The sequence below is a fragment of the Scophthalmus maximus genome, chromosome 2, assembly GCF_022379125.1.
Source record: "Scophthalmus maximus strain ysfricsl-2021 chromosome 2, ASM2237912v1, whole genome shotgun sequence".
Lineage (NCBI taxonomy): Eukaryota > Metazoa > Chordata > Actinopteri > Pleuronectiformes > Scophthalmidae > Scophthalmus > Scophthalmus maximus.
In genome coordinates, this window is record NC_061516.1 from 22,257,950 (window position 1) to 22,318,897 (window position 60,948).

The window sequence follows — 60,948 nt, forward strand, 5'->3', positions numbered from 1 at the left end:
GCGTGCGAGGAAGAGGAGGCAGCACGTTGATTTCTGCAATTACAATGTCGCCGGTGAATGGAAATGACGAGGATTGTGTAAACTCATTTTTTCATTTCCTCTTGTCATTGTCTGCTTATTAACTCCATCATGAAAGGGGGAGCGTGAGTCGGCGATATAATGGGATATGAATCTGGGAAAATGATAAGCGGGTGATGGATAGAGTTTGAAGTGTGAAAGAAGTGTTTGGTCTTATGGGGAAATATAAAACAAGTCTGGGTGAGCGTGTGTGTGTTGTTTGTGGGTTTTTGCCATGTGCACGTCTTTGTGTGTGTATCTAATCTGATTCAGAACCACGCTCGTGGAAGGACAAGGGGATCAAGGGCGTAGTTAATATGGATAGGTGCTCTTCATCACCATGAGAGCGAACTGCCGAGTTACATGAACACCTCTCGCTGTATCTCCAGTTACAGGCGATGTAGGTGCTGCTGAGGGCAGAAAGAGAAGACTGTATAAGTGTCCGCCTCTTTTTTGTGATTTCTTACTTTCACGCAAGCAGCCTCCCAGTACAAGCAGCCGACTCTGATCGCTTTGCGCATGCTGTGTGCTGACAATGTGTTTCCATGTAACTGTTTTCAGTGAGTTAAAAATCCTGCTCAAACAAAGTCACTGCACATCCTCAAATTAAATCTCACTTTTGGTTAACTCTCAGTCCGTGGCTGGCTAACACTTTGCTGTTAGTGCAATAGTGGACTGTTGCGCACCGATGGCACATGACACCTGAGTGTAATTTGACTGGTTTAAATGATGCCAACTGTTCGGCTACAGCGCTACCAATAGTTCCATTGTAGTGTCACGTGACATCTAGCAGGCATGTGACAGAGCGTCGTTTCAGCAAATGCCCCAAATGTCACGATCTGCCCCGCTACAGGGGACTAACACGAACAAAGAATCAATTTTGGATTTGTGTGTTTTTTGGTTGTTCTGACATGTTTTGTTTGCGTGGTTCTTACCTCATGTGTCTCGTGCTTGTTTCACTTGCTGTCTCGGTCCAGTTTGCCTCCTCTGTGACTGTCTGCCGCGCCCCGATGAGTTTGCCCTGTGTTCAGTTATTCCTGCCTCCCTCGCGCGTCAGGTCTCTGTGCCCCCGGTGCTTCTCGTCAGCTTGTCGTGTTCAGTTCGGCTCGGCTCGCTTCGGTCCGCGTTCTTCTCGCCTGCTGTTTCCTTGCGCTCCTCGGCTTTTTGCTGCCCGAGTTTAGATTTCTTGAGTTCTGCCCGTCCGCCTGGGGGTTCCTGTCATTTTGTCTCCCCGGCTCTCTGTAAGCCTGTCAATTACAGGTAATCTCCACCGCACCTTCCTGCCTGCATCTTGAGTTCTGATTTCAAAAACCAAAATGGCACGTTTTGCAACTCTAGTGGTTGTCGTAATTATGACGGGAGTCACGTCTAGAGCCCCACAGTCCTTGTAGGGAGGAGGTTGGGGCGGATAGGAAGGCTTCAATAGTCTGAGTCGGTTCTTTTAACCATGATCGTTCTTTAACGTTAATGTGTTTGTTATTGTAACCATGATGACAGGTCATCAGGAGGAATTCTTCCACTTATTCAAAAGTTGACTTTTAAAGACGCGTTAGTCGGCAAGCTAGTGTGTGGTTTAACTTGTCATGAGTTATTTCACTGGCTCACAGAGGAGGCCATTATTCACTGTAACCAAAAAATGCCGGTGCTGCTTTATGAGTGATGTGCCCGAGGTGAGACATCAGGCTCAGCTCAAATAATTGGCACCGTTAAAATAATCCATACCTGTGTAAGTTTGTTGAAATGAAGCTTATGAGCATAAAGGTTAGCCCACAACTAAACAGCGTTGCTTAGATTACAATGGCTCCTGTGGCTGACGAGTTTTCTCCATCTGAACATGTTACATTCAGACTTTGGACTCCGGCTGGCTTGTGAATCACTCCTCACCAGTATAACAAGCAATGTAAACAATTTCTCCCCAGGCTGCAGCGTCTCAGTGTGAAGTAATAGGGTTGTTTTCTCAGTTCAAAAAATAATTGATGAATTTGCAGCGAGGAGGCGGAGGACCAGCAGAGATCATCCTGCAATTTAAAGGTCAACAACTCAGTGCCTGCGCAAAGTGACTAACCTCCTCAGAGGTCCCGGGTCCTGTCAGAGTGCACTTTGGCGAGACACTGAACCCTCTTTTTTTTTTTAATTGGACGAGAGCGTCGGCAACATCGCCGTCGGGAAAGAACAGGGCTGCGTCTGTAACGGAGGATCTGACTAGACAGAGTATGTTGCCATCTTGTTTGCAGATTCGAAGTATTTATGAGACAAACAAGCAACAACTGGAGGTATAGACTGAGAGCAGAGAGAACAGCTCTTCAGAGAATGTTCTCTTTTGCACATGCAAACAGAGATCTACAAACACACACACACACATGCACACACGCACATATACACACACACACACACACACACACGCACGCACGCACGCACGTATGTGCGCTCGCGCGCCAGAGGCGGTATTTGCTAATTACTGACAGCAGGATTCTCAAGGGGGCAAGGGAAAAAAAGTGAGCCGGCCCGGCGGCATCATGGGACCTGTGGCGCCCTCCGGCAGCGTTGGACCTGCAGTTCTCCCACTTAATCACTGCTGCTGCCAGCCGGTCACATGATCGGGGAGGAAGTAGGCCATAACAGAGGAGCACAGGAGAATATGCCAGTGAGTCAGACAGAGTGAGAAAAAAGAGACCATATTAGCATAGTTAGACGCACACACACACACACACACACACTTTAATATCTAAATATACATACACAAATAAGAGGATGCAGCCAAATCTCAGATGATCAAATGAACAGCCTGAGGTTTTTCGGGGATTGAGCCAAGACACACACACACACACACACACACACACACACACACACTCCATCGCAACAAGCGAGCTGCACCTTGTTGTTCTGTGCAAACAGACACCTCTCTGCTGTGTGTATCCGCTGAGTCGTCTCCAAACCGTCTTTGCTTATGCCAAATCATTTTTTCCAGCTAAACTGATATTTTGACACGCAGGTGGCAGAGGTGGAGCGAACGGAGCAGCTCCTTAATGGAATTGGCTCAGAGTTTTGTGAACCTTATCGCTAATAGATGTTTTTTTTGGGCCGTGCTTATTTTCGGGGGGAAGACAATTAAACAGACTGTTGACTCAACATTCACATTTTATTATCTCGTAAAGCCCAGTGTCTCTTTCGCTGCTACATGCTCCGCAATGTTCACCGACCGGTCGCCAACCTGTGGGTTTGGGCGGCTGGAAACGACGCTGATGAGAAGAGTGAGAGTGAGTCAAAAGAGCCATGGGCTGATGAACCGAACCAAATGAGCTGGAAAACATTAATTACAGCCACTCACGGCCACACTTGTGTGTTAGTTTCAAAATTCTAATTCAATTCTAAGTCAATTCAACAGAGCAGATGTGTCACCTCAGTCCAGACGGTGCCAGATTTCTGTCCGCTTTATATTTAATTCAAATTATAGTAACGACAAAGAAATATTTCCAAATGTCAGATTTGCCTCGCTTTGCTTTTGCATTGTAAATCCCATCATCAATCTTCTTTTTAATTTTTTTTTAACTGTTTGGGCTAAAATCCTGGACGCTAAATAGATTTTTTGACCACCCACTGCAATAATTAAACCAACTTGTTCTGTTTGTCTCTACTAATGACTCACTTTCCCTTCCTCCATCCCTCTACGCCCTCAGATCCATCTTCCCCCTTTCATTTAATATTTAATCCATTTCATACCAGCATCTCTTCCGTCTTCACGTTGGATATCAGGTAATGAAAACATTACAGGAGATCAGGTCGGACAAAGACAAATTGCGTCTTCAATAAAGTTTCCAAAAGGAAAACGAAAACAGAAGAAAAATCTTGGAAGATATCCGAGCCAGAAACTGTGGAAGGAAAACTTCATTGAAATTCCATGTACAACTTCAGAAAAGTGTTTGGACTTTTTCAGAAAAGTTCATGAAAATTACAGTTTTATGCTAAACCAAGTTCTCTAAAGTTCCTAGTTCTTAGAAAAGTACAAAATTACAGTGCACAGTGCATACTGAACCAGAAGCCCTCCGGGGGGGCATCAGTAGACACATGAGGGCGAGACTCCTCATTTTTCTCCTGCTGTGACAGTCTCTTGTCCTATTGATCTGTCGCCAAATCAACACTGTCACCTCATGTTGATGAGCAGCAAACAGCAGGGTCTGTCCATACAGATGAGCATCTGTATGGACACACACACACACACACACACACACACACACACACACACACAAACACAACCTCGCATTCAGAGGAAGAGAGACGAAATCGAATATTCAACAAGCTTAGTGGAGCTGGTTAGTTTGGAACATGCCCTGAGGAACTTACTGTCAAAGTAGTCAAAGGTACCACAAAGCTTCTAGATAAACTGTTACAAGGGAGACTAGAGAGCATCCGCACTGAAGTTCACAAACACACGCGCACAAGATACACACCGAGACACCAACACACACACACACACGAGTTGGATCAATATGTTGTTAGGCATCGCCGTCACCTTCACCAGATCTGCGGAGCAAAGCAAAGCGCAGTGTGACCTCCACGCCATCACTGAGCGGCGACAGCGTCTGTGATCGTACGGTTCGTCAAACCTCTCCCCCCTTTACAAGCTCATGTTGGATAACTTGTTGTAAATAATTCACCATAGTGGGAGGGAAGATGATGATGCCTCAGAAGAGTGTTTCTAGAAAAAGGCAGGCGACTAGTGCTGGGATCAGACAATGCTCAGCGATAAATGCACATGTACGTGTGTGTTATCCTGTTTGTCCTCCGCAATGTTTTAACGGCAGAATCGGTGCCACCAGCTGCGTATATTTTCAACACTCTCCACTCCAAGCATTTGCATAATTGTATGTAGCAGTGGGTGGAAACGTGCAGTAATTTGCATTTTCTTTTGACCATTGTTGGGGGAAAAAAATCTGTCAAGAATCTGCTGCATTCGGATGAAAACGCGGCAACGGTGGCAGATAACCGACGCGGCACCTGGGATGAAAGTCTTGACACGTTAGAACGACTTCCACGGCAACTTCCGTTCCATGAGGCTGTCCCCTAGACGCACAGGGCACTCTCCAAACTGCAAACAAGTGGTAAGTGTTGTTGGATTTAATTTCCATGAACCTGACATCCATTACGCTTGACTGGAATCGAAACGTGTAGCGTCGTCACGGCGACGATTTACAGTATGTCTCTATGTCGGCCCTAATCTGACACAACGACCATCCTAAAAAAAAATACTGGTCTGGTCTCAGTTTTAGTCACATATCACTATTGTTACAGTTCACTTTTTTTTTTAAATAATTATGCATCAAACTGAGGTGACTGTCAGTTGAAAACAAAATATGCCAGATTAATTGATACTTCACCTTTAAACCTTTAATGAAGAGTTTAGGTAATACATGACTGCAGCCGTGACTGTCCTCAGGATTCTCCTGATCAGCACAAATCTCATTTACTCAAATTCCACCGAGTCAACCAAAAACCATTGGTGAAGATATATCTCAACGCTGAAATGGATAAGCCACGTTTTGGAATACAAATCTTCGGTAAGTGAATAAAGCCCACTCACAATACCTGTATTGCAGAATGATTGGATTTTGTTGAGGCTGATTGGCCTGATTCAATTTGTGCATAGGTTTGTCCAGACGGCTCCTGTGCTGCGGCCGACACAGACGGCGAGTGAATCACCAAGTGACTGATCAGGAAGAAAGGCATTTTTTACTATAAAGTGTCTCTGAGCAGAAGCATGTTTTCAGCATTTGGAGGAGAGGCTTTGGTGTGTGTGTGTGTGTGTGTGTGTGTGTGTGTGTGCACGCGCAGTAGCCCAGCTCTGTTGGCTTTTTTCCCTCCTCGGTGCTGCATGGATTTGCATCTCATTGACAAAAGTTTCTAAGCCACCCTCTCTGTGAGCTGCACCAACAACAAAAAAAGTCTCCATAACCGCCCGTTTGAACCAAAACAAAAGCCTCCCGTCCCCCCGTTGTTCTCACTGCGTCAAGTCAAGTGGAAAGGATAAACAACGGAGAGATGAAGTTCTCATTTTGCCGTCTGTTCACTCCCCTCTGAGGCAGCATGGTGTTTGCAACAAAAGAAAGATCCATAAATAGATTTCTCCCGACAAAGACAGACGCATATAGATATGAAAAAACAAACATGCGCACACAGTCACACAAACATAACAATCATTGCACTGAAATATGGCCTGTAGGTATAAAACAGTCAGTCTGCGTCTGTCATTTTTTCCGTGCAGTCATCTGTTGCCAGATGTTGATAGATTAGAGAAATCCCATCGGCCTATATGCCCATGTGAGGCCCTGACCTTGCCAGGTAAAGACACATGGTGCACACACAAATGCACAAGTATATACAGGATGAACATATGCAAAGGATATTAACATATTTATTGTAATATCCATTGCCGTGTGTGTGTGTGTGTGTGTGTGTGTGTGTGTGTGTGTGTGTGTGCGTGTGTGTGTAAAATTCTGCTCGACACTGAAGAGGGGCAACAGTTTTCATCTCTGTGACTGATTAGTCATTGATTGATCGGTCAGAATAAAGGGAGAGAAAAAAAACTTCAAATCACACTGAATACAGGTTTGTAATTGTAAGGGAGAACATTTTATGTCCACATTCATGTCTACAACCAAACCTGCTCGTCAGTGCAGCCTCTGTGGTGATGGACACCAAACATTTGCCATAATTTGAATTCAGACATGGAGGTTCAAATAAAAAATAACCTCTTCTGGTCCTGTCACGCTACATATGTGTAACAGTCATAGACCATATTAAACATTCAATGTCATATAATATTCAGTTGTCATTGATTATTCTTTGAATCATTCCACGGAGTGGTTGAGGAGGACAGATATCTTCTCGATCACGTTTGTCAGTTACAATTCTGAACTGAATTTGATACATTGAAGCAATTTCAAAGGCTCAATGGGAACTGACATTCATGGTAATGGATCCCGATGGGCTGACACCGACTCATCTGAATCGAATGGACTAACTGCAGTGTGCACTTGCCGAGCACAGGCTGACCAGCATGTGTCAGGTCAAATGCAGCAGACAGGCAGGATGGAAAGAATTTTAGTAAAGACAAATTTTGTTTTGTGGTACATCCTCTGGCTCATGTAGCGGGTTACATCTTGCATTATTAGTAAGTAGGTGGATTTGTTTTTTAGCCTTTGTGTGTCTTGGTGGTGCAGTGGTCAGTGCGAAAGGTGGCTTTCTTTTGGGAGTACTTATTTAAACTCACCTCCACAGGTGAATGTGAGCGGCTGTTTGGTTGAGATAGACTGGCGACCTGTCCACGATATACCTCACATTTTCACCCATGGCCAGCCCCCGTGCCACCCTCAAAAGAAAAAGAGGTGTTGATAATGGATGAATGGACTTACCCAGAGGTAGATGGGAAAATTGATGTCATACAAGCTGGGGGCAAAGTGCTAGTGTAGGCTCACCAATCAACAGCATTGTCTCCATTTTACCTGTACACGGACAAATACAGATTTAAGAAAAAATAAACTGATTGTGGTTTTAGGGTGAGCGGAACAGCACAGTGAGGCTGACAAACAATCAGCACAATATCTGGGTGATTGGACAAACTGCAGACCAGCAGTCGCCATGCTGAGGACCCGTTTACCCTGAGCTGCCCCGACTGGGAAACAACTTTCATTGTTAGCATTTGGACAGATTTCTTTCCCCTTTTTTAGGAGATGTTGACAGCCATTTGTACTTTGGTTCTCGATTTATTTGAACCAGTAATAACCACAAAGTGAACACCAGAACTGTAATTCATAAATTACCTATGAGACACTTGGATGAACTAGTGGTTAAATGACCTCAACTCAGCTCCAGTAAATCACCATGAACGGGATGAGGATGAATGAGGATACAGTCGCGTCGGCCCAGTTCTTGTCCCATTGTTCTTGAAACCGTAGCCCAATTGCTGTAAGAGTAGATCACAGGATTACATTCAGCTCTGCCTCAGTTTTCTCTCTCGGCATTCGTTCGTGCCTTGCCAAGTTCACCAGTGTGACGCCAGGCAGGGGAGCAGCTCGCTCTCATCTGCAGAGGAGCGGCATAGCCATGAAAGGATCAATATCTCTGAAGAAGCAGTACATTGTGTCGATCCCCTGGTACCTGGCACTTGGCTTCTCCCCAAGACACAATTCTGCAGAAAGAAAAATGCCCTCATTTTTTCAAGTCAATATATGCTGTAGTGTAAACACAAAGATATGGAAACCCCTTATATTCCTGGATGACAACCCCCGTCATCCCACTTTACCTCCTCCACATGCCTCACACTCATGGAAAGGATTTTGAGTTTGGCTCTTGCTTTTGCCGACATGAGGCCTCCAGCAAGCAATTATTTCACTCCTTTAAATGCCTCCGCAGCAGAAAGCCTTTCAAAGGCCCGTTCGCTCTTTCTTCTCCGTGTGGGATGTGATTTCTCTCCTTTATGTCTTTGTCGCCCTCCCTCTTCAGTCAGTGTGGCCTAGGACGCAATTCACAATGCTTACAGTAAATGTGTCCCGGGCCTGTCTCCCCTATTACTCTAATCTGTGTGCCAGACCTTGAAAAGAGATCAGAGCCAAAACCGATGGAGGAAAGCGTCTCAGGGTTTCCTGAGTTAAACAGGTAGCAAACTCATCGCCAGGCAAAAGTCCCTCTGTTAAATGTGATATTCCTGTGGCTGCTGGACATCACGCTGTGATGAGTCGCCGTGAGGGAAACCCCTTCTTCCATTTCACTTATCTCCCCCGCTCTTCTTTCGTGCTCAGAAAATCCTTTTTTGTGTGTAATCATAATCTCATCTGAGTGGATCCGTCATCGCCTCAGAGACAGTTTACGCAGCAAAAGGCCCCCAAAGGGATTCTGTAGCAGAATACGTTTCTTTATTTTATATCTGCTGAGCAACCCCTCCGTTCACTCTGGACCATTCTGTCCTGTGTATCTCTCTAATTTCTCAAATTACCTGCGCCGTTGCTACCGTTTGTTTTGCTCCTCTTCGTTTGTTGGAGGTAGAGAGATTCCACGAGTCTGCCGCATTAATATTAGAAGACGTTCTTCCGAGATCGGCCCAGGCACTAGAAGTCTAATCAGCCACTGCAGCGAGTTTAAAGTGGGACAGCGCAACATAGATGTGATGTACGATGGTAATTTTCCAACCAGGGCTTTGTAATTTGAAAGAGTTCAATGCTAATTGCGTCTCTTAGCCCGAACAGACCGACCGACCTCATCGTAGATGATACAGTGGTGAGAAGCTATCACTAGTAATAAACTTCGGGTGGAGGCGTCAGTGTGTATGTAAATTACACCCCTATAGTCCAGAAGTGGGAGGAACGCTGATTCAACAATCCTCCTCCTGCAAATCAAGAGAAAAGATGGTTTTATTCAAGCCAGTCTTTTGGTGGAGTGTACCAACAAGGTTCCTGGTGTGGTATTAAAAATTGAACGAGTCACCGAGCCAGATGACAAGATACTTTGAACCCTTTCAATACATTAACCATTGACAGTAGAGATAGTTTTTAGTTTTGGTTTCGTGCGCATCTTAAGCATCAGTTTAAGATTTATAAGAGAATGATGCGACGTATGGAAGGAGACATGTAGTTTCTCCATGGCTGACTGAACAAATTCGACAATAGTCTGTCTTGTCTGTTGTAACCGGCAGGAATCCAGACTGGGCTCCTTTGATCCTCGGCCACTGAAGTCTCCCACATGAGTAATTCAACAAAAAAAAATGCCGCAAGCATCCCTATGAAAAGCGGTAAGAGGCAATCTGTCACTAAGGCGAAAATGATCAACTGTATTAAATGTCCATTCCTGCCATCAATCGGTAATTCAATTATGTGATTCCAAAGTGACAGCCGAGCCGGGGCTGCTATTAGCTCTCAAACCAGACTGATGTGATCCTATGATGTTATGTCCTGGGAGAATGATTTCAGCTTGTTAGTCACAAACGATTCCAGGAAATTTTGAGAGAAAGGACAATTTTGAAAATGGCCGATAGTAATTGAGAGTGATAGCATCTCCACCTTTGTTCAAAGGGTCAACATGGGCGGATTTCCGAAACACCGTGAACTATGCCTGGTGAAACAAAAAGGACGAATATACAGCTTTATGTTGGTGATGTGTTCCTTAACTAGAGATGCAGATAATCTTAAGAAAGAAGGATCCAAATTATCCTCACGAACCGAGTTCCTGATATCGATGGGCTTCCTGCAGAAGCACCACAGGGTGCAAATAACCCACAGTGGGGGCATGGGGGCCTTGTGCCTTGATCTCGCAAATGATGAAGCTGTGGCCAGGGCACTGCCTCAACATGGACATCACCCAGGACATGATGTGGGGGGGGGGGGGGGGGGGGGGGGGGGGGGTGAACACGTTGAATGGAGAGGCACCAGCGAGCAAGGTGATGGGCTGATAGAGGACAGGACGAACTCGTCAGGGCCTCAGCAGACGGATAGAAAGAACAAGTTAAAGGATCGGAATGGGCACGTTCGGGATGGGCAAGGGGAACGTCGGCAGTTCATCCAGATTGCTTCAATTTGCCTGCAGCTGGGGGTGGTGTCTACGCCCCGGCTTTTCACTCTTTACAAGGGCCCAATGCTCTCGAACAGGGGGAATATACAGCGGAGGGAGTATACAGCAGACTCGGGTTTTGCCCCGAGGCTGTATTAAATATTTATGGCGTGGAGAGTGCCATGTTGCAGCAGCCACACGTGGGCTCTTGGGGTGAGTCTACCCACGGTCTGGGGCATAGTAGCCTTGTGCGATGATGAAGTGGTAGCCGGGGAACCGCCTCGGTGTGGACTGACTTAATGTTGTGAATTAGTTATTCAGCTTTGGGGCCACTAATACCTAATTACATTTCATCACTGGTTTTTAGAAACAAGTGCAACTAGTTCATCTCAGTTCAGATCATCTTTTTATTGCCTTTCAAGGAATTCCTTTTGCAGCAATGTAGCCTACACCATAATACAACCATAAGGTTTTAATGAACAACAAGTGACTGTATATATTTATTTATGTTCAATTTATTATTATCATTATTGTTTCTATGCTCCTTTTCTTTTTCTTTTCTCGATACATATATAGGTGGAGCACCTGTCACTACAATATTGATGTTGTGCTCTGGTTGCTTTTGAATTAACGACATGAATTATAAGAATTGACAGTGCACAGCTGTTGCTGAATGTGATAAAAAAAAAAATAATGAGTCAAAATGGATTGTGCCATATCACTGTGGCCCATATGACCTACATTATGAAAACATTCATCATAGATGATTAGCCACAGCGAGCAGTGTGACTCTAGGCGTGGGGATGTCAGTCTGTCAGTCTTACACTTTGGCCCAAACTGAAACATCCCCACAGCCGTTGGATGGATTGCCATGTAATATTGGACAGACACTCGTGGCTCCCAGGATGATGCATCATGGTGACATTTCCTGTGCTGCCACAAATTCATATTTGTGAAATTTGCAGAGATAGTTGGTGCTTTTGAGGTCCCTGGCAACCTATCAGGTGCCATCGCTAGATCAGCATCTCCATGTAGTTCAAAAGTAAAGCCTTTTACGTTGCTGGCATGACTTTAGAGTCTTTTTTTTATTTTCCAGTATGCAAATTTGAAAGAGCAGGAAAAATGTGTGGAATATGTGAAAGAGGTATATTGAAAGTCTGTAAAGTAAGTTACAGTAAGGGACAAAGGGGAGTGAAGCCACTTTAGTGACAGCCACACATCTCCAGATCTGCTCCGCCTCCTTTTGCTTCAGCTCATCCAGATTTTCATGGTCATGTCTGCACAGCCTACTTACAAAGTACTACCCCCCGCTGAGCAGGGACTGTTGGGGGGGGGAAAGTATTTCCCTAGGACTTAATTGAAACCCTGGTCCCTGCGATGGAAATACACAGTGTTCCTGCATAGTTCCTGGGGAAATGTGCTGCTGCGGAAAGGCAGCTATAGCCGCCGAACACTGTGAAAAGGGTGTAGCAGTTTTGCTGAGTAAACGGCCTGTGTCGAAATGGTTACATAACGACTACAATACATAAAATCAAAATACAACTTACCCACCCTGACGCATAATAAAATATATAGCGTGATTTTTTTTTTTGTTTTGAGGCTAAATGAATTGAAGCCTCAACCACAGTATTTTACCTGGTTTTGCAGACGTTGCACATCTCTCGGACGACACTGGCAGGAATGTGATCCGAGCTCGCTCCACAGATCGTGAACGATCCTGCATGAAAAAAGTGAAGAGGGTGTTGAGGAGCGGGCGGATATGATTGTTTCATTAAAGCATTTTATTTATTCATTCATTCACCTTCAGTCGCCTATTTTGGGATGGTGAGGAGCTCCACAACAAGCTGCAAACCCCACAGCCCTGACATATTCTTATGTTATTATGTTATTATAGTTAATGTTCCAGCAAACAAGCACCTACACATCCCTGCGGACACGGCGCGACACGATCATTCATTTGAGTCCTGTTTCTCGCCACCCATGTGAAAGTACAAAATTCATTTTTGCTTTTAGGTCCTTTTTTTGGGTTGGCTTCAAATATACCTGCGAGTTTGTTTATGCCGGCGAGAACCTAACATTATCTGATAGACAGGTACTGAGGAGGAATAATACATTTTGCTCATCAGATCTTGTGAGCTCAAAACGGCGGCCGGCTTCTGCCAGAAGTGGGACAGATGTGAGAAATGAGACCAAACAGTAAATGCAAGTTGCAAAACCAAAACAGCAGTTGGGTGGTTTTAGCTGGTCCACTGTGGGCGTCTCCATTTAAATCTGCAATGATTATTCAATTCTTTGTTAAAAAATGTTATGTTGTAAAACATGCACATCAGATTTTCCACATTAGTACATAACCTCTGTAGGCATGTAGCAGCTGCTTGTGGTCTCGGTATAACTAAATCATTTCTAATATGGGAGAACTTTCAAATACACAATTTCTGGGTTTTAGATTACATTATTAATACCTTATATTGTGAAGTACTTCTTTGTGAGTATTTGTGACACAACACGAGACACTGAACAGCCCTCGCCGTTTCCCCCCCCCCCCCATCAAAGCCGGTTTTCGTGTGAGCGTGGAATATAGTTATTAATGTCTCCATGTCCAGGTAGCAGCTGCTACATCAGCCTGATTTACATTTGGCCGTCAAACACGACGATCCCCCTGCTCCTCCTTTTGGATGGTCGTGCCACTTTATTCACTTTCCTCAGACTCTGAGTGCCATCGAGGAAAGTCGTCCCATCCCAGTCTGTCGTAAATCAATAAGTTTGGACCAAATTCAGCTCATTTCCAAATACCCCTATGTTCTGCATCTAACCAAAAAGAATCAAAAGGACTCTCAAAATTTGATGTTGCTTGTAAATAACACCTGGATTAATTCCTATGCTATTTCTCTGTTTATTTTTCGTCAGCATCACACCAGTGTGTGCTCCGTCTGGTCCACTGCTGTCATGTTACCTGCTCTGGCACAAAGCCCCGTGGCACAACAAGCCACCGTCCAGTATCCGGTCCCACAGCTCCTTCACCGTCACCCCTGAACATGGGAGGAGATGGCTGTTTGCTGCTCGACTCCCAGCTCGGTATTCCAGGGCGGCCGCATCCTTCAAAAGCATCCCTTCAAAGCACGAATACCAGAGCACAGTGGTTCATAAGAAACAGTCTCTTGACTTGACTCAAGATGCAAATGAGCACAACAAAAGCCCGGTCATGTTTCACAGGAAGTAGAGAGGAATTTTAATTTTAATTACTTTTGGGAGACACCTTATCATAATTCCCTACCCAGGTGTCATAGAAAGCCATTTTGTCTCTCCGACCGCATCCGCACTGCGAACTGATGCAACCTCTTCTTTCACTGTTTCAAATGTTCTTTGTATTGATGCCGTCATTCCCCCACTTCTGCTGAGATGAGGGGAGGAAAAAAAGTCAGCAGAATATGTGATGAAACTTAACTATGCTGGCAGCTCTCAGCTGCCATTTCTTTATCTCCGGAGAAATTAAAAATATAATGACGTTAAAGAATCATGAGCTGTATCTTCTAAACCATTTCCTCTAACCTTTAAAAAAAAACATCAGGAGAAAAAAACCCAAATCTGAGACAAATACACTTGGGGTAAAGGGGGAGGAAAATAAGAGAAATTAAAACATTGCTTTTGTTTAATGTTGAATATGAATTAACCAGCATTTTTAAAGGATAATGTTACAGAATAGAATACAGTATGTCAAAGTAATCAAAATGATTCTAGCCAAGGGAAGCTGTGTTGGATTTATAAACCTGGATAAAGCGCAGGGGGACACCCGCCGCAGGATACGCTGTCAGCCTGTGCAGATGAAGACAGGAGACACAACACACCTTCTCCGCTATTCGAAAAGGTCCGTGCCATCCAGTCAAGTTCACAGAAAGTCTGGCGTCCCAAGCTCGACAACAACAACAAAAATTCCGCGACCGTCTTGAGGGTGGTGAAGTTCACCCTAACACACTTCAGACGCCTGTCAAGACTCCTCCTCGCTGACAAAGGTCAGGAGAGGTCAAGGTATCGAGGGAGGAGCCCGGAGGATTCAAGGTGGGGCAGAGAGCGGGAGCCCTGACGGGGATCAATACAAGGAGCACAAGGGCGTCTGAGGAGACGCCAGCGGGAGCGGCTGAAGGCAGCACGGAGGATGATCTACCCCGCAGATAGCTGTCAAGTTGCAGAAGTGAGTGCGTTTCACTTCCAAATAGTTTTTACTAGAAAAATCCAAACCATGTGTCGAGGCAAGCAGGACAAAGTTCAGATGCATCCTGCTGCTGAAGGTGGAACAGATTCTGAACCGAGAGGCCGTTGTAACACGAGGCTCCTACACTGTACATTACTATTAGCTACACTACTTAACCAGCTTTCAGTACATGTTCGTTTTGGCAGGAGGCAGGAAGTGTGAGAAGCTACTGCACATAGATGTTTTATCATACTACTATATACTTTGATATATTATATAGTTCACATATTATGGCTGCAAAGTAAATGCTCAAGCTAATAGCTTCTGTGAGATATAATTGATAATATATATTTTTTATTTTTTTATTTTTTTCTCTCTAAATTTGTTCAGCCCTTATTTTATTAAAAAGATTATTGATGTTTATCTGCCTCCCTATATATTTTCATACTGCAAATATTTCATATATATATATTTAATTTTTATTGTATAGTTGTCACTTATTACTCTGCTCTTGTCTTTATCTTTCCCCTCACTTTCTACCTACTGTGTTCATTGTTATGCACCAAAATACCAAAGCAAATTCCTTGCATGTGAAAGCCTACTTGGCAATAACATTGATTCTGATTCCGATTCCCTCTTAGCCGGTTTCTGTGCTGCTGTAAATGTCCACACAAATGTTGTGTCTTGTAACCAAAACACCCTGAAAATGACAAAAACAGGCTGCCGTTGAAAATGAAATCGGATTGTCAGGGGGAACCAGGGACTGAAATGTTGGCGCGTTAGTTCATTGCTTTAGTGCAGACTGAAATATTTCAGCAACTGGTGGTAAGATGTCCACTTGTGCCCATTGATGTATTTTTTATCTCAACAACCGTTTGACTGATTGCAGCGGGATTTGGAACCGACATTCATGTCTCCCTCAGACGGAATTTGTTTAACTTGACCGGTTAAGGAATCACCAAGGGATCTGTACACATTGACGCTTTAAAATAAATTTTACAGCACAGCTTAGATAAATGGCTTTAATTAAAAAATTAAAAAACAAGTGGCCTAAACTAGAGTTTCACCTATGTATGATTCTAATTCATACTCATTAACTAGCCTGTTTGTTTGACTAATGCACACTTATTACACCGTTGATTCATTGATCACACATAAGCAATCAGTTTCTATTAGGAAGATTTAATTGCAGGTTTGTGTTGTAATCTCAAGTGATTCAGTACAAGCACATTTTTTAAAATACCAATTTTTGCTTGTGCATGTGACATGGATAGTGTAAAACATGAAACTGAAACATAGGGCTGCACGGTGCCGTAGTGGTCGGCACTGTCGCCTGTCGTTTGCATGTTCACCCCGTGTCTGCATGGGTTCTCTCCAGGTTCCAAAGACATTTGCAACCCCAAACTTTGGCAGTTTGGGGTTAGGTTAAATAGAGATTCTAAATTGACCGTCGGTGTGAATGTGAGTGTGAATGGCTGTTTGTCTCAGCCAGGATTGGCTCGAGCACCCGCGAAAACTCAAAGGATAAAGTGGTATAGATAATGGATGGATGGATGAAACTGATGTGCAGAAGGCTCACTTCTGGTGCAACACATTTGCTTGGTTCTCTGGCTGTATGTTTGAACCTGATCCATTTTGTTTGCCTACTAAACCCCAGTAATTTAATCACAATGAAAGTAACTTTGAGGCTCTGGAGGTCAGATACTGTGCCTCCGTTTAAGACCTGGTTAACTGATCTGACTGGTTTATTACACATGATGGACAATCATAATGAATTTCCCTAATATATGGCGGTCGTTTCTGAATCACATTGCTCGGTACGATTCTGAACCCGACCGGCAACAGAAAAAAGTTGTGTGGTGTGAAAGTGATGCAGCAGTATACTTTATCATGGAGAATCTTGATCAAAAAATATATTATTTCAATCAATTTCTTTTCAAGAAAATTGAATATTAAATTCACATTATCCGTGAGAGCAGTTTCACATCTTCAGCTTTGGGTTATTAAGACACTGACAATGTCAGGAAATCATGAAACTTATGTTATTTGAAAATCTTTTTTTTAGTTCTTGGCTGGTGTGAGGTCATATCTACATTGTTGGTCACTGTGCTACATGTGGTAGTTTCTTATAGAGGTACACAGCACCGGGGATGTAGCCGTCTCCCTTCTCTGACACCGCCCTCTCCCAGTCCTGCACGTTGGTGACCTCCACACAACTCCAGAGTCCATCTTCCTCCATCTGCTTCAGCTCGAGCTCAAGGGCGCCTTTGTATTCCAGATTTTCTTGGTTAGCTCTGGTTGTCATGCAAACATAGCCACCTAGTGGATAGAGGCGACAGTGCAGTGGTGTCGTTTAATGTTGAAAAACCCAACCTGCTGTACAGTAAGATGGACTTACAACCAAGGATCTGTACTGCATCAAGACAAAAATCAAAAATCTCACCGGGTTTAGTGGATTTGCACAATTCTCTGACCACACACACCTGGACCTGACCTTCACTCAGAGCTCCAATGATCACAACCACATCAAACGAATCCACTGGAGGAGGATGAGAGAAGTGGAAGAGTTTCAATTGAATATGAGATAATCGTATTTCCAAATGTAATGCCTTCAACTACTGCTACAACTGATAATAATCCTAAACATTAATTATATTTCATTTTCAAAATAGCTAGAGGGATTTGTTGTTTTTTATTTCAAAACAACTAAAGTCGATTAGACGGACTAGATGTCGTGTAATAAATCAGAAACCGCAGCATGCAGTGAGAGACTAAACAGAAAATATAACAACATCGCCTGACAAATAAGTACTGAATCACAGTGATCAATGACCCATGTGGAATGATGGAATATTCCAGTGAATTACCCCACTGGACTGGCAGTGGATCCTCTCCCAGCAATGCTTGCTTCAGGTCCTGGTACAACCCGCTCTCTCTGGCTATCTCAAGCATCGCCTCGCTTCCATCAACACCCACAAAGTGTCCAAATCCATGTGTCTTCATCTGTACAACAGAGCCAGGTTGCTATTTTAGTCATACTGGTCGATTAAATTGAAGTAGCGACAAGGTTTGTGCTGTTTTTAAATCACAAGACTAAGAAATGAAAGTTCTGAAATACAGGTTTTGATCCTAACAGGTGAAATATGCACAGAGAGTATAATAAGACATTTCATTGGAACATGAACATAGAAGTCATATTTTTAGGAAAAGAATATTTTCAGTCTGTCAATATAAAAAGAAAAATCGAGAAAAGGCTTTTGTCAAATATTTAAAGATGTATTTCTGTGCCAAGTATGCAGCCTCTTCTTTTGAATGAGTTTTCCTTTGGCCTCATCAGCAATAAGTTCTCTATCTTCAGAGTTTACCTGTTTGGCCACTAGTCCCGTACCACAAGCCACATCCAACATGACCGCTGCTTCCCGGTCTCCACTGAAATGGGAGGAGATGCTGTTTGCTGCCAGGCTTGGTGCACGGTATTCGAGAACAGCCACATCCTATTCAGAATAAGTTTTCAAAAAAGAACTGTGACTTTGAGCACACGAGAGGGAGGTAAACATGAACAAGTATCTGGACATATGTGTTAATTATGTATATAAAAAAAACTGAGATTAATTATCAGATACAGTAGATACTATAGAACATCTACATTTGGCTATGAAACATATAAAATACCCAGATACAGAGCCACATAATAACATACAGTACCAGTCAAAAGTTTGGAAATGTTTTCTTATTCACTTGAATGGGAAAGCGTGTCCAAACTTTTGACTGGTACTGTACATGTAGATTTTGGATTGTATTCCTTTTCTTAGCAATGTTTTCAAACATAGATGTTTGATTAAATTTCTGCACAACAGTATCATTTGAAGTGCTTTAAAAATAAATGCACAGGTCAAGAAAATACTAAATAACGATGCCAGTATTTTGCTAATACAAAATAATGTGTTCCTTCAGTTATCTCACCTGATCATAGTTTTCTGCCCAGGAGTTGTAGAAGTTGACCTTTTCTCCCAAACTAGAGCTCTTATGAGCGGATAAGATAACTGCTTTTACCTTCTCAAATGTATTGGTGGCGGTAGACATTGTATAAAATCCTGTACAAAGAAAGATAGAAAGAAAGGGTTAGTGGTTATATAATCAAGTAATAATAATAATAGCAGCCTCTACACCTGTAGGATGTGACAGTTTATTTGTTGAAATGTCAATTAAACAACTACAAAGAGATGCAAAGACATATGAAAAAAGTACAATTTGACACGATCTGACTGCAGACACACACCAAATGAGTAAACATAGAGTCAAAATACACCGTGAAGACGCACAAAATTACCAAGGAGATGCAAAGAACATAAAAGCAGATGCAAAACATCTTCTGAAATAAGTAAAAATTGTCAAAACAGAGACCAAAAAGAGATGCAAAATGGCTACATGTGATACAAAACAAGTACTGGGAGACAGAAAACGACCACAAAGAGACATGGAACAAGTATAACGGAGCTAAAAAAAGATAAAAGAATAAAGGATAAAAGTGTAAAAACAACTAAAAGAGATGCAACATATGTTTTAAAGGACACACACTGATTACAAATGATGCAGTTGAATAGTCTGTGGGTTTTGCTCAGATTGGGTGCGAGGCTGTTAGGTGTTTCTGCACAGGTACCTCTTGTGTCATAATCCATCCATGTGTACAAACCAGTGTTGGGGAATCTAATTGCACTAAATTGCATCAGGTAACTATCAATGTTTTTTGTAAAAAAATAAATAAAAAAACACCTAGTGCCGCACTTAAACTATTGCCTTACACACAGTCAATAGTGGGATTCACCTCCAGCAGCCTCAGTGGTTGGTTGTTGTTAGGAGAAACTACTTCTCGCAGACACTTGAAGGCAGGACAGTTTATGTGATGTCAACACGTGGCTTCTTGGCCCTCGGTAAACTTGTTCGGCATCTTGTTTTCCGCCCTAACATCCACTGCACGCGTTATCTTCGTGCATTATTGTCCTGCTGCCGCATTCACGGCCACCGTACTCTCTAGCGCGCTCGCACACTTCCGGGCTTTTCCAAGGCTAGTCCAGAACCGTTGAGAGAGAGTAGCGACAACGGAAGTCCAAAATGCTTGCACGTCACGTGACTCACGTAGACTTCAGATAGTTCCCGGAAGTTCTTGGCGCGCAATTAGAAGCCAAAGCGACAGATCTGTGATTTTTGGAAATTATAAGTTAATAAATGTATCGATCTACAATATAGCAGACCAACATGCCTACGTAGATACTCTATGTAGTTAGTCCAAAAATTGTAATAATTAAAAACTTGATTTGATTCAGATGTGCTGATAATATCCCTCCCTTCCTTCTTCATGGACATTACACGTTATATTAACGTAATCCACCACACTCACATTTAACCCTCTGTGACCCCGGTATTTATTGAAAATTTATTGTAAATAGTGCGAATTTCATTTAATTTTCTCTTATTTTCTTCTATTTTATTTGATTTCATTCTATATTCTTTTTCTAATTCTGTGTATATATGTTGACTGCTACATGCACCTTAATAACATCAACAACAACAACAAATCATTATGTGTAACCTGTTACCTACCTGGCAATAAAACTGATTCTGATTCTGAATATACAATCTGATTATTTAAACGTCTTACCCTTCATAAGTGCAACACAGACGGTCCATTGAGACATTCTGCTGCTACTCTAATGCGCTGCTGCTCACTTCCGGGAACTATTGAGAGGATCTTATGATCCGACATTGCTGGAAAAAAGAAGAAAAAAGGTCCACAGGAGTGAACAGAGTTGTCGCGACTCTCTCTCAACGGCTCTGGGCGAGTCCAAATTCATGCACATGCGCAGTAGTCGCATCCCAGGCTGCTATTCGTGCTCCCACCTGTAGAGTGTTGGGAGTCAAAACAAAAAACAAAAAACTCCCGGAAAGTCGCCTTGACTTTTTTAATAGCAAGCTAACCAGCTTAAAACACTCAACTGTCGATAACGTTATCGAATCAGTCTCCTTCTTCTACAGGGAAAACAAACGCACTTTAAGTTCGCGGGACATTTTCCATCATGGAGAATCCAAAGTTCCGCTCGTTCTTCGACTTGTTTTGGTCCGTTTTCGTGGCATAGCCTCGGGAAGCTAACGGCTACCAGTTAGCATAGCATTGGTCTCACCACCACAACAAACAACAACTAAACAAAAAGCCTCGGCTGAGGAGCCTCGTCGGACGGCGGACGTTTCTCACTCCTCTCCCCAGGTAATGGGCCTCACCGTCACCACCTGCTCTTCACGTACATACGTGGTGTCAAACAAAGGAGTAACGGACATACTCGTCCGGGCATGAGGCGTTTAACTCGTGTCGCCTGATGGGCGAATGTACAAGATCCAATAACCTCTCACTGGCCCCGTGTCTCTCCTGAAGTTTAAAACATTTGCAAAATGACATCGAGCTATGTAATTCGATTTACTAAGTGCATCCAACCCTTGTCACGTTCTATTCCTGAGGGCAGCTCTCCTCTTTGTTTCCTCCCCCACACAGGTGTCTTTGACAGCAACACCTTCAAAATGTCAATCCTGGGATTGAAGAAGAAACAGCCCAAGACGTTCAAAGTCAAAGTGATCACCATGGACGCTGAAATGGAGTTCAGCTGTGAGGTATGGATTTATATTAGGGCTGCAGCTAACCATTATTTTCATTATCGCAGCAGGTAACCATTATTTTCATTATTGCTGCAGCTAACGATTATTTTCTTTATCGCAGCAGCTCACGATTATTTTCATTATCACAACAGCTAACGATTATTTTCATTATCGCTGCAGCTAACGATTATTTTCATTATCGCTGCAGCTAACGATTATTTTCATTATCGCAGCAGCTAACGATTATTTTCATTATCGCAGCAGTTAACGATTATTTTCATTATTGCAGCAGCTAATGATTATTTTCATTATCGCAGCAGCTAACGATTATTTTTATTATCGGAGCACCTCATGATTATTTGCATTATCGCAGCAGCTAACCATTATTTTCATTATCGCAGCAGCTCACGATTATTTTCATTATCGCAGCAGCTCACGATTATTTTCATCATCACAGCAGTTAATCATTATTTTCACTACTGAAACCGATTAATCGATTTTTAAAATAGCTGTCGATTAATTCAGTAGTCGATAACTTATCGTTTAATTGATTAACTGTTGCAGCTGTAGATTTATTTAGGCAGCACCTTCACCTGAAATTATGCTTCCACCTCTCTCTCTCTTTGTAGATCAGTGTGGTTAATTATTTCCATGTCCAGGTCAAAGTATAACTATATATAATATATATATATATATATATATCTGTTGTATCGCTTCATACAAAGAGAGTTTGAGTTATTAGTTTATTCGTGGGCTACCGAGTACAGAACGGCAGCTATAAGTCAACGCATTACCTTTCAGTGTTTTAACTCACCACCGGTCTCTTTGTTGCTTTCTTTTCCTCAGGTGAAGTGGAAAGGCAAAGACTTGTTTGACCTGGTGTGTCGCACTGTTGGTTTGAGGGAGACCTGGTTCTTTGGACTCAGGTACATAGTCAAGGACACTTACGCCTGGCTGAAACCAGACAAACGGGTGAGGAGGATTACAATGTTTCATTCTTGCTTGATAAATTACCTGTCTATTCAGATTGTCGATACATTATCAGTACCAATGATGTGTGTTGCTGATATGTTATTGCACAGACGCTGATCAGGACGTGACAATCTGGCTTTTATGAGAGTCTCTAGTCTAATTAAAGACTATTTTGTGCTCCTTTGACCTACTTTTTTTCATCCCTGTTGTTTCTTCATTCACCAAGGTCTTGGACCAGGAGGTTCCCAAGGACTCTCCTATAACGTTTCATTTCTTAGCCAAATTCTTCCCAGAAAAAGTAGAAGAGGAACTGGTCCAAGAAATTACACAGCACCTCTTCTTCTTACAGGTAACTTTCTTTTATAATAGCCTAAATCACCTTATCATATGTGTGCAAACTGCCTTAGAGATGTCAGTAGTATATCTACATGTTTTAGAAAAAATGCAATGAAATTATTTTAATTGGCTCAACACGTGTTCATATTGTTGTTTAGGTAAAAAAACAGATATTAGATGAAGAGATATTCTGTTCCCCTGAAGCATCAGTCCTGCTGGCATCATACGCTGTCCAAGCCAAGGTGAGAGACCTATGGAAAATGAATGTTCTTTTGTTGTCAATTTAAATTCTTGCTGCGCCTGTAGGATTCCTGTCCAACCTGCATCTGAAAACATTTAGACAGTTTACGTAGGTGCATCTGAAATTCACAGTCACAATGATATGGACAACTTTATAGGAGAAAGGTTAAATACAGAAATGGTACTTAAAACAATGGGATTAGCGGGTCAGGTTCAAATTAGTAGATGAAAGCTAAATATTATAAGCCGGTCGGCCCTCATGGGTGCAGGTAATAGAAAACCTTGACATGCACATCACCAGCAGTGAGAGTGAACCTGCACATTGACAATATGAGCTCAGGGTGAAGCTGTAAATTGACCCATTTTCACATTATCACAGCAGTTACAGTATACCTGCTTCTTCTATATGGACACAAAATGGCACAGATCGGGCACTTATTTGACCAACAAATATAACAATAAATGTCCATATTTCTGCTTTTTTCTCTGCCCCTCAATCTCAATCACAGTATGGTGACTATGACCCAAACTTTCACAAGCCGGGCTTCTTGGCACAAGATGAGCTTTTGCCAAAAAGGGTAAGTATACAATACTAAGTGTGAGCACATTTGACAGTCCACAACATTTTTAATAGGTTGTCCACTTACAGGGTTTTGTTTATTGGTTGTACTTAGCCAATGTTTGTCTCCACGTAAACACAACATCATGCTTTTCAGGTTCTGATGCAATACCAAATGACAGCCGACATGTGGGAGGAGAAGATCACAGCTTGGTATGCAGAGCACAGAGGCATCGCCAGGTAGGACTGACCCAGGAAATAAATTGACAACTTTCCAAAATATATACTCCTAGTTTCTGTATTAATAAAATGTTTTATGGTTTAATGTCCCTTCTTTTCTTCCTCTTTACATTTGTCCATACAGGGATGAAGCCGAGATGGAATACCTGAAGATTGCTCAGGACCTTGAGATGTATGGCGTCAGCTACTTTGCCATTACCGTGAGTGTGAATCACTGCACCTTGATGTTCCTCGGAACCAAAATCTTTCATATTGCTTCACATTTATGTTTTTCACACCACGTTGACAGCAAAATAAGAGGGACACGGACCTGTTGCTCGGAGTGGATGCTCAGGGTCTTCACATTTACAGCCCCAACAGCAAACTCAACCCGAACAAGTCCTTTCCTTGGAGCGACATCCGCAATATCTCTTACAGCGAAAAGGAGGTAAATGCAAGTAATGGACTCATTCTTTTGCAATGTTTCTCCACAGAATATTTTTTATGTAGAAGTACAAAATGGGACATCTTTTAGATGCAACTTTTTTCATTTTAAGGAAGTTTGTTGTGATACTCTAGCCAGTGAGCCAGACTGTTTTAAAGGCATCAGAGCTCTGCCGACTGTCGAAACAATGCTAAAAAAATTGTGGAAGTGAGGCGGAAGAAGTGAAATGTTTAACTTTCCCGTGTTGTAGTTCACAATCAAACCCCTGGACAAGAAGAAAGAGGTCTTCAAGTTCTACTCCTCTCAGCTGCGTGTCAACAAGCTGGTTGGTTTACCCGTTTGTCCACATATAAATGTTCAACTATAACTAAGTTAAATGACAGTTTTGATGAATTGAGATATTGCTTGTTAATGTCCAGATCCTGCAGTTGTGCATTGGTAACCACGATCTGTTCATGAGGAGAAGGAAGGTGGATTCAATTGAAGTGCAGCAGATGAAGGCTCAAGCTAAAGAGGAGAAGGCCCGCAAGAAGGTTCGGCGCTCTCTTGCCACTGCACTGGATCAATGAGAACAACAGGCGAGATAGATCTTAACTTTAATTTGGTTTCTCTTGGCTTCTGTGTAGATGGAGCGTCAAATCCTGGCACGGGAAAAGCAGATGAGGGAGGAAGCGGAACGAGCAAAAGAGGAGATGGAACGGAGACTCTTCCAGCTACAGGACGAGGCCCGGCTGGCCAACGAGGCACTGGTGAGAGATTAATAATCGACATGAAACAATGGTTGAATATTCCAGACTTGTGTGTGAACTTTATGTTAATTCCATGGCAGAAATGGTCCCAAGAAAATAATAAACCATTTTGGTAGAGGCAGGTGTTGTCGTGGCAGATTCCTCCTTCATGCTAAGCTTATACGAGGTTTCTTTTAACAGTTGCGATGCATTTTTCTACAGCTGCGTTCTGAGGAGACTGCAGACTTGCTGGCCGAGAAGGCCCAAATCGCGGAGGAGGAGGCCAAGCTCCTGGCCCACAAGGCTGCGGACGCTGAGCAGGAGAGGCAGAGGTTAGAGGTCACCGCCATGAAGACCAAGGAGGAGAAGAGGCTGATGGAGCAGAAGATGAGGGAGGCGGAGCAGCTGGCTGTCAAACTGGTGGAGCAGTCCGAGAGGAGGTATAGAATTAGGTGTTAAATTCAGACACATTTGCACCGGGAGGAAACTCTCTGCTCGCTGCGTCCGTCTTCTTAATGCGTCGTGCTGTTCAACTCAGACGCACATCCAAAAAAAAAAAGATAAGGACCTCAGGACAGAGACGGTCTTCTATCACTGCTACAGTCAGTGGCAGGGGAGAAATCTAATGACTGACCTGCTGCATGTAAATGTACGTATGCAGATTTGCAATAACCAGGTTGTTACAGTGCATGTAGACATTCCTTCATTCACCTTGTTTCTCTGTGTAATCCACACTGCGCAACAGTGGTAGTTTTAAATAAATACTAGTCCAATAACAAGTCAAAAGCCAAGGTATTTGCTGTAAATCAATAACACACCTCCTGTCTGTAAGAAACCTTGAACTAAGTAAACGTCTGGTTCCAGGTTGAAGGAGGCAGATCACCTGAAGCAGGACCTGACGGAGGCAAAGGACGCGGAGCGCAGAGCCAAGCAGAAGCTGCTGGACATCACCAAAACAACGTACCCTGTACGGTGATGAGTGACACTTATATATGTGTGTGGATCAATGCAGCTTGTTAAGAAAGTTAGTATTTAATATCTCTGAAAAACAAATACAGCTCATTACGGTGCCAATGATTGCCTGCTGTGTTTAAAGATAATCTAAAAAGCTTAGCTACAGATTGAAACTGTGATTATTACTTATTTCCAGGGCATTTCAATTTATTTTCAGACAGGATTATTGTTGTTGTTGTTCCACAGATGGATTTATTTCCATTTCAGTTTCTGATTTCATATTTCCCAGAATGTGAGGGGTGACTGGCACCGATGTTACGTGGTGGTTATCATTGTGACGACCTTCACACGACCGAGCAGTAGCACATTAACATCTGATTTTCTTCTTTTTTTATTTCTTCACTACATACAGACTTTACCACAGAAAAACTAAGTAAAAAAAGTAGAAACATTACCAAGGCGTGTGGTTTGCTTTTAATTTTTGCCATTGAAAGTTATATAGCCTTACTCATCATTTACCTTCGTCTACTTACCTGACATCTGTTTGACCTTCTTCCAGCTCATAGCAGCTTACTCTGCTCCACCCGCTCCTCCGGAAGCGGCCGACTTCGTCTGTGAGTCAGCATCTACTCGCCTCGACTTCAAGGACTCGGACATGAAAAGGCTGTCCATGGAGATCGAGCGAGAACGGTGAGCGGGAGTTAAAATCCCCCCTGCAGCAACGCTTGTGAAATACCGTTTTGGCTGTGCTCGCTTGATTATCGTCATAAATGTCTCGCCCAATGCGTTGAAACAGGCTGGAGTATATGGAGAAGAGCAAACACCTGCAGGATCAGCTGAAGGAGCTCAAGACGGAGATCGAGTCCCTGAAGCTGGAGGAGCAGCAGCAACAGGCCGGCGTGTACAGCCTCCACAGTGAGGCGAGGGGATACGTTCAGGAGCCCGTCTACATACCTCACAGCAACGTAGGTGTCAACGCAGGTTTTAATACTTATAAATGATTACCTGTCAGAATATCAAATACAGACTAAGCCACTGCTGGTACTATAATTGATGAGCAATTATAGTACCAGCAGTTCTCCTTCTGTATCATCTGACTGCGTGGTAGCTTTGGACTTCCTGTTTGCAGTGGCCAAAGCATAGTGGGAAATGTAGTACGAGTATTAGTTAAAAAAATTGACTGTACTAAGATATTGATCATACTGTAATAATGTTTTTTTGTTTACATTGGAGCACAAACACCCATGTTCTCTATACTTTAATACATTGGTTCTCTACTTTTCGAGTTGCAACCCACCAGAATAATCAGGCTGTTGCCTGTGAAAATGTCATTTTATTTTGAATACATTACATACTTCTTTTTCTCTACAACCATCTGGCTACCCCCAGAAATGATCATGCGACCCCCATGGCAGTCAGGACCCTAAAGGTTGAGAATAACTGCTTTAATACACCCTTAAAATAGTTATCAGAAAAAAAGATTACATTTTTTTTTCATAACTTAGAGCACCTTCAGTGCCAAATGATGGCATTTCAGGGTAGGCTAACTTATCCTGAGAATAACTGTATATGGCATGAGGAGCTAAGTCCTGTGGTGACTGTAAATAAAGAATGCATAACTGCATCTATATTTCTTGCCTTTGAGTTTCTAAGCGTACATTTCTTTACACTGCTGTCGGCTGACTTGTGCTTCTCTCCCGTGTGTGTTGTCGTGCAGCGAAACTCTGCGTACATGTCTCAGATGGCTTTCTTTGAAGAAGTGTGATCCCTGTCCTGCGAGACGAGGAGGGAGGGCAACGGCCGCTGTGATGCAGTATTTTTTCAACATATTTGATTTATTTTTTTGATTTTGATTTTTTTATTTGACTTCGCTGAAACTAACACTTCATCACTATGTGCCTCTCAAAGACTAAATCCTCAACAACAGACAAACAGCCACTAGTTTGTCTGCCTGCACCAGGCCCGCCGCTCGGTTGTACCGCCTGACAAGCCTACAGCACCTTTTAATGTTTCTTTCATATGTAATGCACACGAGAGTGTGGGCCATGTATCGTAAACACCGATTCAGGATTTGGTGCTGAAGTTTTTATTTGATGTATTTGTGTGGTTCTTAAGGGACACTTAGCTGTGAGATGGTCAGATATAGAATCAAGCCTTAATGACAAGTTTTACATCGGTGCCTTCACAACGTTATGAGACAGGGATTACGTTTTTCGGGTTGTTGTTTTTTTCCCCACCAGAAACTGGGTTTTTGCAAAGTCCCTAATGTGATTTAATTCCGTACATGATCCTTGAAGGCTGGGGACATTTTCAAAAGGTTATTAATATGCTGAGAGTTTGTAAATAAGCCTTTGGTAGTTTGCCTTTTCCTTTTCTAACCTCTAACAAGACGTTGTTGAATTTAGCTATGAAAGCTTAATATGAGCTAAAGATAACTCATAATCAGTTACAATTAATGTGAAAAAAAAATAAGATTCTGAACTTTCTCATAAAAGTAATAATTTCAACAGAAAGTTAAGTCCAGATTTGTGTGTGTGTGTGTGTGTGTGTGTGTGTGTGTGTGTGTGTGTGTGTGTGTGTGTGTGTGTGTGTGTGTGTGTGTGTGTGTGTGTGTGTGTGTGTGTGTGTGTGTGTGTGTGTGTGTGTGTGTGTGTGTGTGTGTGTGTGTGTGTGTGTGTGTGTTTGTTTTTGAATTTAAAAAAAATGTTTCGCTCTTTCTTTCTGTTACAAAGCTCATGAGCTACCTTTATTGACAACAGCACACAGGTGCTTTTTGTAGTTTCCAGTGCTTCATTGTGGTAGTTCGATGTAAATGTAGTGAACAAATCACAAGCTCGAGCTCTGCCATTTCAAGTCTTTATATTTTGTACTATTTGGGCTGTTGATGTGCCTTAAACTGTTTATTTTTTAACAATTGTGATTTGAGTTTCTAAGGTTTAATTGGATTTCGTCGATTGTCAGCATTGGCGTTTCTTTTGTGGTTGAATTGGAAGCCTGATGGATTTACAGAACAGTAGATTGATGGCTTTCTTCTTTTAATTTTTTTTCTCAGGGCTTGTGTGTTGGAGACAATCACTGCAGGTAGATTCTTGTTTTTTGTTAGTTTTTTCCCCCTGAGCTTAACCAGTATGGTATCCATTGATGTTTACCTTTTTTTTTGAACAGGCTATTTTTCACCAGTGATTGACGTGATTAATGTTTTTGCCAGTAGCGGGTGGATGCATGCAAAGATACAGAGGCGGGTCAAGTGAGTGAACCCTTACTCTACTACACTCCTCATTACATTGTTAAAAAGGGAGAGGCTGGACGCCAAATGTCCAGCCAGAGATTCTACGTGTTAGTTTATGTGGAGCGGTCTGTGAATCTGACTTCATCATGACTTAAAAGCGATAATTGATTGGTTCATTATTGCCCTTTGTGACTGGGTTATCAATAAGTAAAGCTCACTTTGGTTTTGTGTCAGAGTTTCAAGTGAAAATGTTTTTTTTTCCATCAACACATTGTGCTTCAGTTTGCTTCTTCAACCATATTTATTTGTGCTATGAATCCTTTAATAACATCATCTTACACATTTTTTCGAGCTTGATCGTTGTTGAGAACTTTATTGTAAATATTGTTTGTTTTGATTTTATGTACAATTGGATTATCTTGCCAAATTGAAGTTCAATGTCAAGGACCGATTTCCCATCTGAGAAGATGATGATGTACGTTTGGTATACATGTATATGCACAAGAGTTTTGTCAATGACTTGTAACCTCAACTTATTCTGTGTATTATCATTTCATTACATCAGTGTTTCAAACATCCAGTATGTTGCCGTCGTTGTCCTGATGTTTGTGGCGACATTTGCAGTTTGTCTCATTGATAATTCTAAAACCATTCTTTCTCCCTGATGTCAGTGAAATACATTTCTCTAAATATGTGATCTTAACAAAAGAAAATATAGAAAGTCCTGTCCAGCAAGTTTGGAAATTTGAACAAAGATGAATTGTGCAAAATTCTAATTGTGTGTCAGACTCTAAACCACCAAGTTGTGTCCATTTACATTTGTCATGTTGCAGTCGTTACATTTATAAGTGAACTATGACCAAAATGTTCAAGATCACTCGGCTGTATTTTTAAAAGTCCTGCCATCATTTAAAATGAAAAAAACTTCTTATTGAAATTCATTTGCAAATACTGCAACATCCAGCATGAGAAAGTCTATTTCACTATTCAAGGGAAATTAAAAGCAGAACAGTCTGTAAAAAGCCTCATGTTAAAATAAATGTGTTTACAAAAATCTTTTTGTATCTGGATGATACTGCATATCTGGATGATGCTGCATGTAAATGTTTTTTAGTAGTTTCTATTAATATATCATTTTAATGTGATGATTATGTCATCATTCTGTTGGTTGGGTAGCTGTTGTAACAGGCATTATCATTCACTACTGTAACTGTCATGTTACCAAAACGTCACATAATATCTGCATTAATCTGAATACAGACTGAGTAGGAACGTTTGGACCCCAGATCACTAACTCCTGTCAGGTAGGTAATGACGTTAATGCTTCACTTAGTGATAATAAATGAATCATTGTGAACGCGCTGTGAGCGATGAGCCCTGTGGACGAGAGCCGGATGCCTCATAATTTATATTAATTAGACTTTGCTCAGCAGGAGAGCGTGAAGCGCATCATCCAGGAAAAAAGGACGAGGAGGTAGAGGTGAACCACGAGGACGAGGACCGAGGCCGAGATCCATCTCTGACCACAGGATGGTAGTGTTTCACGAAACTGCTGGATGAGCATCACACCAGTCTTACTAAGTGCTGTGTCCATGCTCTCCAGCCGAATGTTGGTCAAACCCATAGAACTTTATATTTATATATTAAGCATCAAATTTAAAAAAAAAAAAAACATCTGGCAGAAGTTTAGGCAAGACACATAAAAAAGGCATCAACAGTATCACATGGTCCAACCTTAAATACATGGAGTTTTGCACAGTACATTTACTTTTGTGTCACCCATTCCTTTTATAGTTTCTTTCCTTTTGTTTCTATGCACTTACAATATTTAGTAAACCACCAGTTACAGATTTAAGTCATATGCAGTATGTATTCATATTTTTCTTAATTAATCAAATGTGTGTATTTTACACTTGGACAACTGGCAGCATTCGATTGTGAGCAGACAGTGATGCTGCTGATGCACATTAGACGAACGAGCAAAACCACGCTCGACGACGAAATTCACTGAAACTAATTTAGAATTTTCTTTGCAAACACATTTGTTCCGTCCCTCCTCCAGCACACAGACATCCTCTGTAAGGCAACTCTCTGTCAAACCAGTTTGTCCTGTGGAGTTTAATCACCAGGAAGAGAGCAGGAAGTCCGGGGGGGGGGGGCTCGTTTCAGCTCACGACTGAGTTTCTGTTACATTTAATACATTTAGTGAAGTAAGGCTATGACCTGCGTGATCATGTTGCCATTGTCATTTATTTCTTTCTTATACAAATATATTTCAGTAAATTCAGTAAAACAGAATAAAACATACAATTTCGCAGTTGTGATAAAAGAAAAACGTCTGAATCTTTAAAAAGAAAAAAAACTTGTGAACAAATAAAAACATTATGTTGCTCATCAAATGATGGCACGCATTAAAAACTACTGTGCCAAACGCAACGATGCAAAGTCGGTTTAAATATGTTGCTGCTACACACCACTTCATAACGTCAAATATCAAAAACAAACAAGCCAGAAAAGTCTGTAGTGAAACTGTTCATGTAGGCGGATTTATCTTCTTCGAGTGCATTTAAGTGAGTGAGACAAAAGTATTCATGAATGTCAATGTAATGCCCCATATTAACATTTCAAAATGTCAACATTAACATCGACAATATTCAGGAAGCATGTTTTCTGAAAAGAAGACTGGGGTAAGATACTGCACTCTCACCTGGATGTAGTTTGTTGCCATCTTTGGTTTTAGGTTCATTTTCAGTTCACATAACATGTTTAAGCTGTAAACTTTTCCTGCACGCTGGTGAACGTACTGCAGGACTTTTTTTTTTTTTTACTTCAATCTAAACAACATGAGGTCAAAGACGATTATCCTTCATGAGCTACTTTTCACAACTAAGCAACTACAAAACAAGTAAACAAGTTCTTCAAAATAACTCGTAGTACATAAAACGTATGTGTGTGTATATATATATATAAAGTGTGTAAATGTAAGTGAGTGCATATTAGAGGTATGTTCTTGCTGGATTCGAGGACGTGTCCTCATGTTCACTCTTGTCGGACAAATTCTCCTCCAGTTCGGCTCGTTTCAGCTGAGACTTTGTCGACAACGCCTCGCTCTCCTCAGACTTCGTCGATTCCGGCCTCTTCATCTGAGACTTGGTTGATGGTGCCCACGATCTTTCCGACTCGTGCCCGGAGCCCGGCTCCGGCCCGTTCGCCAGGGGGGGCCTCGTGTACAGCTGAGACTTTGTGGACGCTCCCTCGTTGCTCTGAGACCGGGGGAACCCTGCTGCGACAGGCTGGGTCCTCGCTGACGGCACCCTGATGCGACGAGAACCTGCCTGGCTGGACCCGTTGGAGGAGCGGACCACCAGGTAGCGGACGGAGGGGCTCTTGTCCTCGTCATGGGCTTTGATGGGGCACGCTGAGCTGATGAACAAGCCCCCTCCCAGAATGAGCAGGATGGACGCCCCCCAGCCGATGTACAGACAGGCTCCGATCTCTCTGCGCTGGGCGTCTATGGAGGCGCTGTAGAACTTTCTCACCACCGCCCCGGCCGCCCAGGACGTGGGAATCAAACACAGCAGCCCCGTGGCGATCAACACGGCCCCCGCCGCCACAGCCACCTTTCTCTTAACCCCGCCGCCTTCTTCGTCCAAGAAGCGAGTGCACTTCCCCCCGATGAAGGCCAGTATGAGGCCTGCGGCGCCGGTAGTGATGGCGAGCACGGTGAGAGCCCTGGCGGCCTGCAGGTCAGAGCTCAGAGCGAGGAGGGACTCGTACGGCTTACACTGGATCTGCCCGGTGCTCTGCACCACGCAGCTCATCCAGATGCCCTCCCAGATAGTCTGGGAGGTGACGATGGTGCTGCCCACGAAGGCCGTGACCCTCCACATGGGCAGCAGGCAGCTGAAGATGACCCCTGCCCAGCCCAGGAGGCACAGGGCGCTGGCCAGCATCTGCATCCCCATCGAGGCCATGGTGAGGAGGAGGAGGAGGAGGGGAGCTCTGTGGAGCTCCTTTCGTCTCTGGTCACTCTTCCCCTCTCTTGTAACTTTCTGTGAGCTCTTCCTGGTCTCTCTCTCTCTCTCAACCTGTGGTGTTGCGGTTTTCATTCGCCTCCATTTTTTTTGGTGAAATTCTTCAGTGTTTTTTTTTCTTGCCACAGATGCAGCGTTAAAGTATCTATCTCAGGAACACAACGCTCTTTCTGGCCATTTCACCTGTCTGCCTCGTCTCAGTTCATCTGTTTACTGCCTACTTTTCCTATGACTCAGTCCCTCCCCCTTCACATCCCTAACGACTGTCCTGTCCTGTCCTCCCCCCTCTCCCCTCTCTCTTTATTTTCCTACCTGAGAGTGTTCTTTCTTTTTCTGTCACCTGAGCGGCTGCCTCTGTGCTACTGGCAAGGTGTGGATGCACCACCTACACTACAGGGAAAACAAAGGGGAGGAGGTTGTGAGAAAATAAAGAGGGGGGAGGGCGTGGCGCAGAGAGAGAGAGAGGTAGCCGTGAAACAGTGACATCATCAATTGCCGCCCTCGTTACCTTTGTTAGATGAGATTATTTCGGCAGCGACGAGCTCTGGACAAAGCAGGAAGAATGATGCGAATGAGCTTTAAACATGTTTATAAGATGCTCTGTCGCGTCTTCACGCTGTCATACACCAACTCAAATTGAAAAAGAGGAATCTAGTATTCAAATTAAATACGTGTGAGGTCAGCGCTGAATGTGTGTGGGCGTGTATACACCTCTGTTGGCAGGGCACTCGTGCACGTGAGTAATGCGTGCATGCAGAATGTATTTCTGTGACAAAATAAAGGGGAGAAATGTGAAACACAATCTCCTGAGAGTAAACCAGTTTCACAAAGGCAGCATCCACAGTGCAGAAAAACCTGTTTCAGATATGCAAAACCCCTTCCCACACACACACACACACACTACACCAAACCTTAATCAGGCTCAAAATAATCTTTAATCTCGCTGTCCTTGTAGCTCGAAGGGATAGTTTTTGTCATTTCTTTTTTTTTCTTTTTTTTTTTTTACATATTATCACAAACAAAAATTGTGGCATCACTACTATGACTCACTTTAATAGAGGTTTAAGGAACTCATCATTTGTTAACATATTTGATGTATTTTATTTTACTCCCTCTCCCTTTTTTCTGTTTACACACCAACCTTCTCTCACAAAAATATTTAGGCCTAATTCAAGATTTATGTATTTTAATTGCACATAACGTGCAAAAACTTAATGTGTTTTAAAACTTTGATAATGTTGAACACATAAACCTGGTTCTCATGAATTTGAAACAAATTACGATTATAGCTGTTTATAAATCTGGTTATTGTGTATTTAAAACACATTGGGTTCATTAGAACTAATTTCAGTCTTACTTGTTTCATTTATGTTTGACTGACAAATATGCATCAAATAAAGTTCATGCTTTTTTTTTTAATGTTTAATATATGTAATCAAAAGTCCTAACCCTCATCTAAAAATCTTAAATATTAGGCCTAAATAAAGTATGCAGGAATTAGTATATCATTTTTAATAAATACATTAATAAGCATATAAATCTTCTTGTAACTTCTTTAGTGCATGCTATGTAAACTTTTACATGCTGCTTATGAATGATAAATACGTTGACTTAAAGTAAGGTGTTAAAAGTGTAGCCTACATATACACAAACAAACAGAGTTATCAGTCAGAGGGACAGTTATCTGTATAGAATTGTGTCTGGCGGTAAGAGCACATTGTCACACAGCCTGTTTGGAAGGATTCTTCAAAGTCGCCTCCACTAGAAAAACTTTATTCTTGGCATTTGTCATCACTATAACTGTTGCTCCCTTTTGAAAAAAGCAGATACAAATCCCAGCAGTGAGATGGGGGGAACAAAAACCTCAAAGACAAACATAATAATCTCGGATGTGTCTTAAGGATGAACTGCATTTTAATGCCATACATCAGTACATGAAATAACACCAAACAAACAATATGGGTAGAAAATTCTATTCAAACAGAAAATGTGAATCAGTCAATATTCAGTTGGTTTTGATTGAGGAGTATCAGGCATGACGGCAGCGGCAGATCTAACACAAATACACAAATACACAATACTGCAGTTTTTAGTACTTGTGTTGTGAACCTCACACATGTAGAGAACATGTTATGAGTATGTGGGACTGATGAAGAACATACGTAAACCTTAAATATAAGTACATTTGTTTAAAAAAATTCTAAATATTGAATGTTCACATTTTAAAAGATCGTTTACTCTTATGAATGTTTTTAAAAGCAAAGTATATACATACTGTAAACGTACCACGCTATCTTAACGTTGTAGATATTTTTCTAAAAAGGTGGAACTTGACTCATCTTCATGGGACTAACAGAAGGTGAAACGTTCGTTGATTCTTCGCCCCCTCTTCTCTTTCCATCAGGCTGCTGACGATCTAAACGTAGGCCTTGCTGCTGTCCACAGATCGAGCCTTGGCGTACTTCACATCGTAGTCGTTGTCATCTCTGGGCGGACAGGAGCTGCAGAGGAGGCCCCCACCCAGGAACAGCAGCCCCGCAGTGGCCCAGCCGATGTAGAGCGAGGCCCCCAGCTCCCTCCTCTGAGCGTTGGTGATGACAGGGTTGTAGAAATCCCGAATGATGGTGTTGGCCGTCCAGCAGACGGGGATCAGCACCATGAGGCCGGCGATGATGAAGACGATGCCGGCAGCTATGGCCACTTTGCACTTTTGCCGTTCCTCCTCCACAAAGTTGGTGCACTTGCCCCCGATGATTGAAAGAAGGATCCCAACGACCCCGATGATGATGGCGAGGATGACGAGCGCTCTGGCGGCCTGCAGGTCTTGAGGTAGGGCCAGCAGAGAGTCGTAGACCTTGCACTGCATCTGGCCTGTGCTCTGTGTCACGCAGTTCATCCACAGACCTTCCCAGATCACCTGAGAAGTGACGATGTTGGAACCGATGAAGGCTGTTACTTTCCAGGTGGGGATAGCGCAGATGATGATGCTCCCCACGAAGCCGATAAAGGCCAGGGACATGCCCAGAATCTGTCTTCCACCAGACACCATGCTGCAGCTCCGTCGATCTCTTCAAAGAGGCAAGACTGTTTGCTGATGAGAGACGGGGGCTTATTTTACGACTGAGAGAGACAAAGGTGCAGGTAGAGGTATTTGCTGTCCACTTAGAGCAGAAGCCGGGAGCATACTCACAGGTTTTTGTTGTGAAGTCAGAGGAGGAGTTTTCTGACGTGGCCTCTGAGCTGAAACTGGTTTGCGAAGTCATCTGACCAGACCAGATTGCCTCACGACGCCTGACAGCAGAGTTTCAGCGATGCGCACAGAACCCCCGAAGACAAAATGCAGCACACAGACAAGCATGGTCTCGCGTACAAGCATGTTTGATTCCAAATTTTGACTCCATAGAATTTGCTTGGAAGACGGAAATAACATAAAATGTTTTTTTACCGAGTGATCAACACTCACAACACTGCGACAACTTCAGTTTCAGTGTCAGTTTTAACTTTATTTCGATCCATTACAAATGAACTGAAGCTCTATTGTAAACCTGTGAGTCCACCCAGTTGTTATCCGTTACTCATTTGGCCCCCTGAGTGAGTTGTGGCACGGTTCATGATAGTGTTTGTTGTGACTATTTTAATGAAAACCACTCGGAGTTGTCGTGGCCCTGTAAGTCACGCAACAGATTTGGGTTCTTTCCCACGACTAAGCACCTTCCCCATGTCTGGTGTCCGTGATCCGTTTGACGGATTACAGCCTCAACTCCCCCGCTCAGATCCTGGTCGTGTCCCCCGGGTTCTGATTACACAGCCCTACCCCACTCTGAGCCGTGTTCAGGAGGTTACAGTCACGCACTTGTGTGATTAAACATCCCGGAGCGGTTTGATGTTCATGACGTCGGACCTTGGAGTGGCTGTGGCACGATGGAGGACGGTTGGGATCCCAGAACACCGCCGAGGAGGAGCAGCGGGGAGGAGGGCCGGCCTGGATAGATGGAGGAACCCACCTCCTCCTTCAGGGCAGCGGCCACACATATGGAGATTGAGATGTTTGCTGACCAGCTGACTGAAACCAGGCACAGGATGTTGGGTAGAGAGAGCTCCACCCATAGACTTTATATATAATAATGGACGTAGATTCCTGGTCTGGAAAGTGAAGCCGATGCGGAAGTTGCTGAAACCTGCTGGAAGGGCGACTCCACTGGTTGTTTCTGTAGAAGACGATGAGAAAATCCCCCGAAATTCTCACTTGATTTATATCGTCGGTAAACATTTTCCTGAAGTCTTTATTGTCTCGATCTCTGGTTTAGTGATGTTCATTTTGTAAACGATGGTCCCGTTTAGAGCAAAATAGGCGATAAAAACCCGTTGTGCATTGGAGCGTGGCAACGGCGTGATTGACAGCTAGTACCGGCCAATGGGTGCAGGTTGCAGGTGTAGGTGGACATGCAGTGGACGAGCTCTCAGTCAGGCCTGACTCCCTTTCCTCCAATTGGTTTCAAAGAACCAAGGTGGCGCCGGCCAAAATGCTAAACTCGATGCTTCAAAAAGGGCCGTTCACAAATGAATGGGTGACTTCATGGTGGGTTTCCACTTGGCTTCACTCAGAAGACACGCCTGGAAAATGTGTGATGTAGTAAATGTATTGATAGACTTAAGTCACACATGAATCTAAATTAAAAATGGGCTAAGATTGTATTCATTGTATGAAACCATAAGAAAATCCCTGCCAGTGCCTTTTTTGATACGTACACTAGGAGCCGCCAAAGTCAGAAATGTTAAAATCACACACACACACACACACACACACACACACACACACACACACACACACACACACACACACACACACACACACACACACACACACACACACACACACACACACACACACACACACACACACACACACACACACACACACACGGCAGGTTTTCAGTGAAAGAAAAATAATATTGCATTTCTCTTACGTAGTTCCTGCTGAAAAAAATCTGAATAAGTTTCTCTTGTCAGCTGTTATGTTTTCTGTGAAGTAGTCAAATGACACAAAGATCAACAGAAATATGCACCAAACAGAGGTGGGCTGTTTGCACAGTATTTAAATATCACCGAGTTACTATCATATCAAGTTTAACAGGCTTTTTACAAACATATTTTGAAAAGAAACACATTTGTCTCACTTTATTCTTTTATTAACAGTGGCGGATATGAAAAAGCTTCGGTTCAAGAAATATATACAAAGATACAAAAATGTATATTTTTTATCCAACTTTTGTAAAACATGCCGAACATCTGGACAACTTAGCAAACACAAACTGACCATAACTATTACTGTACCTCAACAAGACATTTATTCTAATTCTTCACTTGAAAAAAACATGTATACTATGCTTTATATGCTTCACAGTTTAATATTCTACATAGATTTAAGACTGATATGTTGAACAAAATGGTAAAGAATCAAACCATGTCCATCACAGCAAAGACATAACTGAACATTTTAATTTACAGTGTGTATTTGACCGATTGGCATCGTGCACTTCGTTCTTCTCTTCCTCAGCATCTGTAGGTGCTGCACAACATCCCTCCTCCAATGACGAGCAGCGCTCCAGATGCCCAGCCCACATATATGGAGGCCCCGAGCTCCCCCCTCCTCTCGCTGGTGGCCAGTGGGTTGTAGAAACCTGTGATGATGCTGTGAGCTGACAAGCTGACGGGTATTATGCACAGGAGCCCCGCTATTATGAACACCACTCCTCCGGACAGGCCAACGTTGGCTTTGTTCCGCCAGTCGTCGCGAAAGAAGTTGGTGCAGCGAGCCCCGACCACGGTGAGCCCGATGGCCACCACGCTGACGCCGATGGAGACGCAGATCAGAGCCCTGGAGGCCTGCAGCTCCTGCGGCAAAGCCAGAACGGAGTCATAGGCTTTGCACTGCGAGTGTCCCGTGCTCTGGATCACACAGTTCATCCACAGGCCTTCCCAGAAGACCTGAGAGGTGACGATGTTCGCCCCAACGAAGGCCGTCACCTTCCACATTGGCAGACCGCAGATGAGGATGGTGCCAAGAAAGCCGACGACTGCCAAGCACAAAGCAACAAGCTGGGTCCGCATGTTGCCAAAAAACTCATCCGAGGCATGAAGTTAAAAGTTTACCACAGTTTCAAAGACACCAACAAAGTCCACAGTCGGGCAGTTGAGTCGAGGAGGAGATCCGTTTCGAACACAAGCTTTCGCTCGGCTGTAAGCGCTGCTGGTTGTGTTTTTCTATTCTGCACTGCAGGTATGAGGAGGAGGTGAAACAGGGAGGGGACTGCTAGTTTGCAGATCAGGTTTCCTGCTTGTCCTGATTACTGCTCACTGAATGAGCAGCAGAAGAAAGCTGATAAAAGCAATCATGTGTCCATTTGTGGCCCAAAACAAAAGGTTACGATCCCAAATGTTCAATGGGCTGAGACGCATTTTTAACAATTTACAAAAATGTTAAGGAAGGCCTTTTAATTTGAATTTTTACAGCTTTTAGGGGGGCGGGAACTACTGACAACACAAACTGATACGTGGTAAGAAAGTGTAGGTGGGTTTTTTTTTATTTTTTATTTTTTTTTAGTTGGTTTTTTTGCACAAGATAGATCTATTTTTGTTTTGTGTCTTTACTTCCTTGTAGAGCTGTGTGCAACGCTCACACACTGACCATTAAGTAGCTGCTGTAAAAAAGCCCAGTCATATTATCAGCCCTTGAACATGTGTACATCATGTATGCAACTCTCTACCATGAGAAAACACTGGAAAAGCAACTGTCAATAATCCTCAGTTGGACAGGATTTACTTTCTTACGATGTTTTAGTCACAATTTTTAAAAGATAGCTTTACCCAACCATTTTATACCAGCAAACAAAAAGGTTTATTTCAAGAGGTTTTTGGGAAATTAGAAAAAGCAAAGCTTAAGTTGAGTCGATGGTTGAAGTCAAGTCAACCGCTTCAGTTTCACACCATGTGTGAAATGTGTTTATAGTACCCCTCAAGTTCAAACAATGGGACACAATAGCCCACTATGTAGGACATACTAGTCAATAAAGAGTAAAAACTGTAGTCACTTTAGACATTGCCCTGTGCATGCTAGGTCGCTGGAGGCCCGTCCCTTTCCCTGCCAACAAGCCTGAAAACTTTGCATCACATGGAAACATGAAAAGCGTCATGCAACCCTGGTGCAACTTTTCAAATGTCCGGTTCGACGATGGAGCGTCGCTGAGGACACCCGCACCCCAGGCGAGCTGCTGTCAAACTGCTGGACGCTTGCGTCCGTCACACCAACTCAAAGTGGACGAGAGGCGGACATACAGAGGCCAATTCTGTCCCATTAAATCTCTAGGGACCAAGGAAGTAAAAGCATTAGTAGCCAATGTAGTCATTAAAAGTTTTATTAAAATAAATCAGTTAAACACAATAAAGTTATCATTTAAAAAAAAAAAGAGTTCAGTCCAGTTTCCTGCAGTGATCTTTTAAACGTAGGCTCCTCCGCTGGCCGCGGAGCGCGGGGCCGAGTACTTGACCGAGTACCTGCTGTCCTTGCGCGGCGCGCACTGGCAGCAGAGGAGCGCGCCGCCGATGAGCATGAGGCCCGCCGAGCCCCAGCCGATGAACAGCGACGCGCCCAGCTCCCGCCGCTGCGCGTCGATCATGACGGGGTTGTAGAAGTTGCGGATGACCTCGTTGGCCGACCAGGACACGGGGATCAGGCACAGGACGCCGCCGACGATGAAGAACACGCCCGCGGCGATGGCCACCCTGCCCTTGGCCATCTCGTCGTCGATGCAGTTGGTGCACTTGCCGCCCGCGATGGCCAGCAGGTTCCCCATGAGGGCGACCAGGATGGAGACGACGACCAGGGCGCGCGCCGCCTGCAGGTCGCGGGGCAGCGCCAGCATGGAGTCGTACACCTTGCACTGCATCTGGCCGGTGCTCTGCTTCACGCAGTTCATCCACAGGCCCTCCCAGAAGACCTGCGCCGTCACGATGTTGTTGCCGATGAAGGCGGACACCTTCCACATGGGCAGCGCGCAGATGATGATGTCGCCCAGGAACCCGATGGACGCCAGGAAGATGCCGAGGATCTGGAGGCCTGCGGACGCCATGTTTCGTCTCTCAGGGTCATACACGGGTAGCGGAGCGAAGAACACACCAAGTGACTGTGCACCTGCAGCTTTTATAGCTGGTACCCAGGGTTCCCCCTGATTGGCTGTTCAAGATTACCCTAATTGAAAACACCTGTGGTCATTAAGATGGTGTCCTCATCCTCACACCGGTGGGACAGAAGTTGAAATATGAGAAGTTTGTGAAGGACAAAATGTTACCTCTTCACCAATGATCCATTTTGAAATGTCTTCCAAAACGGCAACTCACGGTAATGTTTTTATTAATTAATCTGAAATATTCGCTTTTTTTCACTTTAAAAAAGCAACTCATGTTCTATTGCTGCGTTCCAGTTTACCTCGGAACTCAGAACTCGGATTTATCGTTCCAATATGCTCTCGGAACTGGGAATTACGACCTCCGAGTCGGAAATTGCAAATGGAACGCCCCTGCGAGTCGGTATTCCGGCTCGAGATGTCGGGAAAAAAACCACCAACCCGACTTCCGGGGTCCGAGTTCCGAGGTAAACTGGAATGCAGCATCATTGTTAGCTACCGGTTATATTTCTTTCTAGATTTTATGTTTGGGAAAATGTTCACATACAATGTGTCTTTGTTGGAGCTCTGACTTTCATCTGGATCATGGGAAGAAATAAGACATGGGAGGAATGTTTCATTTTCACTGTCAAAGTGCAGCGTCTGCCATTTTGCAACAACACTTATATTATTAATCCCTTTTTTACACATTGAAGGACATGAGGGTTTACAAATGGCTGCCGGCCGACCCACTAAACCAAAGTCGCAATAACGCTGAGTGACTCCACCTGCGCTTATAAGCCGGTGAGCTTTCGGATTGTTGCTGTTTTTTCTAATCTCCTACTCCAAATATGCACAATAAACCGAAAATATGTATCAAAAAAAGAGGAGGAGCACAGTGGAATATCTGTAGTCCATAGACAGAAAATATTAAATAATATCAGAGGTTAGATGGCAATATTCCCTTTGACTTTTACAAATAAAAAATAGCACTAAATAAGTTGTATGGTAAAATGAAGTATAAAAGTACTACTGTTTATCCATAATTTTAACACACAGTGTTATAACATTGAGACTAGGAGGAGTGTCCTGACCACTCATCCTATCTTTGCTGTTACTTTGCTTGTTATTGCGACAATTTTGGTAAAGATCAGCATCAGCAATACTGGAAATTTATAAACCTATATGTCCTACATCCTATATTTTCTACTTTGTCAAACTTGCTGAGCTTCTCCACACTCTTTCTACATATCCACTGGCAACTACAAAAGTTCACCCCTGACCCCCAAAATCACTGCTCCCCCATCTGAAATAGGTTTATTGTGTGACATGTCTTGTTTGAAGTTAATGTTTCACAATATATCATCCCATTCTGCAAGTTCATGTTTTGCCCTTTGACTGAATCCGACCATGAAAGCTTCTTCTCTTCTTCAGAGGTCTGCCGAGGCAGCAGAGGGCCTCTTTGTAGGACACAAAGGCAGCATGATGGATGTTTATCCAAGCGATGGAGCCAAAGCCCACCCAGAGGAGGGGGCTTCTCGGGGGCAATAGTGGGTCATATAAAACTCCCACACAGTGGGAGAGATTTTAGTTGGCAGCTCGGTGAAGAACTGAGACACAGCAATTACAACAACAAAAAAGCTACACTAGCGAGCAGCGATGGCATCATTAGGGCTGCAAATTCTGGGCATCGGGCTGGCGGTACTGGGGTGGATAGGAAACATCCTGATCTGTATGCTGCCCCTGTGGAAGGTGTCTGCCTTCATCGGGAACAACATCGTGGTGGCTCAGACCATTTGGGAGGGACTGTGGATGACCTGCGTGGTGCAGAGCACGGGCCAGATGCAGTGCAAGGTCTACGACTCCCTGCTGGCCCTGCCGCCGGACCTCCAGGCGGCCCGGGCCATGGTGGTCATCGCCATCCTCTTCTCTCTGTTCGGCCTGCTGCTCTCCGTGGTTGGAGGGAAGTGCACCACCTGCGTCGGGGACAAAGCGGCAAAGGCCAGAGTGGCCATCTCCGCAGGCGTTTTCTTCCTGCTGAGCGGGGCTCTGTGTCTGGTGACCGTGTCCCTGCCTGCAAATACGATCATCAAGGACTTCTACAACCCCTTGGTGCCCGACGCCCAGAGGAGGGAGCTGGGTGCATGTTTGTACGTGGGCTGGGGAGCGTCCGGACTGTTGCTGATTGGCGGTGCTCTGCTCTGCTGTCAGTGCCCGTCAGGAAGAGACCGCTACAGCGGAGCGAAGTACTCCCCGCCTAAATCCACAACCCCTGGGAAGGAATTTGTCTGAGCCGGCGGCTCCTTGTGCAAAGTGCCAGACTCTACACTCAGTACGAACCTGTCGCTTCTCAAAGTTTGATTTGCTTCATGATTAACTTCTATTAAACTAACACTCTGTTGCCTTTTGTTTCTGAGCCATACAGGAGACCCTGAGTTATGTGCCATGTTAGATTAATGCATCGATGAGTTCGGACTGGAGTTTGATTCATTCATTTTCACTCAGTCACTGTTTTGTCGTATAATGTGAGTATTAATTCAGACTCTCCTGATGTTTTTTATTAGTTTTTTGTTTTTGCAACATAAGCACTTAGAAAGAATACTGTAGTAGTATTCGCCATGTAAAGTGTATTTTTCATTTTTTTTTTTATTCATGTAATAAACAATATTTTTGTCAGCAATGTTTTTTTGATTTGCCTGATTTGGTGGAATAAGATAAAGTCAATTTAGTGCTGTGCTTTGGTAAAAATGTGAGATCTTGTAGCAGATGTGTTATCTAAGCTTTTATATGATCAGTTTACAAAATGATTAGATGCATTTTTACAAATTAAACTAAATAAGAATATGGTTCAAGGGCACAGATGAATCCCATCAAGGCAAATCTGTGGTTTTTGATAAAGATAAATAATTGATAAATAAATTATGAACAAGATTGACTTGACTAGTAATTAAATTCAGCTCCACTTGGACTAGTTCAAATATCAAAATGTTGCTTGTATCTGGAAAAACAATCCTACATTGTAATCTATTGAATATTGGCAATAACCATTCTTAATGAGTACTTCTACTATGATACTTTAAATGTTCTTGAAATATACACCTACACATGAGTAAGCAACATTTGTAATGCATTTTTCTTGATTAATCCTTTTTACACTGCAGTACTGTTACTTTTACCATCGTGAAGGCAAAGTGGCCTAAATGTAAAATAGACACAATGGTGGAAAAATTACAGTGGCGCATTGTTTTACCTTGTCAGGCTGATTTCAACTGAAAATGTCTGTAAACAAAAAGAAACCCATTAAAGAGGTTTGGTGTATTTCATCCTGACAGGACTTGGCAGATGTGCTCTCACTGGGTAAAGTCTAAATATCCCATTCTCTGCAGATGGAAGACAGTTCCTTAGCAACACGAATCCCAGCATGCACAGCGCACTGTTGTCTCCGGCGGTGACGTTCCATTTGACTCCAGAAACTGTAAATAACTGTCTTAAATACGGGGGCAGTTACAACACGGCAAACGTCCTGACCAGATACACATTCCCAGGAGTCTACTCCCCTGAATTCCTGAGCGCTTTCTCACGAGCGATTGGAGAGAAGTACAGTTTCAGTTTTGTGCAGGTGCAGAGGGAGAATGAGAAAGACGTCACGAAGGGTATGAACAGACACACTTTATTAATGACATTTCAAAGACATCTGAGAGTCCAGCAGTGATCGTCACTTCATTATATACTTGGATTTAAAAAAACAAACTTAAACAAATTATCTCAAGTTAACATTGTCCAGTATCAAAGTTATCTCTTTAAAAGCTTATTAAAAAACGTATCTGGGTAGCAAACAGTGTGATGCATGTCTGTACATTACAGATGTATTGAATCAGTTCTTTGTTATTGAAATTACTCGTAATGGGAGTTACTGCATAGTATTTATAATGCAAATGTCGTTTTCTGAGAAATGTAACAGGTTGTCAGCCATTGCAACTTAAAGAAAAAAAGATTGTGAAAACATTATGGCATTTTGTTTCCCCTAGTAAAGGAAGTCTAATGTGTTGTGCTATGTTATTTTGTGAAATATCTAGTAAAATATTTACAGAGTTGGTAAAAATCATTAACATTTAGAAACTGAGAAGAGGAATTGTTCTTGATTAAGCACGGTAGAAGGTAATGTGGTTCCTTTTTCTCACCTTTAGCAAAAACATTTTTAGCACATTACAGCTGATTCTTTGAAACACTGCAGTCGGAGGAAACACTCACACATAGTCCATGTTTGAGGCTACGGTTCTCGCAGGGGCGAACTTGGCAGGTATGTAGGGTCTCCCGTCTTTCGGGGGGCAGTTGTTGCACAGCAGGCCTCCGCCCAGCAGCAGCAGCCCGGCCGAACCCCACCCGATGTAGAGTGCAGCTCCGAGCTCCCTCCTCTGCGCCGCGATCACCATGGGGTTATAAAAGTCCCTGATCACTGCGTGAGCTGACCACGACACGGGGATCATGATCAGCATGGCGGCCGTGATGAAGATCACACCGGAGACAATGCAGGCCTTGGCTTTGGCCACCTCGTCCTCCATGCAGTTTGTGCACTTTCCCCCGACCACGGCCATGAGGACGCCGAACACGCCGACGATCACGGAGATGACCACCATGGCCCTGGCGGCCTGCAGGTCCTGCGGCAGCGCGAGCATGGAGTCGTACACCTTGCACTGCATCTGGCCTGTGCTCTGCACCACGCAGGTCATCCACAGGCCCTCCCAGATCACCTGGGCCGTGACGATGTTGGCCCCGATGAAAGCAGTGACTCGCCACATGGGCATTGCGCACGTGATGATGGTGCCCAGCCAGCCGACGAAGGATAACAGTACGCCCATCAGCTGGAGGCCTTGAGAAGCCATCGTTGAGCCAGCAGAGCCAACTTCTCTCTCGACTTCTCTGAGGAAGGTGTTTGCCGTTCTCTGGGGCTCCGAGGTCCAACTGTGAGAAGATGACTGCCTGCTGTCGTGGTTCGAACTTACAGGGTGGAGATTCTGTGCTCGCAGACAAAAGGGGAAGGCTGATACCCGATACCCACAACCCTTGTTTTTTCTCTGTTCATTGTTCCCACAAATACAAGCTTTGTAACCTCAAGCAAGGCTAAGAGATCGGGAACAATGGCTCCAGATCGCACCTGTGCTCACACACACACACACACACACACACACACACACACACACACTCACACACACACACACACACACACACACACACACACACACACACACACACACACACACACACACACACACACACAAACACACTCACACACACACACACACACACACAAACACACTCACACACACACACACACACACACACACACACACACACTCACACTCACACTCACACGCACACAAACACAAACACACAATAAAGTTATCTCACACTCACAAGCCTCGAGCAAACAAAAACTCTACACTTCCGAGTTTTGGGTCAGTTCATTCAGCTCAAGCTTATCAGGAATAAGGATTTTCCTGAAAGAAAAGTGCCAACATGAAGGAAAAAATCTTAATCCAACTTAATTTTAACCACAATGAATTGACCTTTGAATCATTTTTTATTCTGCAGCAGATGTAATACGTTATGTCGGTTCATGTGTTTTCATTTTTACAAGATTTATTCAAGAACAAAGTGACGAGAGGTGCATTACGTTAGCAGAGGGTGAAACCTCAAAGGAAAGGCTTTCCTGGCATTTCAATATTTACTCTTCTCTTCACAAATGATTGAAAAATTGTTCCTGTGAGTCCATATTACAGTAAGCGCAAATACCTTTGCCTGTAGGCTCACAGTTTGAACAAAGAGCAGCCGTTTGTCCCTCTTTTTCTGCCACACCTAAACCTGATCTACAGGAAAGTCAGACAATAGATGCTTCTCAAATGCCGTTGGGGTGCGGATCGTTGTTTTCAATACCAGTGAAAAGTGGAATCAAGACATAAAATACCCGGCAAATAAAGAGAAACTTGATGTTAAACCCCCAGCGAAATATTGATTTGCCCCACTTTGAGGCAGCTGAAGGAATACCGTTGAACACAGCTGCTATGTGAAAATAAAACTCTCAGATTCGTCAACAAATATTTATTTACAGTATAATGAACACCACATCATGAATCTCATACAAATAGTTCGTAAATTTAAAAAAAGACAAACATGGCAAAGAGTGAGGATTTTCAAAATAAGACACGTTATACTAATAAGAGAACGGCTAAATTCCTCCATGGGTGTGGTTCCTTTCTTGCTTTTATTTCCCTTCAAACACTCTGATGAGGAGTAACTTTTTGATCAAGTTACACCCTGAGTGATCAGCTCTCACAGCCCAGCAGCACCAGTGCATTTGTCCCAGTAAACAGCGCTTTGTGGAAGCCATATACTGATTCAGACATAGTCTTTCCCGGATGCTGGCGCTGAGATGTCAGACCTGGCGGCTTTGTACTTTGCCGTGTAGGACCCTTCTTCCTTTTTGGGGCAGTTGCAGCACAGCATCCCCCCTCCGATCAGCATCAAAGCGGCTGCCCCCCATCCAATGTAGAGCGCAGCGCCCAGCTCTCTCTTCTGGGCGCTGATCATCAACGGGTTGTAGAAGTTTTGGATGATGGTGTGGGCCGTCCAGCAGACGGGGACGAGGCAGAGTACGCCAGCTACGATGAACATGACCCCAGAGGCAATGCCCACCTTGGCTTTGGATGACGGATCCTCCACACAGTTGGTGCACTGGCCCCCGGCAACAGAGAGCAGGATAGCCAAGACCCCCACCACGATGGCGATGATGGTCAGGGCCCTGGCAGCCTGTAGGTCCGAGCTGAGGGCCAGCATGGAGTCGTAGACCTTACACTGCATCTGACCGGTGCTCTGGACCACACAGCTCATCCATATGCCTTCCCAGGAGGTCTGCGAGGTGACGATGTTGCTGCCAATGAAAGCGGTGACCTTCCACATGGGAAGGGCGCACACAATGATGGCACCAATCCAGCCCAGGATCCCCAGAGCCGAGCCCAGTATTTGAAACCCAGCAGACACCATGGCGGACAGCGGATTTTACTCTTTGAGTTCCTTCCAATGAAACTTAGTTGTCTCTCTCGGCCGTGTGCTGTTCCTCTCTCGCAGTGACGTAAGCCCGTGTCTTGTTTGTCTCTTTCTGGGATGAGGTCCTCTGTTAGCCAAGTGATTGTCACTGAATGGGATAGGATTCAGAGGAGAGCAGGTTCATATGGTGGAGGAGGAGGAGGGGCCGTGGAGGAAAACAGCTCACCGTCGCCGGTCCCTGTTCTCCAGGTCCACCCCCAAACTCCACAAGCCCAAAACCTGTTTACCCTCCCACAAGCATCCTGTAATTTAAAAAAATACTGTAAAACTACTTTGCAGGCTGCGCTTGAACCCAAAATTTCAACCGAATATCAGCATCCAGTTAAAGAAAACTGATGGTGATGGGGTTTTTTGCATCTTCCTTCTTCAGTTCCCCTCCCCCTTCTCCAGTTTCACCTTAAGCTGTTGGAGGGTGGAGTCACGTTCTGGGCGTTTTAAATGTCGATAGCTCTGACGAAAAGTTGACACTGGCCAAATATGGTCTTGTTGTGTCGCAGAAACTATGACTGACATGCTGCTGGAGTCAAAATAGATGTGATGAACATAGTATGAGGAATCATGCTTTAGTTTCTATAAACGGACACTTCAAGTGCAAAGACGTCTCAGAAATACATTGTTAGTTTACATGTATGTACGTTCTGCATGAACGTTCTTACCTCAGTAAAAGCAACTGGATGAATAAATATTTTCTGGGTGAAATCATATTTTCTCTCATAAAAGTGTAAATCATAGGAGACCTAGTTTCCTCACTGCTGTAACCTTCATTTAGCTTATATAAAACTTTATACATATATAAAACTTTATAGGTCATATATAAAGCTACAGTCTACTGTAGTCTTCGGTGCTTTTGTCTATCTATACAGAGGGTGAAAAACCTCGCCCACACGGTGAGTCACATACTCGCAATAAGGTGTTTTAATACGGACACAAACAACGTTGCGAGCCATGTGACCCCTGACCCCTGATATAACGCAGGTCGATCAATGACAAATCAGGCGCAGCGAAGCGATCCCGTGAAGTTACACTGAAGTTCAACTCAACGAAGTTGTGTTTTTTGAGATAGAATTGCAAGGACCAGCCGTTTTGGAAGGTAAATATTGACGTTTTAAAAAAATGAAGGTAGCACGAGAAATCAAGGCAGAATTTGTATTTAATTTTCGCTTTGAGAGACGCTGCTCTGCTCACTCTGTGTGTGTTCTGTGAATCACGCTGGAGGCCGATTGTGTGAACACACAGGAGGGTCTTGTTCACGGAAGATCACAAGAAAAGAGCTTGTCCTCCATATCTGTGTGAAACCGGTGCGGGTGGAGTGAGGGGCCGGCCAACAAATAAGGGGTCAACGCGAGAGCAAGTGTTATGATATACGACAAATCGTGACGGGTCTGGAACGCTGTGAGCGTGACTTGAAAGACAAGCGTCTGACGTTGGCCTCTCCTCGCTGCTGTTCTCTCCTCTGCCCAAAGGGAGGCAGCAGCTTCTTCTGCTGTGATGGCCTGTCCTCACTTTCCCTGGTGGAGTCACTCTCAGGAAGACAGAGACTGATAAGGACATTTTAAAATATTATCCCTTGCTTTCTGTTTAGTTTCATTCCGACTTGTACCTTTCATTTATATGCTTGTGAGGCATTATTCAGTCACAAGGGGGGGGGGGGGTTTACACACAAAGAGAGAAAAGGATCTCTTGCCGATTGTGAGAGTGTGGCATCACCCGGGACACTAAAAGCTTTTCAATAGCAGTTTTTAATGTGTCCATAAATCTCCAACCAACCTTTAAACCCAACTCTCTACTTATTTCAGGGGAATTATACTTAATTAGTAACCAAGAGACCTATAGAGCAGCGTCAACCACTGACCAGTGACCTAATAAAGGCTGCAATGGAAATCCCTGTCTTTCTTTGAAACATGAAATGGGCTGCTGGTGGTGACGGTGTCCGGAAAATCCGATGCCGGAGTGTGATTTTGACAAAAATATCACTCTGATGCTTTAAATCTCCCACACACACACACACACACACACACACACACACACACACACAAGCACACAATTCCCGATTACAGTGGAGTGGTGTTTTACTGCCACTACCTCACCTTGATAGACTGATTAAGAGCTAGTCTCAGTTTCCATGGCACGATTCTATCATTATGCATTGATGAAATTTCTTTCTCTAATTTTTCAACATACCAAACATAAACAGTTTAACAAACTTAAAAACGTATGAAATTAAAAATTAAATCTATTAGAAAAAACAATTGTGGTCCAGTCAAGTGCCAAAGTAATAAATTGCTTAATCTCTAGAATGAGTTTTATTATTGTTTTGGTATGTTTTGAGTGAAGTATTGTTTTGAATCATTTGAAGATTACATCCAGTGCTGGGAAGTGATCATGGTATGAATTTCTGGGTATTGACTCTTTCAACACAGTCCAAATTCTTGTATTGTTATGTATACGTGTATTGTACTTTTACTCCAGATTTCTCCAGCTCCTCAGGGGTCACAGGATCAGTATGTCACCTCTGGAAGGATGTGTCACAAGTGTTTTACCGCCTGTATGTAGGTCAATACGATGTGCACGTATGCTATCTGAATTCCCCTTGGCAGAAGACCAAGTAGATAAACCTGTTTTTCAGATGGTATACTCTCTGACACACAGTCTCCAGACCCAGCTGCATTTGATGAAAGAGTATTTGTGTGTTTCCTGCAACAGGAGGAAGAGATCACACCCCCACGAATCCACCGACGCACATGAGTAAACAACGAGTGAATGGACAATCGCGCCGCTGCTCACTGAAACTCATTCGTCTACTCACGTGACAGATACTGAGAATGATCGGTGGCCCAGTAACCGCAGCCCGGCTCGAATTTGAGTCTCATCGTGGGAAATTAATGAAAAGTTTATACAAATGAGTCAAAAATGGATAAACTTCCAAAACTACTGTAATTGTTTTATTCCCAGTTCATTCTCTATTTGTTTCATGGCCGTACACTACTTGAGTCTCCCACATGGACATAGAGCTAAATGGCCTGTAAATGCTTACTGGATATATCGCTTCTATATACAGTATAGTCTAATGCTTCTCCATCACACATCAGTTTCTCGCCGGGAATTTTCCAGCGATTTTCCGGCTGTGTTCTCACTTGGCCTCCCTTGGACATTTTCTGGAATTTTTTTCCAAGCGGGGCCGGCAGGAAACATTGTGTGGAGCAACATTTGCATACGACTGTGTTTCTCACGTACAGCCCCCTTCGGAAAAAGAATCTCCTGACCTAAGTGCATGGAGGAAAGCAACGTAAGATGAACTGATTAGAATTTGCTAGTCAAAGAGGTCAAAGATCAAAGGTCACTGTGACATCACAAAACATGTTTTTTGGGACATAACTCCAGAATTATGACACGGTTAAACAAAACTGCCCGATGGGATGAAATGTGATGTTTCATATCCAAACGGTGACATCATAATATTCGCAGAATTTTTTTCCCGATGAATATTAAAGGTCATTTGGCGGAGACATGCACCCGCGACACGGTGACTTTTGAGTTCATATTTGACATTATGTGAAAGTGCCGATGTAATGGGCTTTCTGTTGTAGCATCTTTTAGCTGATGAATCAAAAAACGGTCAAACAGTAAAAGAAGAAAAATCTAACTTTGATATGTCAGGGGGCCGGTAATATGATTCCAAATGAAGACTATTGATGTTGTGTGCAAACACAGAACTATTTGCTCTGCAGACGATATGTCTGCATTGTCACTTTGCGCAGCCGGCTGGAGAACGCACACAGTCGAGCAGCGACCGGACCATCAAATATTTGTTGTACGAGCACGCAAACAAAGAATTTGATATAGTTGATAGTCCGATATGATTTGAATTGTTGGTGGATTATTTGTTTCCTCTTTTAAATACAAGATAATCTCAATGAACTCTCTTATGTCGGGCTTTATCTGATCGCGGTTACTGGCTTCACCGTTCTTTAGCGAATGTGTTTGACTAATATTGAAGTGTGATAATGTGAACACACGAGATAAAAGTGAGCTCAATTGTGACGGTGGGAGCAGGTGACTGAAACGATCAGAGCTCGAGAGGAGCCATTCCTTTCTGATTTACAGTAACGGCAGCGTGTGGGAGCTCAGTCTGTCTCCGAGCAAAACACGATGTTCCCCCCCGCGCTGCTGATAACACCACATTCCTCCCATATTGGCTGGTCATCCTGTTGATTTTCAGTTTTGATAGTTATCCTTCCTGTGGAGTCTAGTTAATCAAAGACAGAGCCGTGTTGAGTTGTGTATTTGTAGTTATCGCACTGTTGTTGCTGGAAAAGTGCACATTTGCTGTACTTTGTGTCATGGTTGCTCCCAAACGTGGAAACAAAGAGATTGCCTCAATTTTGAAGCAAAATAAAAAGGACCGTTTAGGCAACATTACCATAAAACATGTGTAGTTCGTCATTAACTCAGACTTTTCTGTGTGATTACCCGTAGCCTGTGTGAGCCCAGGGGAGACGGTTCTGCAATGGAATGTGTAACATCATTCGAGTCAAGACTCATGGCAAAATTACCACAGAACAAAGAAAAGGTGGAAACTAGATCCTTCTAACATTTAATCTGTGCTCGATTCCCCCTGTTGTTCTGTTCCAGTGTATCTCACAGATACACTCCCTCTCTGTGCAAACATACAGTCACACACTGTTTCCCACATCAGACACAGACACACACACACACATCTTGTAGAATACATGTTTTGTATATCGGTTACAGTGTCATGTGGTGGCCTATCAACCACATAACAAGCTCTGCCCTGGTCACTCATTACCTACTGATGGTAATAAAGCAGACACTCCCGGAGCTACCATGGGCAAAAGGTTAAACCATAAAAATACTCTGCGTTTGAAAAAGCACACAATCGAGCAGGAACACACCCAGGTGGTAAATGAGGCCAATGCCCAGGACTCACCTGATTGGCTTGGTTTGGGTCAGTGATGTCATGTCTTAGGAGGGCCCGGCCACCGATCTATAAAATGATAAGGGACATTTGCTCCTTATAAGCAGGAGAAGGCAGGAAAACAACATCTGAGCGGGACGCGCGCACGCAGCAGAGAGTTTGTGGAGGAAGATAGCGCCGTGATAAATCAACACTTGACCGGATTCAGGAGCAGGTGCAGCGGCTTCAACCCGAGGAGGGGGCATACCTGCTGGAAAGAAGAGTGGGCAAAGAGGAGCTGAGGGCAAAATTGAAGACGGCCTTCAGGCACTCAGAGGAAGCAAGAAAAACTGTGAGCAAGAGAAAATTCAGTGAAGAGGAACCAGAGGGGAGAGAAAGGACAAATACAGAAGCTTCTGACTGACCTGTCTGGGACATCTGTCTGGTCGCACGATGGTGTCTCTAGGACTTGAAGTGGTCGGCGTCGCTCTCTCGGTGCTCGGCTGGGCACTGTGTGTGGTCAGCTGTGCCCTGCCAATGTGGAGGGTGTCCGCTTTCATCGGCGCCAACATCGTCACCGCGCAGGTGTACTGGGAGGGCCTGTGGATGAGCTGCGTCTTCCAGAGCACGGGGCAGATGCAGTGCAAGGTCTACGACTCCATGCTGGCGCTGCCGCAGGACCTGCAGGCCGCCAGGGCGCTCACCGTCGTCTCCATCATCGTGGGCCTGCTGGCTCTCCTCATCTCCATCGTCGGGGCAAAGTGCACCAACTGCATCGAGGACGAGGTCGCCAAGGCCAGGGTGATGGCCGCCTCCGGGGGGGCGTTCATCGCGGCAGCTCTGGCCCAGATAGTGCCTGTCTCCTGGTCAGCACACTCCATCATTGTAGAGTTCTACAGTCCACTCATCCTCTCTGGACAGAAGATGGAGATCGGGGCAGCGCTGTATCTGGGCTGGGCCGCCGCCGCCCTGCTGCTGATTGGAGGCTCCATCCTCTGCTGCAGTTGTCCACCGAAGGAAGAGAAGCCGACGAGGTACACCATCCCCCCCCAGAGTCGCATAGCGTACTCAGCCGCACCGCGGTCAGTGGCTCAAAGCTCCTACAACAGGAAGGACTATGTGTGAAGGAAGGCCGCTGAGGGATTATTATTATTATTGTTATCATTAATATTATTATTATTATTTTATTTTATTTTATGTATCCTGCTTACTTGTACATTTTCAGGAAAAGTTGAAATCAAAATGTAGTTAATTGATAATTACAATTACTGGACAGCTGTTGGGGTGAATAGAGCCAAACCAGATGTTTCGGGCGCATCATGTGTGCGTTTAAATATTTTTTGTACTTTTGAATATTTTTGAAAGCTCTCCGCAGTTGTTTGATAATGCTGTTTACATGTAGCCATTGGTCTAAACCCAGCAGAGGGAGATCATAGTCAAAAATTCCAAAAGGCAAAAGACCAAACACACGATATTGGAGAAGGAGGTTTGTAGTTTGTTGTCCGAGTTCAGCGAGGAGACTTTGTGTCCCAGAGTAAAACTGATATTTTATATATTTATTTGTGCTCACAACATTTGGATCCATTATGGATGTTCCTCGTTGTACTGATTTCTGTGTACATATTAGTGTCATACTGTCAAATAGTCAATACACAGACACAGGCTGAGTCACAGATGTGACACATTATACAGCTGAGCAAAATGGAGCTCGCTTTTTGGCTCCAACGCAAGGTCAAAATGGCGGAGATAACTGTAAAAAGAATGAGGGAAGTTCAAAATCAATATTTGGCTAGAGCAATAATTGATTACATTGTTTGATCTGTGTCACATTTCACAGCGTTTTATGTGTCGCTGTGTTCAGACATTTTCTACAACGGTTGAAACTTTTATGTGACATGTGTCTTGTTAACATTGTACGTGTTTGACTTATTAAAATGTTTGTGGCTTAATGAATGAAAGTGTGTTTTATTTTTAACTCAACTGACTTTATTAAGATTATGAATAATAAAAGCTGTGTTATAAATATTTTTACAATGGAATGTCGGCCTAACTCATGCTGGTCGGTCTTAGGTGCAATGATGAAAATGATTATAAAAGTTTAATTAGTGAAAAGACACATAGACTGCGATCCGGTTTTGATGCCATATGTTTTATGAACAAAAGAGGAAATTCTAAATAATAATCTAACAATTACAAACACAGCCGCCATTGTATCGGAAAATACACTTCAAGTTATCAAGAGCACATTGGAAAAGTGTAATATGTAGATTTCAATTTGTATTTGTTCTTAACTCCTTGTGTTTTATTCAACTTTAAAATCATTTTAAATCATTATATAAAAACATGGTTGTAGGGAGTATGGTGAATATATGTGTGACACTTGTATGTCAAAGCTGCATGAGGCAGAAGTCTGATGTGAAGGTAGCGACAGGAAGTTCTTTCTGTTCGGTGTCCTTCAGTGTCCGAACCACAGATAACAACTCTTTCCTCTTTGAATAGTCAAATTTTCCACCTGTGTTTTGGCAGGTGTGTGCTACCAATTGTGCACATGACCTATTTCTGCCCCCACTGAATTTCAAGTCAAAAAATATGTTATTATTAACAATATCTTTGATCATACATCCTAATTTATTTTTATTTGCGGTTATTATTTGTATTATTCATCTGAATGTGCAATGTAACTCGACTTATTGAATAAATGGACCGCAGTAAAAAAAATACCCAATTTAGTACTTCTAAATCAAGTACTTCTGAGTACAAGTACCTCAAATTAAGTACAATAGTTGAGTAAATCTACTTACTTACTTTCCTACACCGGTGGCACCATAATTCAAACACACATGCACAGTAGGTGTGTCTCCATTCTTTCACAATGACAATAACTTAGTTGGTTAAATATGTAAAATGTGTCGTGACCTAACCCTATTTGACACTGATTGACGAGAGCATCTCATTTTCCGTTGATGCCTCTGCACTTGGAACAACAGGCTCCCTGCAGGTTATTACAGTAGACATGTGTCAACATAAACACACCACGCTGACTGGAGAAGATGCTCCATGTTTGAATGACAAACAGAGGCCCCCCCCCCCCCCCCCCCCCCCCCCCCCCCCCCCCCCCCCCCCCCCCCCCCCCCGCTGTTAGGCCCTGGGCCTTGTTTATGTGTGTTGATGTTTTTTTGTAGCTGACAAAAAACTAGTTTGGGGTTTACAATGCTAATGTTATGATTGCGTTTTTAATTAAAGTTTAGTTAAACTCTCTCTTGCTGTATTGCTTTGTAAATATTTGACTAGGGTATGAATGTAAATAATTTGGTGTAATTTGGTGGAAATAGATGTTTATAGTTGCTAAATTTGTCCTGTTAATTATAAGCACTTTAATAAGTGTTGGGAATTAATGAGCTTTGGCTTCCTCCTGCTCCTTTTCGGACATATATGATTTATTTGTTTCAAAATATTCTTTATGACACTTTTTAAACATTTGGTAACATTTATTTTGTTTATGCACACAGTGTCACACTTGCTTTTTATTCTTAATATCTTCAAAATAAAGAAAAATGAAATTAAATCATAACGATTGAATCCGTTTTTCAGCAAATGATAGCAGTCAAGTAGCCTACAGCTCTTATAGAGGGTCAAAGTAACACTTCACTTACCATATCTTCTAAATTAAATGAGTTGTTATTATACTTTATCCTGCGAAAAATAAAAAGGCCGATCCTAATTGTTTGGATGTAAGTAAAACAATTTTCTGTCTCAATGCTGCAAGCGACTGTAAAAATGAATGTGAAATACATGTGTGTTTGTTTGTTTGTTTATACATTAATTTAGTCATGTCCGCTGGCCTTCTTGTACATAACACACACTCCGAGTAAAGAGTTTAACCGATACTGAGAAGATCACGCTGTCTGTATGCTCAAGGTGTCTGGAAACCGACCTATTATGTTTTCTCTCTGCTCATATTTACTCTGGGTGCAGTTATTCCGGTTTCCAGCAGAGCTTTGGGATTGTTATCCTAACATCAAATCCCACAACTGGAACCAGGAAGTAACAAAAGATCAATAGTATCCGAGAGTCTGAGTGTGTGTGTGTGTGTGTGTGCACCAGTGTGTTGCTCTCTGTCCTCCGCTGTGGTCCACTGCTGCACAGCAGCACTTATTTCATATTTAATCTATTTAAAACAGAACATACGCACCTTCATCACACAAAACACAATTTTGTGTCAATTTGTTTTGTCAATGGCAAGAGGCAGCCATTTTACCAACCCCCATCACGCACACACACACACACACACAGACACACACACAAGACACACCCTCCATCCCTCCTCACCTGTCTCCAGCTCCCCTCCTCCACTGTATATGCACAGGTGCTTTTTTATTTTGTGTGTGTGCGTGTGTGTGTGCGTGTGTGTGCATGCGTGAAGGCGGCCTCCTGCCGACATCATCACCATGGGACTCCTCCTTGCTCCCCCGAAGTATAAAGGACGTCGTTTCCGTGGCAGCATCTCTACATCACAGCCTCTCGCAGGTGCTCACACGGTTCACGCTCAACTGGACAACAGAGCGGGAGACTCTTCATTGTGAGCTGACGGCTTTTGTTTTCCTGGACAATCTGCCGACTCTCTGTTTAAGTTTTGCTCTGTCACCAGAAGAAAGGGAGCCAACATGTCGATGGGCTTGGAGATCGTGGGCATCGCCCTTGGGTTCGTTGGATTTGTTATTTCTATAGTGACGTGTGCGCTGCCGATGTGGAAGGTGTCGGCCTTCATCGGAGCCAACATCATCACCGCCCAGACCACCTGGGAGGGTTTGTGGATGAACTGCATCACCCAGAGCACAGGCCAGATGCAGTGCAAGATCTACGACTCGATGCTGGCCTTGTCTCCGGAGCTGCAGGCGTCCAGAGCGATGACCATCATCTCCATCATACTCGGGGTGCTTGGGATCATGATCTCCATCGTCGGCGCAAAGTGCACGAACTGCATCGAAGACGAGCCGTCCAAGGCCAAAGTGATGATCATCTCTGGAATCTTCTTCCTGCTCGCGGGCCTTTTGGTCCTCATCCCCGTCTCCTGGACCGCCAGCGTCATCATCAGGGATTTCTACAGCCCCCTGCTGATCAGCTCGCAGAAGCGGGAGCTGGGGGCATCCCTCTACATCGGCTGGGGGGCGGCCGTCCTGCTCCTGATTGGCGGGGCGCTGCTGTGCAAGAGCTGCCCGCCAAAAGAGAGGGCGTACAAGCCACCCCGGATGGCGTTCACTGTCCCGCGCACCGCCAGTGCAGGTGGAGCGTACGACAGGAAAGACTATGTTTGAACTGCCCTGAAATGTCTAGCAGATTGATTTGTAAAGTAGATACAAAGACAAAGAAAGGGCTTGTTGCACATGAGTGTTTTTTATTTTTGTTTCTGGTCTGAAACCACACGAAAAGACTCCGATATGAAGATGTATATAGAAATATTGATGTTTCTGCTTTGCTTGTGGCTGACACGTACTCATTTTGACGCCTCTGCTCGGCAGGTGCGTCGTCTTTGGGACGTTCTCATGTTCAGCATATATGGACACCAAGTCCTTCTTTATTCCTTTGAAATGTCTTCTTTTGAAGCTGCGCCCCTCGGAGCACATGTCATATTTATGCTAGAGCTTCTGTGTCATTATGTGCATTTGCAAAACTTCCTGCGACTTGTGTGTGCGTGGCTCGATCGTTAGCCGGCTGGTGTCGCGTTTCACTGAAACTCACAGTTTAAACACCGCGTGTCACGTCCCTGACAATGACGAGGAAGAGTCGGCTCTCATTTTACATGGATTTGGATGTGTGATTGTTTAGATTGTGTGTGTGTGCGTGCGTGCGTGCGTTCATGTGTGTGTGTGTGTGTGTGTTTTGCATGTGATATTTGCTTAGGAGAGTTTCTGCTGAGACTGAAACTAAAGATGGGTCCATGACATGGCCTCAGGTAACAACTTCATCTTTTTCAACACACGGAGGGTTTCAGTTGGCATGAGACTTTTTTGTGTGTGTTTATTATACATTTCTGACAGGAAATGTATTTCAAATGTATTTTAACACCATATTATTCCATTGTGTGTTCGTGTTTCGAGAAGATTTTTAATTGTTGTGTCTTCATTCCAAACATTTTTATATCTTTTCTATTATTTGAGTATCAGACAACCAGCATCCTTAGTGTGTGTGTGTGTGTGTGTGTGTGTGTGTGTGTGTGTGTGTGTGTGTGTGAGGGAGACAGAGAGACCCTGAGGGTACTGTTGACAGTACTGTTGAGCTGTTGTAGGATGTGTGTTTCCGGATCAGCAGGATGTGTTTTGTGGGCCTATACAGGTCTACTCAAACACTGTTCCAAGAGCGATTCAATGTCTCATAGTTCTGTATGAATTTCAAATATGTTGAAGATTTCAATAAAAGTCATCTCAAGATAAATGTCTGGGTTTTTTGGGGCTTTACTCAGGACTGATTGTTAAACAACACAAGAGGCGTATCACAGAGCAACTAAAACCAACTGTCCAAATCAAACCGTTTGAAAAACAGAAGAATTACAATAGAATGTGTGACAGTTTCAGCCATAATTCAATGTCTTATGAACACAACTTAAAAACTCTGATAACTGGACGACAGTGACATCTTTTAAAATACATGTTCTACAGTAACAGTACGTCTGATACTTCATGTTTTCATGCCGCAGGTGGCGGCTTTAGGACATTAGGACTTTGGATTGAGACGTTTTCCTTATCAGCTAACAATGTATGGATCTGGATGTGAAAATCAGACATATTTAGGGTGTGTGAACGATGAGTTTTGTACAACTCGCCGCAGATTGTCTGACTGCCTCCTTTTTTCCTTTCATTCAGACAGACAGTTGTGTTGGATTGTTTGGCCTTGGTGGAAGTGTGCGCTCTACTGTGGCAATCCGGTTTGAATGGTTCTATAAATGTACCTGGAAAGATTAGATTTGATGGGCTGTTTTTTCTAAGTTACCTTCAAACCCATATTGAAGTATAACATATATTTATATTTGATTTATTGCTGGTTTGATGCCCTGTTATGTCCATTTGCAACAACACCACTCAGTTAAACTTAACCCTTCATAGTAACATACAGACTTCATATAAACAAACACATCTGTGTATATATGTTGACAGTCACAATAAGAAGTGACTCGGTGATATAGGTCGTGTTGTAAACACTTGGGTCCCACTGTTGTCTGTAAATAAAGGCCTGTCATGTTCTGTCATGGCATCTCATGTTTTTATCTTTGGTAGTCCTCAGAGATTTGTATCTCTATTCCTTACATTGAATTTGTGTAAATTCATTCGTCCTGAACAATTAAAACTACATTTAAAAGACGTGTTTACACCGGAGCTGGGACCTTTTCCAACATTTAACATCTGACAAAGTCACTTACTGGTTCTCGACTCTGGGTAGATAGAATATATGGATAATGGAGGATGAGACGGAGCAGGATGTGATGAGCAGCAGCTGGCGACATGATGACAGTTGTAAGAAGACAGTGTAGAAGACAGCATGATAGTTATAAATGAAAAAGGGATGATAAAAGACATACTGTAAATAATCAATATTCAAAATTACGTGGTCATTTTGTTGCGTCTCTGTT

The 60,948-nt window shown here is 43.5% G+C and overlaps 8 protein-coding genes and 1 long non-coding RNA gene across 13 annotated transcripts; 3 read left to right on the forward strand and 6 right to left on the reverse strand.

Annotated features, from left to right (window-relative positions):
- Window positions 1–6,752: 6,752 nt before the first annotated feature.
- Window positions 6,753–14,009, reverse strand: LOC118300454. Its single transcript, XR_004790086.2, has 5 exons — window positions 13,868–14,009; window positions 13,547–13,703; window positions 12,229–12,310; window positions 7,875–8,017; window positions 6,753–7,556 (listed from the first exon to the last, which is right to left on the reverse strand). It is a non-coding gene; the product is annotated as an uncharacterized LOC118300454 (long non-coding RNA).
- Window positions 14,010–15,944: 1,935 nt separating this feature from the next.
- mettl27 (methyltransferase like 27) lies at window positions 15,945–22,341 on the reverse strand. Of its 4 annotated transcripts, none has more exons than XM_035624856.2 (6): window positions 22,242–22,341; window positions 18,746–18,876; window positions 18,148–18,276; window positions 17,650–17,785; window positions 17,226–17,321; window positions 15,945–17,101 (listed from the first exon to the last, which is right to left on the reverse strand). In XM_035624856.2, exons 2-6 carry the CDS (start codon window positions 18,863–18,865, stop codon window positions 16,884–16,886), a joined length of 699 nt encoding a protein of 232 aa, XP_035480749.1. In that variant the 5' UTR covers window positions 18,866–18,876; window positions 22,242–22,341; the 3' UTR covers window positions 15,945–16,883. The 4 variants fall into 4 exon arrangements, with proteins under 4 accessions (XP_035480749.1, XP_035480747.1, XP_035480748.1 ...); XM_035624854.2 differs by lacking the exon at window positions 22,242–22,341 and adding an exon at window positions 19,589–20,220; XM_035624855.2 differs by lacking the exon at window positions 22,242–22,341 and adding an exon at window positions 19,585–20,220.
- nf2b (NF2, moesin-ezrin-radixin like (MERLIN) tumor suppressor b) lies at window positions 20,599–30,163 on the forward strand. The gene is made up of 17 exons (XM_035624834.2): window positions 20,599–21,044; window positions 21,327–21,442; window positions 22,274–22,399; window positions 22,626–22,748; window positions 22,894–22,977; window positions 23,485–23,553; window positions 23,692–23,774; window positions 23,899–23,974; window positions 24,064–24,201; window positions 24,449–24,523; window positions 24,618–24,731; window positions 24,825–24,947; window positions 25,149–25,366; window positions 25,791–25,893; window positions 26,440–26,570; window positions 26,677–26,845; window positions 27,598–30,163. Exons 2-17 carry the CDS (start codon window positions 21,353–21,355, stop codon window positions 27,643–27,645), a joined length of 1,770 nt encoding a protein of 589 aa, XP_035480727.1. The 5' UTR covers window positions 20,599–21,044; window positions 21,327–21,352; the 3' UTR covers window positions 27,646–30,163.
- Window positions 30,164–31,900: 1,737 nt separating this feature from the next.
- LOC118300447 lies at window positions 31,901–36,326 on the reverse strand. Its single transcript, XM_047328599.1, has 2 exons — window positions 35,717–36,326; window positions 31,901–33,093 (listed from the first exon to the last, which is right to left on the reverse strand). Exons 1-2 carry the CDS (start codon window positions 36,190–36,192, stop codon window positions 32,106–32,108), a joined length of 1,464 nt encoding a protein of 487 aa, XP_047184555.1. The 5' UTR covers window positions 36,193–36,326; the 3' UTR covers window positions 31,901–32,105.
- Window positions 36,327–38,310: 1,984 nt separating this feature from the next.
- On the reverse strand, window positions 38,311–39,661 carry LOC118300586 (claudin-4-like). Its single transcript, XM_035625094.2, has one exon. It carries the CDS (start codon window positions 39,252–39,254, stop codon window positions 38,697–38,699), a length of 558 nt encoding a protein of 185 aa, XP_035480987.1. The 5' UTR covers window positions 39,255–39,661; the 3' UTR covers window positions 38,311–38,696.
- Window positions 39,662–40,542: 881 nt separating this feature from the next.
- On the reverse strand, window positions 40,543–41,272 carry LOC118300585 (claudin-like protein ZF-A89). The gene has a single exon (XM_035625092.2). It carries the CDS (start codon window positions 41,270–41,272, stop codon window positions 40,640–40,642), a length of 633 nt encoding a protein of 210 aa, XP_035480985.1. The 3' UTR covers window positions 40,543–40,639.
- Window positions 41,273–41,403: 131 nt separating this feature from the next.
- cldn29 (claudin 29) lies at window positions 41,404–44,634 on the forward strand. Its single transcript, XM_035625090.2, has 2 exons — window positions 41,404–41,541; window positions 42,740–44,634. Exon 2 carries the CDS (start codon window positions 42,965–42,967, stop codon window positions 43,595–43,597), a length of 633 nt encoding a protein of 210 aa, XP_035480983.2. The 5' UTR covers window positions 41,404–41,541; window positions 42,740–42,964; the 3' UTR covers window positions 43,598–44,634.
- Window positions 44,635–44,954: 320 nt separating this feature from the next.
- On the reverse strand, window positions 44,955–53,451 carry LOC118300584 (claudin-4). Of its 2 annotated transcripts, none has more exons than XM_035625091.2 (2): window positions 53,358–53,451; window positions 44,955–46,320 (listed from the first exon to the last, which is right to left on the reverse strand). In XM_035625091.2, the coding sequence occupies exon 2, from the start codon at window positions 46,186–46,188 to the stop codon at window positions 45,553–45,555; it is 636 nt and encodes a 211-aa protein (XP_035480984.1). In that variant the 5' UTR covers window positions 46,189–46,320; window positions 53,358–53,451; the 3' UTR covers window positions 44,955–45,552. The 2 variants fall into 2 exon arrangements, with proteins under 2 accessions (XP_035480984.1, XP_047183714.1); XM_047327758.1 differs by lacking the exon at window positions 53,358–53,451 and adding an exon at window positions 47,866–48,647 and having other exon boundaries at window positions 44,955–46,208.
- A 316-nt stretch (window positions 53,452–53,767) lies between these two features.
- Window positions 53,768–59,747, forward strand: LOC118300587 (claudin-4). The gene is made up of 2 exons (XM_047327769.1): window positions 53,768–54,268; window positions 57,973–59,747. The coding sequence occupies exons 1-2, from the start codon at window positions 53,778–53,780 to the stop codon at window positions 58,637–58,639; spliced, it is 1,158 nt and encodes a 385-aa protein (XP_047183725.1). The 5' UTR covers window positions 53,768–53,777; the 3' UTR covers window positions 58,640–59,747.
- The last annotated feature ends 1,201 nt before the right edge of the window (window positions 59,748–60,948 follow it).

Bases quoted from the DNA above. Each gene is read 5' to 3' on its own strand.
- mettl27 (XM_035624856.2), bottom strand. From the start codon at position 18,865: ATGTCTACCGCCACCAATACATTTGAGAAGGTAAAAGCAGTTATCTTA. The intron at 18,277-18,745 runs GTGAGATAACTG...TATTCTGAATAG, and splicing joins GGGCAGAAAACTATGATCAG to GATGTGGCTGTTCTCGAATA. The intron at 17,786-18,147 runs GTAAACTCTGAA...TCTGTTGTACAG, and splicing joins CGGGACTAGTGGCCAAACAG to ATGAAGACACATGGATTTGG.
- LOC118300584 (XM_047327758.1), bottom strand. From the start codon at position 48,346: ATGGTGTCTGCTGGGTTTCAAATACTGGGCTCGGCTCTGGGGATCCTG. The intron at 46,209-47,865 runs GCGCTGCGCTCT...TCGAGAGAGAAG, and splicing joins CGCCCAGAAGAGAGAGCTGG to TTGGCTCTGCTGGCTCAACG.
- LOC118300586 (XM_035625094.2), bottom strand. From the start codon at position 39,254: ATGCGGACCCAGCTTGTTGCTTTGTGCTTGGCAGTCGTCGGCTTTCTT.
- nf2b (XM_035624834.2), top strand. From the start codon at position 21,353: ATGTCAATCCTGGGATTGAAGAAGAAACAGCCCAAGACGTTCAAAGTC. The intron at 23,554-23,691 runs GTAAGTATACAA...CATGCTTTTCAG, and splicing joins ATGAGCTTTTGCCAAAAAGG to GTTCTGATGCAATACCAAAT. The intron at 26,571-26,676 runs GTGAGCGGGAGT...GCGTTGAAACAG, and splicing joins ATGGAGATCGAGCGAGAACG to GCTGGAGTATATGGAGAAGA.
- LOC118300447 (XM_047328599.1), bottom strand. From the start codon at position 36,192: ATGGTGTCTGGTGGAAGACAGATTCTGGGCATGTCCCTGGCCTTTATC. The intron at 33,094-35,716 runs GCTGGGGGCCTC...CCTCCTCCTCCT, and splicing joins ACCAACGCTCAGAGGAGGGA to CCTCCTCACCATGGCCTCGA.
- LOC118300585 (XM_035625092.2), bottom strand. From the start codon at position 41,272: ATGGCGTCCGCAGGCCTCCAGATCCTCGGCATCTTCCTGGCGTCCATC.
- cldn29 (XM_035625090.2), top strand. From the start codon at position 42,965: ATGGCATCATTAGGGCTGCAAATTCTGGGCATCGGGCTGGCGGTACTG.
- LOC118300587 (XM_047327769.1), top strand. From the start codon at position 53,778: ATGGTGTCTCTAGGACTTGAAGTGGTCGGCGTCGCTCTCTCGGTGCTC. The intron at 54,269-57,972 runs GTATCTGGGCTG...CTCTGTCACCAG, and splicing joins ATGGAGATCGGGGCAGCGCT to AAGAAAGGGAGCCAACATGT.